General features: G+C 49.3%; 1 protein-coding gene across 1 annotated transcript; it reads left to right on the forward strand.

Moving 5' to 3' along the window:
* Positions 1-1,818: 1,818 nt before the first annotated feature.
* On the forward strand, positions 1,819-53,454 carry LOC141266124 (ubiquitin carboxyl-terminal hydrolase CYLD-like). The gene is made up of 15 exons (XM_073680083.1): positions 1,819-1,939; positions 5,440-5,931; positions 18,388-18,657; positions 20,640-20,706; positions 21,056-21,249; positions 21,989-22,151; positions 22,329-22,464; positions 23,647-23,757; positions 24,359-24,450; positions 29,292-29,358; positions 29,683-29,815; positions 29,913-30,021; positions 35,689-35,807; positions 37,062-37,269; positions 52,357-53,454. Exons 2-15 carry the CDS (start codon positions 5,482-5,484, stop codon positions 52,539-52,541), a joined length of 2,304 nt encoding a protein of 767 aa, XP_073536184.1. The 5' UTR covers positions 1,819-1,939; positions 5,440-5,481; the 3' UTR covers positions 52,542-53,454.
* Positions 53,455-72,089: the final 18,635 nt, after the last annotated feature.

The following is a 72,089-nucleotide window of genomic DNA, read 5'->3' on the forward strand; positions in this document are numbered from 1 at the left end:
TACACGGCTCAGCAGACAGTGTCACACAGGAGAGGATTAGATACACGGCTCAGCAGACAGTATCACACAGGAGAGGATTAGATACACGGCTCAGCAGACAGCATCACACAGGAGAGGATTAGATACACGGCTCAGCAGACAGTGTCACACAGGATAGGATTAGATACACAGCTCAGCAGACAACGTCACACAGGAGAGGATTAGATACACGGCTCAGCAGACAGTATCACACAGGAGAGGATTAGATACACGGCTCAGCAGACAGTGTCACACAGGAGAGGATTAGATACACGGCTCAGCAGACAGTATCACACAGGATAGGATTAGATACACAGCTCAGCAGACAGTATCACACAGGATAGGATTAGATACACGGCTCAGCAGACAGTATCACACAGGAGAGGATTAGATACACGGCTCAGCAGACAGTATCACACAGGAGAGGATTAGATACACGGCTCAGCAGACAGTATCACACAGGAGAGGATTAGATACACGGCTCAGCAGACAGTATCACACAGGAGAGGATTAGATACACGGCTCAGCAGACAGTATCACACAGGAGAGGATTAGATACACGGCTCAGCAGACAGTGTCACACAGGAGAGGATTAGATACACGGCTCAGCAGACAGTATCACACAGGAGAGGATTAGATACACGGCTCAGCAGACAGTATCACACAGGATAGGATCAGATACACGGCTCAGCAGACAGTATCACACAGGAGAGGATTAGATACACGGCTCAGCAGTCAGTATCACACAGGATGGGATTACATACACGGCTCAGCAGACAGTATCACACAGGATGGGATTAGATACACGGCTCAGCAGACAGTATCACACAGGAGGGGATTAGATACACAGCTCAGCAGACAGTATCACACAGGATAGGATTAGATACACGGCTCAACAGAGAGTATCACACAGGAGAGGATTAGATACACGGCTCAGCAGACCGTATCACACAGGAGAGGATTAGATACACGGCTCAGCAGACAGTATCACACAGGAGAGGATTAGATACACGGTTCAGCAGACAGTATCACACAGGAGAGGATTAGATACACGGCTCAGCAGACAGTATCACACAGGATAGGATTAGATACACGGCTCAGCAGACAGTATCACACAGGATAGGATTAGATACACAGCTCAGCAGACAGTATCACACAGGATAGGATTAGATACACGGCTCAGCAGACAGTATCACACAGGAGAGGATTAGATACACGGCTCAGCAGACAGTATCACACAGGAGAGGATTAGATACACGGCTCAGCAGACAGTATCACACAGGAGAGGATCAGATACACAGCTCAGCAGACAGTATCACACAGGATAGGATTAGATACACGGCTCAGCAGACAGTATCACACAGGAGAGGATTAGATACACGGCTCAGCAGACAGTATCACACAGGATAGGATTAGATACACGGCTCAGCAGACAGTATCACACAGGAGAGGATTAGATACACGGCTCAGCAGACAGTATCACACAGGATAGGATTAGATACACAGCTCAGCAGACAGTATCACACAGGAGAGGATTAGATACACGGCTCAGCAGACAGTATCACACAGGAGAGGATTAGATACACGGCTCAGCAGACAGTATCACACAGGAGAGGATTAGATACACGGCTCAGCAGACAGTATCACACAGGAGAGGATTAGATACACGGCTCAGCAGACAGTATCACACAGGAGAGGATTAGATACACAGCTCAGCAGACAGTATCACACAGTCAGTAGTTTAGAGATGACGGTATGATGGGGGTTGTAGTCCTTCTCCCGGGGGAGGGTGTGGTCTCAGCCCCGCTCCGCCCCTGTCGCCGCTGATAGGCCCGCGCCTCTTCCTCCTCCGCCCCCGGCAGCTGGAGATGACTGACTGGAATCTGCGGCCTGAGCTCGGGGGTCACCTGCACTGTGAACGGTGAGTACCCCCGATATACCGCTGACAGGACTGTGCAGAGAGGGGCAGGCTGTGCTGAGACTTATAGTCCTGCTGGAGCTGCTGACAGGACATGATGGGACTTGTAGTTCTGGAGCCGCTGATTGGTCGCTGGAATCTGTGGTAACAAATAGTCACAAAGTATCAACACTGACAATACAGGAAAGAGAGGAGGAGCCCGAGCACAGCTGACATCCTCTGTGCTGCTGGTAATGTGCGGAGAAGGGGGATCTCGCCTGCAGTCCTATGTAACACCACAGATAACACAGTGATAACTCTGAGTACAGATAATGTAGTAGATGTCACCTGCAGTCCTATGTAACACCACAGATAGCACAGTGATAACTCTGAGTACAGATAATGTAGTAGATGTCACCTGCAGTCCTGTGTAAAACCACAGATAACACAGTGATAACTCTCTGAGTACAGATAATGTAGTAGATGTCACCTGCAGTCCTGTGTAAAACCACAGATAACACAGTGATAACTCTCTGAGTACAGATAATGTAGTAGATGTCACCTGCAGTCCTATGTAACACCACAGATAACACAGTGATAACTCTGAGTACAGATAATGTAGTAGATGTCACCTGCAGTCCTATGTAACACCACAGATAACACAGTGATAACTCTGAGTACAGATAATGTAGTAGATGTCACCTGCAGTCCTATGTAACACCACAGATAGCACAGTGATAACTCTGAGTACAGATAATGTAGTAGATGTCACCTGCAGTCCTATGTAACACCACAGATAACACAGTGATAACTCTCTGAGTACAGATAATGTAGTAGATGTCACCTGCAGTCCTATGTAACACCACAGATAACACAGTGATAACTCTCTGAGTACAGATAATGTAGTAGATGTCACCTGCAGTCCTATGTAACACCACAGATAGCACAGTGATAACTCTGAGTACAGATAATGTAGTAGATGTCACCTGCAGTCCTATGTAACACCACAGATAACACAGTGATAACTCTCTGAGTACAGATAATGTAGTAGATGTCACCTGCAGTCCTATGTAACACCACAGATAACACAGTGATAACTCTCTGAGTACAGATAATGTAGTAGATGTCACCTGCAGTCCTATGTAACACCACAGATAACACAGTGATAACTCTGAGTACAGATAATGTAGTAGATGTCACCTGCAGTCCTATGTAACACCACAGATAACACAGTGATAACTCTCTGACTACAGATAATGTAGTAGATGTCACCTGCAGTCCTATGTAACACCACAGATAGCACAGTGATAACTCTCTGAGTACAGATAATGTAGTAGATGTCACCTGCAGTCCTATGTAACACCACAGATAACATAGTGATCACTCTCTGAGTACAGATAATGTAGTAGATGTCACCTGCAGTCCTATGTAACACCACAGATAACACATTGATAACTCTCTGAGTACAGATAATGTAGTAGATGTCACCTGCAGTCCTATGTAACACCACAGATAACACAGTGATAACTCTCTGAGTACAGATAATGTAGATGTCACCTGCAGTCCTATGTAACACCACAGATAACACAGTGATAACTCTCTTGAGTACAGATAATGTAGTAGATGTCACCTGCAGTCCTATGTAACACCACAGATAACATAGTGATCACTCTCTTGAGTACAGATAATGTAGTAGATGTCACCTGCAGTCCTATGTAACACCACAGATAACACATTGATAACTCTCTGAGTACAGATAATGTAGTAGATGTCACCTGCAGTCCTATGTAACACCACAGATAACACAGTGATATCTCTCTGAGTACAGATAATGTAGTAGATGTCACCTGCAGTCCTATGTAACACCACAGATAACACAGTGATAACTCTCTGAGTACAGATAATGTAGTAGATGTCACCTGCAGTCCTATGTAACACCACAGATAACACAGTGATCACTCTCTGAGTACAGATAATGTAGTAGATGTCACCTGCAGTCCTATGTAACACCACAGATAACACAGTGATAACTCTCTGAGTACAGATAATGTAGTAGATGTCACCTGCAGTCCTATGTAACACCACAGATAACACAGTGATATCTCTCTGAGTACAGATAATGTAGTAGATGTCTCCTGCAGTCCTATGTAACATCACAGATAACACAGTGATAACTCTGAGTACAGATAATGTAGTAGATGTCACCTGCAGTCCTATGTAACACCACAGATAACACAGTGATAACTCTCTGAGTACAGATAATGTAGTAGATGTCATCTGCAGTCCTATGTAACACCACAGATAACACAGTGATCACTCTCTGAGTACAGATAATGTAGTAGATGTCTCCTGCAGTCCTATGTAACATCACAGATAACACAGTGATAACTCTCTCAGTGCAGATAATGTAGTAGATGTCACCTGCAGTCCTATGTAACACCACAGATAACACAGTGATCACTCTCTGAGTACAGATAATGTAGTAGATGTCACCTGCAGTCCTATGTAACATCACAGGTAACAGTCATTTCTCTCTGAGAACAGATAATGTAGATGTCACCTGCAGTCCCATGTAACACACAGGTAACAGTCATTTCTCTCTGAGAACAGATAATATAGATGTAATTTGCAGTCCCATGTAAGACATAGGTACCATAGAGATAAGTCTCTGATGATGTAGATGTCACCTGCAGTCCCATGTAACACACAGGTACCATAGAGATAAGTCTTTGATGAGGTAGATGTCACCTGCAGTCCTATGTAACACCACAGATAACACAGTGATAACTCTCTGAGTACAGATAATGTAGTAGATGTCACCTGCAGTCCTATGTAACACCACAGATAACACAGTGATAACTCTGAGTACAGATAATGTAGTAGATGTCACCTGCAGTCCTATGTAACACCACAGATAACACCGTGATAACTCTCTGAGTACAGATAATGTAGTAGATGTCACCTGCAGTCCTATGTAACACACAGGTACCCTAGAGATAAGTCTCTGATGATGTAGATGTCACCTGCAGTCCCATGTAACACACAGGTACCATAGAGATAAGTCTCTGATGATGTAGATGTCACCTGCAGTCCCATGTAACACATAGGTACCCAAGAGATAAGTCTCTGATGATGTAGATGTCACCTGCAGTCCCATGTAACACATAGGTACCCTAGAGATAAGTCTCTGATGAGGTAGATGTCACCTGCAGTCCCATGTAACACACAGATAACACAGTGATAACTCTCTGAGTACAGATAATGTAGTCGATGTCACCTGCAGTCCCATGTAACACACAGGTAACACGCTTGCCATGTGCGTGGCTCTGTGCTTGGTGACGTGGGCTTCTCCTCTCCCCAGTACGGGGGGGCGCGGCGGCCTCTTATCCTCCGGTCCTGTATGGATCTCTGCTCCTGGGATTACTTGGCGCTCGGAGCTGTTGGGGATTATGGCAGCGTTGCTGGGATTATGGGGATTACTGACACAGGAGACCTCTTTAGTGACACGTACGTTCTCTGTGCAGGTGACACCTGAGTGGTCGGGTCTCCTCCATCTGCGGGACGTCATGGCCGAGGTCAGCAGAGAGGTGGACGACTTCCTGATGTATTTCATCTTGTTGGAGAAGGTCCCGGTGGGCGCTCGGACGGTGGAGCCTGGTAGATTGTGCTGCATGAGTGAGGAGTCCTATCTCCAGAAAGTGACGGAGGACCAGAACACGGCCCATTCCCTCAGCGTCACGGTCATCGAGGAGAACGCCATGATAGATGTAGACGTCAACGTTCTGCAGCCTCTGAGCCAGAAAAAAGCCGCCCTCCTCCTGGCCATCCGCAGCCCCGCAGAGAGGCTGAACTGCTTCCTGGAGAAGGGGCTCCTGGAGGACGTCCAGGCCAAGATCGGCCAGAGGGTCCTGGTGGAGCATGAGCAGAAGCTTTATCCGGCACTTATTCATTTTGTGGGCAACACCCTGGACACCAGCACCTTACTGCCCCCCGTCTATATTGGAGTGGAGCTGGAGGTGGGTGACATCGTAAGATGGCAGCGGTGTCGTGCCGGCCGTAGACTTCTCCTCTCTCCTGGTCTCTATTATTGTGGGGTGGGTGGTACTGAAAACTGAGGTGTAGGCGACCACTGGTGGATGGCTCCCATAGGATAATCTGTGATGGGGGGCAGGGGTGTTGTGGTACTTTGGGTTGGTCTACAGCACAGTTGGGAGATAAACATGGAGGATCTAGGAGGGGCTTTATGGTGCTACCATTTGTGGATGGATTATGCTTTAAACATAAGTTTAGCAATGCACTTTGAGGTGCGATATTGTTTTAGACTGTGGCATATAAGTCCTTATAGAGAGGGACGTATTGGTTTATTGGGGGGGTCATCATACGGAGGTCACTGAAAGATGGAGAGAGTTCTCATTTCGTGCATAAACTGCCATCAGGGGAATGGGTTGGCTTTTGGGTGTAGAGCTGCTATTAGAGAGTGGTCTTAGATTTAGGCACAGGCCTATGGCTACTGTTGGGATGTGAGAATTGTTCTTCATTAGGGTAAAGTGCTATCATAACTTCAGTTGAGGAGGCGTACAGTCAGGGTTGACCTCTGGATGGGGAGGAGTAAAGTTAGGGTTAGCATTTAAATGGGAAGGGTAGGGGTTCGGTTGCCTTTAGGTTGTTGAGGAGTAGGCGATGGCTTTAAACTTGTAAAGTAAGAAGGTTATGTTTGTCTTTAGACTAAAGAAAAGTAGGGTCATGGTTGTAGGAACATAAAATTAGAGTTGCCTTTAGGCTGAGTAAGAGTAGGTTTAGTCTTAACTTTAGGCTGGGAAGGATTAGGGTTAGTGTTCGCTTTAGGTTGGGGAGCAGTAGGGTTAGTGTAGGCTTTAGATTGGGGTTGGGGAGGAGTAGGGTTAGTGTTGACTTTAGGTTGAAGAGTAGTAGGGTTACAGTTGGCTTTAGGTTAGAAAGTACAAGGGTTGATTTTAGGCTTTGGAGGTGTAGGGTTAGAGTTGGTTTTAGGCTGAGGAGGTGTAGGTGTAAGGTTGGCTTTAGATTGGGGAGCAGTAGGATTAGGGATGGCTTTAGACTGAGAAGAGTTAGTGTTTAGCTTTAGGCTGAGGAGGAGTAGGGTTAACGTTAGCATTAGGCTACTTTCACACGTTCAGTATTTCACATCAGTATTTTTAAGCCAAACCCAGGAGCTGGTGAAAAATGTGGAAGCGGTGCAAATGTTTCTATAATATTTTTCTTCTCACTGTTCCACTCTTGGTTTTGGCTTACAAGTACTGATGTAAAATACTACCAAATACTGACGATGTGAACGTGGCCTTAGGCTGAGCAGGGATATTGCTAGCTTTGGCTTCAGGCTTGGGAGAAGTAGGGTTAGTATTGGCTTCAGGTTGGGGAGGAGTAGGGTTAGTGTTGGCTTTAGGCTGAGGAGGAGTAGTGTTAGCTTTTGCTTTAGGCTGAGGAGGAGTAGTGTTAGCGTTTGCTTTAGGCTGAGGAGGAGTAGTGTTAGCGTTTGCTTTAGGCTGAGGAGAAGTAGGGTTAGCATTGGCTTTAGGCTGAGGTGGAGTAGTGTTAGCTTTTGCTTTAGGCTGAGGAGGAGTAGTGTTAGCGTTTGCTTTAGGCTGAGGAGGAGTAGTGTTAGCGTTTGCTTTAGGCTGAGGAGAAGTAGGGTTAGCATTGGTGTTAGGCTGAGGAGTATTAGTGTTAGCGTTGGCTTTAGGCTGAGGAGGATTAGTATTAGCGTTGACTTTAGGCTGAGGAGGAGTAGGGTTAGCGTTGGCTTTAGGCTGAGGAGGAGTAGGGTTAGCGTTGGCTTTAGGCTGAGGTGGAGTAGTGTTAGCTTTTGCTTTAGGCTGAGGAGGAGTAGTGTTAGCGTTTGCTTTAGGCTGAGGAGGAGTAGTGTTAGCGTTTGCTTTAGGCTGAGGAGAAGTAGGGTTAGCATTGGTGTTAGGCTGAGGAGTATTAGTGTTAGCGTTGGCTTTAGGCTGAGGAGGATTAGTATTAGCGTTGACTTTAGGCTGAGGAGGAGTAGGGTTAGCGTTGGCTTTAGGCTGAGGAGGAGTAGGGTTAGCGTTGGCTTTAGGCTGAGGAGGAGTAGGGTTAGCGTTGGCTTTAGGCTGAGGAGGAGTAGGGTTAGCGTTGGCTTTAGGCTGAGGAGGAGTAGGGTTAGCGTTGACTTTAGGCTGAGGAGGAGTAGAGTTAGCGTTGACTTTAGGCTGAGGAGGAGTAGTGTTAGCGTTGGCTTTAGGCTGAGGAGGAGTAGGGTTAGCGTTGGCTTTAGGCTGAGGAGGAGTAGTGTTAGCGTTGGCTTTAGGCTGAGGAGGAGTAGAGTTAGCGTTGACTTTAGGCTGAGGAGGAGTAGTGTTAGCGTTGGCTTTAGGCTGAGGAGGAGTAGTGTTAGCGTTGGCTTTAGGCTGAGGAGGAGTAGTGTTAGCGTTGACTTTAGGCTGAGGAGGAGTAGTGTTAGCGTTGACTTTAGGCTGAGGAGGAGTAGGGTTAGCATTGGCGTTAGGCTGAGGAGGAGTAGGGTTAGCGTTGGCTTTAGGCTGAGGAGCAGTAGGGTTAGCGTTGGCTTTAGGCTGAGGAGGAGTAGTGTTAGTGTTTGACTTTAGGCTGAGGAGGAGAAGGGTTAGCATTGGCTTTAGGCTGAGGAGCAGTAGTGTTAGCGTTGGCTTTAGGCTGAGGAGGAGTACTGTTAGCGTTGACTTTAGGTTGAGGAGCAGTAGGGTTAGCGTTGGCTTTAGGCTGAGGAGGAGTAGTGTTAGCGTTTGGCTTTAGGCTGAGGAGGAGTAGTGTTAGCGTTGGCTTTAGGCTGAGGAGGAGTAGTGTTAGCGTTGGCTTTAGGCTGAGGAGGAGTAGTGTTAGCGTTGGCTTTAGGCTGAGGAGGAGTAGGGTTAGCGTTGGCTTTAGGCTGAGGAGGAGAAGGGTTAGCGTTGGCGTTAGGCTGAGGAGCAGTAGGGTTAACGTTGACTTTAGGGAGGAGGAGAAGGGTTAGCGTTGGCTTTAGGCTGAGGAGCAGTAGGGTTAACGTTGGCTTTAGGCTGAGGAGGAGTAGTGTTAGCGTTGGCTTTAGGCTGAAGAAGAGTAGTGTTAGCGTTGGCTTTAGGCTGAGGAAGAGTAGTGTTAGCGTTGGCTTTAGGCTGAGGAGGAGTAGTGTTAACGTTGACTTTAGGCTGAGGGGGAGAAGGGTTAGCGTTGGCTTTAGGCTGAGGAGGAGTAGGGTTAGCGTTGGCTTTAGGCTGAGGAGGAGTAGGGTTAGCATTGGCGTTAGGCTGAGGAGTATTAGTGTTAGCGTTGGCTTTAGGCTGAGGAGGAGTAGGGTTAGCGTTGGCTTTAGGCTGAGGAGGAGTAGGGTTAGCGTTGGCTTTAGGCTGAGGAGGAGTAGGGTTAGCGTTGGCTTTAGGCTGAGGAGGAGTAGGGTTAGCGTTGGCTTTAGGCTGAGGAGGAGAAGGGTTAGCATTGACTTTAGGCTGAGGAGCAGTAGGGTTAACGTTGACTTTAGGGAGGAGGAGAAGGCTTAGCGTTGGCTTTAGGCTGAGGAGGAGTAGGGTTAGCGTTGGCTTTATGCTGAGGAGGAGTAGTGTTAGCATTTGCTTTAGGCTGAGGAGGAGTAGGGTTAGCATTGGCGTTAGGCTGAGGAGTATTAGTGTTAGCGTTGGCTTTAGGCTGAGGAGCAGTAGGGTTAGCGTTGGCTTTAGGCTGAGGAGGAGTAGTGTTAGTGTTTGACTTTAGGCTGAGGAGGAGAAGGGTTAGCATTGGCTTTAGGCTGAGGAGCAGTAGTGTTAGCGTTGGCTTTAGGCTGAGGAGGAGTACTGTTAGCGTTGACTTTACGTTGAGGAGCAGTAGGGTTAGCGTTGGCTTTAGGCTGAGGAGGAGTAGTGTTAGCGTTGACTTTAGGCTGAGGAGGAGTAGTGTTAGCGTTGGTTTTAGGCTGAGGAGAAGTAGTGTTAGCGTTGGCTTTAGGCTGAGGAGGAGTAGGGTTAGCGTTGGCTTTAGCCTGAGGAGGAGTAGGGTTAGCGTTGGCTTTAGGCTGAGGAGGAGAAGGGTTAGCATTGACTTTAGGGAGGAGGAGAAGGGTTAGCGTTGGCTTTAGGCTGAGGAGCAGTAGGGTTAACGTTGACTTTAGGGAGGAGGAGAAGGGTTAGCGTTGGCTTTTTGGCTGAGGAGCAGTAGGGTTAACGTTGGCTTTTTGGCTGAGGAGGAGTAGTGTTAGCGTTGGCTTTAGGCTGAGGAGGAGTAGTGTTAGCGTTGGCTTTAGGCTGAGGAGGAGTAGTGTTAGCGTTGACTTTAGGCTGAGGGGGAGAAGGGTTAGCGTTGGGTTTAGACTGAGGAGGAGAGGGACTAGGATTGGCTTTAAGCTGTGTAGGAGTAGTGTTAGCGTTTGCTTTAGGCTGAGGAGGAGTAGTGTTAGCGTTTGCTTTAGGCTGAGGAGAAGTAGGGTTAGCATTGGCTTTAGGCTGAGGAGGAGTAGGGTTAGTATTGGCTTTAGGATGAGGAGGAGTAGTGTTAACGTTGGCTTTAGGCTGAGGAGGAGTAATGTTAGCGTTGACTTTAGGCTGAGGAGGAGTAATGTTAGCGTTGGCTTTAGGCTGAGGAGGAGTAGTGTTAGCGTTGGCTTTAGGCTGAGGAGGAGTAGGGTTAGCGTTGGCTTTAGGCTGAGGAGGAGAAGGGTTAGCGTTGGCTTTAGGCTGAGGAGCAGTAGGGTTAGCGTTGGCTTTAGGCTGAGGAGCAGTAGGGTTAGCGTTGGCTTTAGGCTGAGGAGCAGTAGGGTTAACGTTGACTTTAGGCTGAGGAGCAGTAGGGTTAGCGTTGGCTTTAGGCTGAGGAGCAGTAGGGTTAGCGTTGGCTTTAGGCTGAGGAGCAGTAGGGTTAACGTTGACTTTAGGCTGAGGAGCAGTAGGGTTAGCGTTGGCTTTAGGCTGAGGAGCAGTAGGGTTAACGTTGGCTTTAGGCTGAGGAGGAGTAGTGTTAGCGTTGGCTTTAGGCTGAGGAGCAGTAGGGTTAACGTTGACTTTAGGCTGAGGAGCAGTAGGGTTAGCGTTGGCTTTAGGCTGAGGAGCAGTAGGGTTAACGTTGGCTTTAGGCTGAGGAGGAGTAGTGTTAGCGTTGGCTTTAGGCTGAGTGTAACGGGTCTGGGAGGCGGAACCTCTGGGCTACAATACAAGGGGGCGGTCCTTGTAAGGGAGCGGGTGGCGACCAGGCAGGTAGTCACAGGAGGTGACCAGGACAGTCACTGGGTGTACGGGCAGGAGGACACGGCAAGTGATCGGGGCAGTCTCTGGATAAAGGGTAGGTACGACCTGTGATGGCTGAACCTCCAGGTAGGCTAGCAAGGCAGATGGAGAATGTGTGCTCCCAGGTGAGCAAGCGAGAGTCTCTGGAATAGCAGGTGGTCACAGCACGTGACGGCGGAGCCTCCAGGTAGGCAAGCAGACAGGTAACGGAGAAGTGCTCCCAGGTGAGCGGGCAAGAGTCTCAGGAATAGCTGGTGGTCACAGCACGTGACAGCGGAGCCTCCGGGCAGGCAAGCAGGCAGGTAGCGGAGAAGCGCTCCCAGGTGAGCGGGCAAGAGTCTGGAGTAGCTGGTGGTCACAGCACGTGACAGCGGAGCCTCCGGGCAGGCAAGCAGGCAGGTAGCGGAGAAGCGCTCCCAGGTGAGCGGGCAAGAGTCTGGAGTAGCTGGTGGTCACAGCACGTGACAGCGGAGCCTCCGGGCTGGCAAGCAGGCAGGTAGCTGAGGTGCGCTCCCAGGTGAGCGGGCAGGCTGGTCCTTAGACAGACTGACAGGAGTAGTAAGGCAGACTGTCGGACCTCAGTCTAGCAGACAGGTAGCAAGTAATCAGGCAGGAATCTGACAGGTAACTGGCAGGTAACTGGCAACGGGACCTGAGGGCTGAAGCACAGGTGAGACACAGGTGCAAACAACATTGCTCGGGCACCTCCATTTTGGAGGAGGTGCCTTATATATGATGAAGTCCTCCGGCCATTGGCCGGGGACTCCTTAGGACGGCGCGCGCGGCCCCTTTAAGAGGAGGGGAGCGCGCGCGCCCTAAGCACAGGGGCCGGGAAGGAGCGCGCGCTGAGAGCAGAGCGGGAGGAGGACGCCGGGAAGGGGCGCGCGCTGACAGCAGAGCGGGAGAGGGACGCCGGGCACGGGGCAGAGCGGTGAGGGGAGCAGCGTCCCTGCCTAGCAGAGGGCAGGGACGCCGGCACTACAGTACCCCCCCCTTTAGGCCCCCCCTTTTTTAGGCCAGACAGAAATTTAGCTAGGATGAGAGGGGCATGGATGTTCTCCCGGGGCTCCCACGTTCTCTCCTCAGGACCAAACCCCTTCCAATCTACCAGAAAAAAGGTCTTTCCTCTTACCCTTTTGGTGGCAAGAATGTTCTCTACCTCAAACTCGTCCTCAGCAGAAACCGGAGCAGGAGGCGTACCTGTAGACTTGGAAAAAGAGTTAAGTACCACAGGTTTGAGGAGAGATACATGGAAGGAGTTAGGGATCCGTAAGTTGGCCGGGAGTTTCAATTTATAGGCCACCGGGTTGATCTGACTGGTGACCTCCAGAGGTCCGATGAACCGAGGCCCTAACTTGTAAGAGGGTATCTTGAGTCGAACATATTTAGATGAGAGCCAGACCTTATCTCCTGGACGAAATTGAGGAGGATCCAGGCGTTTTTTGTCAGCGTGTCTTTTCATCCGCTCGGACGACTGAAGGAGTGCGGATCGGGTACTCTCCCAAATGGAGGAAAATTTGCTAACGAGAGATTCCGCAGCCGGGTTGTCCACCGAGGTGGAGACAGGAAAAGGAATCCGAGGATGCTGACCAAAGACTACAAAAAACGGGGATTTGGAGGAGGATTCGCTCTCGTGATTATTGTAAGAGAACTCGGCCCATGGTAGGAGATCCACCCAGTCAGAATGGTGGGCATTAACGAAGTGCCGGAGGTAACTGGTCAGGTTCTGATTGATCCGCTCCACTTGACCATTGGACTGTGGGTGGTAAGCGGAAGAGAAGTCCAGGGTGACGTCTAGTAGTTTACAAGTGGCTCTCCAGAAGCGTGAGGTGAACTGTACCCCACGATCTGACACGATGTGGAGGGGCAGGCCATGAAGACGGAAGATGTGACGAATAAAGTCTCTAGCTAGCTCGGGTGCAGACGGAAGGCCTGGCAGGGGAACGAAATGAGCCATCTTGGAGAAGCGGTCAGCGACCACCCAAATGACCGTACAACCGTCAGAGAGTGGGAGGTCAGTTATGAAGTCCATTGCAATATGCTGCCAGGGGGCAGCAGGTACTGGGAGCGGAAGGAGGCGACCGGCTGGCAGATGTCTCGGAACCTTGTTGCGGGCGCAGGACACACAGGCAGAAACAAAGTCTATTACATCCTTGTGCAGGGTAGGCCACCAGTAGTGCCGGGAAATAAGCTGGAGGGTCTTCTTCTGACCAGCGTGGCCAGCCAGTTTAGACGAGTGACCCCAGTGAAGGATCTTCTCCCGATCAGGTACTGATACGAACGTCTTTCCGGGAGGGAGACGATTTAGACTCACGGGAGCCACCTGCATTACTTTGGCGGGATCGATGATGTGTTTCGGATCTTCCTCGAGATCAGATACCAGAAAGGATCGAGACAAGGCGTCCGCCTTGACGTTTTTGTCAGCCGGGCGAAAATGAAGGACAAAATCAAAACGAGCAAAAAACAAGGACCACCGGGCTTGGCGCGGGTTAAGTCTCTGGGCATGCTGGAGGTAAGCCAAGTTCTTGTGGTCAGTGTAAATTATTACCGGGTGAAGAGCCCCCTCAAGCAGGTAACGCCACTCCTCCAATGCCAGTTTGATGGCCAATAACTCTCGATCTCCTATGGAATAATTGCGCTCAGAGGAGGAGAAGAGTTTAGAGAAGAAGCCGCAAGTTACCATCCTCCCGGAAGAAGATTTTTGAGTAAGTACCGCTCCAGCTCCAGAGGAGGAGGCGTCCACTTCCAGGAAAAACTGCTTGTTGCCGTCCGGGCGATGCAGCACCGGGGCGGAAGAGAAGGCCTGTTTTAAGGAAAGAAAGGCTTCTTCTGCTTCGGGCGGCCACTCTTTGGGATTAGTACCCTTACGGGTGAGCGCGGAAATTGGGGCAGTCCGGGAAGAGAAGTGTGGTATGAAGAGGCGGTAGTAGTTGGCGAAGCCCAGGAACCGCTGAATGGCCTTCAACCCCTCCGGTCGGGGCCATTTCTCGATGGCAGACCGTTTCTCTGGATCCATTCGTAGGCCGGTCTGAGAAATAATGTAGCCCAAAAACGGAAGCGAGGTCTGCTCAAAGAGGCACTTCTCAAATTTAGCGTAGAGATGGTTCTGCCTTAGCCTGAGCAGGACCTGACGAACGTCCCTCCGGTGAGTCTGGAGATCCGGAGAGAAGACCAAGATGTCGTCCAGGTACACCACTACGCAGGAGTAGAGAAGGTCCCGGAAGATGTCATTGACCAACTCTTGAAAGACGGCAGGAGCGTTACAGAGACCAAAGGGCATTACCAGGTATTCATAGTGGCCGTCCCGGGTGTTGAATGCCGTCTTCCATTCATCCCCTTGACGGATACGAACCAGGTTGTACGCCCCACGGAGGTCTAGTTTGGTGAAGATTCTAGCCCCCCTCAGACGATCAAATAATTCTGGAATGAGCGGAAGGGGGTACTTATTCTTCACCGTGATCTGGTTTAGGCCTCTATAGTCTATACAGGGACGGAGAGAGCCGTCCTTCTTTTTGACGAAAAAGAAGCCTGCTCCCGCCGGGGAGGTAGATTTCCGGATGAATCCCCTGGCCAGATTCTCCTCAATATATTCGGACATCGACCGGGTCTCAGCAGCGGATAAAGGATAAATACGCCCACGGGGAGGAGTAGTACCGGGTAACAGGTCGATGGGACAGTCGTATGGTCTATGAGGGGGTAATGTCTCTGCCTCCTTTTTATTAAAGACATCAGCATAAGACCAATAAGGAATTGGAAGTCCAGGTAGATTAGCTGGGGTAGGAGAGGGACGGACGGGATGGACGGGAACCAGGCAGGTCTTATGACAGTCTTGTCCCCAGCGAAGGACTTCTCCGGTTTGCCAGTCAAGCACGGGTGCATGTTTCTGGAGCCAAGGCAGACCTAGCAAGAGGGCGTGAGAGAGTCCAGGCAGAACATGAAAGGAGATACTTTCAGAATGCAGCATTCCCACCTGCAGAGTAATGGATTCGGTGATGAGTAGGATGGGGCGTGGTAAGAGCCCCCCATCCACGGCAGCCACAGACAAGGGTACAGCCAGAGGTTTGGTGGGGATGCGGTATTTCTCTACCAGGGACTGTGAAATAAGATTCCCGGCTGCTCCAGAGTCCAGTTGGGCTAGTTCGAAATAACGGTTCTCCCCGTAGACGATTGAAACTGACAACAGCAGGGATGGAGAGGATTTATTCTTGTCTAGGTGGACCTCTCTGAGCGAACCTAGACACAGGCGTTTCCCGACCTCTCCGGGCAGGCATGGATCCGGTGCTCCTTACTGCCACAGTAGAAGCAGGTCCCCTCGGCACGGCGTAAGTCCTGACGGGTCTTGACCATCTTGGTCTGGTCGACCTGCATAGGCTCAGGAGGGTGTACCTGGTTAGAGACAGAAGGAGTGACGGGTCTCTGAAAAGTAGGAGCTAGACGTGGTAACCTCCTCTCACGGGTGACCTCTCTGGCACGCTCCTGGAACCGTAGGTCAATCCGGGTGGCAAGAGTTATTAAGTCATCGAGAGTGGTAGGAATGTCCCGACCGGCAAGTTCATCTTTAATACGGCCGGACAGACCCTCCCAGAAGACGGAAACCAGAGCGTCGTTATCCCAGGCCAGCTCCGAGGCAAGGGTACGGAACCGTATGGCATATTGGCCCACGGTGAGACTCTCCTGACGGAGGCGTAGCAACGATGATGCAGATGAGGTCTTCCGTCCGGGTTCGTCGAAGACTTTCCGGAAAGCCGTGAGAAAAGCAGGCAAGTTGGACACCAGGGGGTCTCCTCTCTCCCATAGAGGATTTAGCCAGGCCAGGGCCTCCCCGGTGAGATGGGACATGATGAAGGCAATTTTGGCCCGGTCGGAGTTAAACTGGTGGGACAAAAGTTCAAAGTGCAGGGTGCACTGATTTAAGAAGCCCCGAGCCTGGATGGAGTCGCCTCCGAAGCGAGGAGGTGCAGAAAGCCGGGGTCCGGGGTAGGATACCATGGTATTAGTGGGCAGCGGAGCTGCCGGATTGCAAGATATGGCACTGGCGGAGGTTGTTGGTGGATCAGACAGAGTGTTCAGGCGAGTATTGACATTCCGCAGGTGACCCATGATGGACTCCTGTTGGGACCTCTGACGGGACAGTTCAAGACAGAGGTCCGAGAGCGAGGGAGCTTGGGTGCCACCGGGTTCCATGGCCCGAGCAAACTGTAACGGGTCTGGGAGGCGGAACCTCTGGGCTACAATACAAGGGGGCGGTCCTTGTAAGGGAGCGGGTGGCGACCAGGCAGGTAGTCACAGGAGGTGACCAGGACAGTCTCTGGGTGTACGGGCAGGAGGACACGGCAAGTGATCGGGGCAGTCTCTGGATAAAGGGTAGGTACGACCTGTGATGGCTGAACCTCCAGGTAGGCTAGCAAGGCAGATGGAGAATGTGTGCTCCCAGGTGAGCAAGCGAGAGTCTCTGGAATAGCAGGTGGTCACAGCACGTGACGGCGGAGCCTCCAGGTAGGCAAGCAGACAGGTAGCGGAGAAGCGCTCCCAGGTGAGCGGGCAAGAGTCTGGAGTAGCTGGTGGTCACAGCACGTGACAGCGGAGCCTCCGGGCAGGCAAGCAGGCAGGTAGCGGAGAAGCGCTCCCAGGTGAGCGGGCAAGAGTCTGGAGTAGCTGGTGGTCACAGCACGTGACAGCGGAGCCTCCGGGCTGGCAAGCAGGCAGGTAGCTGAGGTGCGCTCCCAGGTGAGCGGGCAGGCTGGTCCTTAGACAGACTGACAGGAGTAGTAAGGCAGACCGTCGGACCTCAGACTAGCAGACAGGTAGCAAGTAATCAGGCAGGAATCTGACAGGTAACTGGCAGGTAACTGGCAACGGGACCTGAGGGCTGAAGCACAGGTGAGACACAGGTGCAAACAACATTGCTCGGGCACCTCCATTTTGGAGGAGGTGCCTTATATATGATGAAGTCCTCCGGCCATTGGCCGGGGACTCCTTAGGACGGCGCGCGCGGCCCCTTTAAGAGGAGGGGAGCGCGCGCGCGCCCTAAGCACAGGGGCCGGGAAGGAGCGCGCGCTGAGAGCAGAGCGGGAGGAGGACGCCGGGAAGGGGCGCGCGCTGACAGCAGAGCGGGAGAGGGACGCCGGGCACGGGGCAGAGCGGTGAGGGGAGCAGCGTCCCTGCCTAGCAGAGGGCAGGGACGCCGGCACTACACTGAGGAGGAGTAGTGTTAGCGTTGGCTTTAGGCTGAGGAGCAGTAGGGTTAACGTTGGCTTTAGGCTGAGGAGGAGTAGTGTTAGCGTTGGCTTTAGGCTGAGGAGGAGTAGTGTTAGCGTTGGCTTTAGGCTGAGGAGGAGTAGGGTTAGCGTTGGCTTTAGGCTGAGGAGCAGTAGGGTTAGCGTTGGCTTTAGGCTGAGGAGCAGTAGGGTTAGCGTTGGCTTTAGGCTGAGGAGGAGTAGGGTTAGCGTTGGCTTTAGGCTGAGGAGGAGTATTGTTAGCTTTGGCTTTAGGCTGAGGAGGAGTAGTGTTAGCTTTGGCTTTAGGCTGAGGAGGAGTAGTGTTAGCGTTGACTTTAGGCTGAGGGGGAGAAGGGTTAGCGTTGGCTTTAGGCTGAGGAGCAGTAGGGTTAGCGTTGGCTTTAGACTGAGGGGGAGAAGGGTTAGCGTTGGCTTTAGGCTGAGGAGCAGTAGGGTTAGGGTTGGCTTTAGGCTGAGGAGGAGTAGTGTTAGCTTTGGCTTTAGGCTGAGGAGGAGTAGGGTTAGTATTGACTTTAGGCTGAGGAGGAGTAGTGTTAGCGTTGGCTTTAGGCTGAGGAGGAGTAGGGTTAGTATTGACTTTAGGCTGAGGAGGAGTAGTGTTAGCGTTGGCTTTAGGCTGAGGAGGAGTAGTGTTAGCGTTGGCTTTAGGCTGAGGAGGAGTAGTGTTAGCGTTGGCTTTAGGCTGAGGAGGAGTAGTGTTAGCGTTGGCTTTAGGCTGAGGAGGAGTAGTGTTAGCTTTGGCTTTAGGCTGAGGAGGAGTAGTGTTAGCGTTGACTTTAGGCTGAGGAGGAGAAGGGTTAGCGTTGGCTTTAGACTGAGGAGGAGAAGGACTAGGATTGGCTTTAAGCTGTGTAGGAGTAAGGTTTTCTTTAGGATCAGGATGTAGCTTTGGCTTTAGACTGGATATAGAAGAATATTCAATCATATTGGGGACTTCTTACTATATGGAGCTGTAAAGTGATGGGTTCCTTATATTGACTTTGTACTGGTTATTCCACAGGGTGAAGGTGAAGGTCGTGGCAACATGGACGGCTCTTATAAAGGGGTGACTTTCTTCAAATGTAAGAACAAATGTGGCCTCCTTTTACCTTTTAATAAGGTCATGTACTCTGAGGCTCCTCCACCAGATGAATCGGTATCCACATATCCACCGTTTGGTACCGTTAATCCAAAGGACAAGGTGTCATTCTATGTTGAGGATTCTTTAAAGCGAGGAATAGATATCGCCGTAAATAATCAGGCGGCTGCTGGCATCGTGGAAGTCTTACCGGTAAGTATGTGTCTTAGGGTTTATGGGCTCAAAGATCTAGGGCCATGACGGGTATCAGTATATGTCACTGGAAGTATAGTTACTGTCAACACTAAAGAGGACACCTCCACATCCCTGCTATACCTACATCATCAACCAAGAAGATGGAACCATCCCAGGAGGAGTAGCGGCATGGTTGGCTTTATACCAGGGAACAGAAAGGTTAAGGTTTGCTGCAGGCTTGGAGAAATAGGGTTCTAGATGGATGAGTTTAATTTGGTGAGATATACGGTTAGGGTTAGCTTAAGGCCAGGGAAGAGTAGGGATAGGGTTGGCTTTAAGCTGAGAATAAACAGGGTTGGATTTGTCTTTAGGCTGGGAAGGAGTATGTCTAGGTTTAGGCGAGGTAGGTGTAAGGATAGGGTTGGCTTTAGGTTAGGGAAATGTGGGATTAGGGTTGGCTTTAGGCGAGGTAGGTGTAAGGATAGGGTTGGCTTTAGGTTAGGGAAATGTGGGATTAGGGTTGGCTTTAGGCGAGGTAGGTGTAAGGATAGGGTTGGCTTTAGGTTAGGGAAATGTGGGATTAGGGTTGGCTTTAGGCGAGGTAGGTGTAAGGATAGGGTTGGCTTTTGGCTAGGGAAGAGTAAGGTGATCGTTGGCTTTTGGCTACGGAAGAGTAAGGTTAGGGTTGGCTTTAGGCTGAAGACGAATAGGGATATGGTTGGATTTAAGTTTAAGAGTATAGTTCTGGTTGGTTTTAGAGTAGGAGTAGGGTTAGGGTTAGCTTTAGGCTGGGGATGCACAGATAGAGTTGGCTTTAGGCTGGAGAAGAGTGAGGTGGAATTGGCTTTGGGTTAGGCAGGAATAGGATTAGTGTGGACATTAGACTGAGGAGAAGGGTTAGGGTTGGCTTTAGGCTGAGGAGATGTAGGGTTAAGGTTGCCTTCAGGCTGGGGAAGTACAGAGTTATCTTTGGATTTAGCCTGGTGAGGAGTAGGGTTGGATTTGGGTTGGGCAGGAATAGGAATGGTGTTGTCTTTAGGCTGGTGATGAGTAGGGTTAAGGTTATTGAAGTAGGCATGGGTCATATCTTAATCTCTGAGTACAGGGATGACTTTAGACTGAAGTGTAATGCCTGCAATCATTTTGGAGGGAAGTTGTTGGATATGGAAGCAGTTTGAGATAATGGCCAAGTCCCTGCAATATCTGCCGCTATGGTGCCCATGCTCCTCCATTACCATATATATTGATATTTACTCTTTAGCCCTCATTGATAAGTGTGGTGCTAAGATCTACCTTGGTGGTGGTGGGAATTCAGATCCTACTTGGACACTTACTATAGAAATCCATTTCTGTGGGTGGAATATCTGAGGAGCTTCTCCCGTCTGTGACTTCCTGTAGACTTTAACCTCCAATATACTACCTATGTAATACCTGTGTCATACGGGGGAAATCTCAAGTAGTTACGTCCTCCAGGCAGGAGATTGCTCATCATCACCTTTTGTACCTTCAGACTTTATGATTTTTTCCACATTTTTCTTTGCTAAACTGTTCAAACCCTCTCGAACTGCATCACGACTCTGGGGCAAAAAAAAAGTTTTCACGTCCTGATGCAACTTCTCCCTTGGAATTGGAAGGTTTGTTCAGGACGTTGACCTTGCCGGTGCGGTGCAGCTTTGGGTTTCTGTTGGTGGCTCCAGTTCAGACAGTTCTCCTGCAGACTGCAGCAGGTTTTCAGCCGCGATGTCTTCAGATTTTGCAGCTTTATTCCACCCTCTTCCATATATCCTCTCCACGTGATGCTGCTGCTGCTGCTGCTGACGCCGGATTGGGGATGGGGCGCTTTGGTTTTTCTTCTTGCCCAAGGTTTTGGTCTTGTGAGACCATAGACCCCATTCCCTGTAATTACGCTGTGTTAGGATGGTGATGGTGAGCGGGATGGATGTTATGGGATTGTTTGCCTCTACTATCACGGTCTTCACCTTTTGCATCATACATGGCAGGAGGAGACCACGTCTAATGAGCTGCTGAGGATTCCCCTGGACTCCATCGTGAAGGAGGAAACTCCAGGTACGTTGCAGAAGAAACAACAAGACATGGACGGGGTGTTCAACTCCCTGCCCTGTTATCATAGTGACCCCAATCTTCGATAAATCAGGGGCTCCTCCGGGGAGGGGCTGTCAGGACACAGTATTAGGAGCTGGCCTGGGCCAAGACAAAACATCTCCTATGTGTGTATATTCTTAATATTTTGGGGACATTATTTTGCACATGTCCTGTTCCTTGGGGGAGGGTCTTGGGTCAGGTGCTCCTCGGGGGCGGGGGGGCTTCCAAGGGCTGAGATAGCTGTTTATTTTAATAACCATGAAATATACTTGTGGGATTTGGGGAATTATCATGGGGCGTCATTTGCTGGTAGATCATCGGAGCCCGGGGCTGGATGGGAGGTCTCCCGGGAAGGAGGAGGCCGGGAAGGTGGACGTTCCTCGGAGACTCCTGGAGGTGGACTCTCTGGTGCAGATTCAGTATAAGGAAGGGGAGCTGGCCTTCGGGATGATCCGGTGGTTGGGGTACCTGCCTCAGATGGACGATTTCATGGCTGGTGTGGAGCTGGTAAGATCTGTGGATATCGCCGTGATACTTCAGGGACCGGTAAATATTTCTCTCCATGAGAGGACGGCTCACAGCCCCCCACCAAAACTAACATACTGCGCTGCTAAAATACTCTGTGCTGCACGAGATCATGCTGCTTCCAATGGCTGCTTCACTGTGTGACCAGTCATATCCTCATCTACTGAAATACTCTGTGCTGCTGGCCCCTTCTTCCTCCACTGTGTATCTGTGGGTGTCCTGCCATATGATCAGTGCACACCTCTCCCAAAGTGCTCTGTGCTGCTTGGCTGGCCCCTTCTTCTTCTGAAATACTCTGTGCTGCTGCTGTTACATGCTTGTAAGCCTATATAACTGTTTATAGCCTCCTATGTGATCAGTACAGGCCTCTGCTGAAATACTCTGTGCTGCTGGGACCCTGTTCTTTCCATTGTTTAACTCTTCTATGATCAGTAGATTCCTGTTCTGAAATACTCTGCACTGCTGGAACTCCAGCCTGTGATTCTCATTCAGTTTTTCTTCTGAAATGCTCTGTGCTGGTGAGAGTCCTGCTCATCTCACAATCTATCTGTGTGTCTTATATGATCACTATAGTCTACAGCTGAAATACTCTGTGCTGCTGGGGGTCCCTGCTCTTTTCACGGTGTAATTCCCAGTCTGTAGCCTTGTAGTTCGTCTTCTGTCTTGGACTCGCCGGTCGATTCGCAGACGGGTCCTGACGTTACGTTTCCGGCTCCTGCAGGAAGAAGACAAAGGCCTCACTGACGGCAGCTGGTGCGGCCACCGATACTTCTTCTGCCCACCGAAAAGAGGACTCTTTGTAAAGCTAAGGGTCTGTCAGCCGGACACCCGCTTCCTGTCCAGTAAAGATTGTCCACCGAGGAGCCTGGAGAGCCCGAAACACAGTGAGTTCATCCATGCCCCGACACATAGTAACAAAAGCCCTGCTGTTCCTCGAGCTGATCGGTCGCTCCGAGCATCTGGTACTGTAGCGTCATGGCAGATACAGAACGACTACAATGTATGAATGCAGAATATAACACACGGTCATGAATTACAAGGATTCTTATTTTTTTTTTCAGGTAGAAATGAGAGTCGCAGGATGGCGGGGAAGGTCCCTCCTCTGCGGGGGGCCGCCGCCCTGGATGTATTGGAAGGAGATATGAAGGGTATTCAAGGTCATTGCAATTCCTGCTACATGGATGCCGCACTTTTCAGGTAGCTCAGAGGAGGTCACAAGTGCATCACTTGTTTAGAGTAACTTGGGGGAGGTTCTGGGTCGGCCGGGTGGTCCTCAGGGGTGGGACAATGCTGCTAGACAAAACATTGTAAGGAAAGAACTAATACAAATATTTCCCGGCAGCTCTTAGTATATGGGAGGTCTCGGGTAACTTGGGGGAGGTTCTGGGTCGGCCGGGTGGTCCTCAGGGGTGTGAGAATGCTGCTAGACAAAACATTGTAAGGAAAGAACTAATACAAATATTTCCCGGCAGCTCTTAGTATATTGGAGGTCTCAGGTAACTTGGGGGTGGTTCTGGGCTGGCCGGGTGGTCCTCAGGGGTGGGACAATGCTGCTAGACAAAACATTGTAAAGAAAAAACTAATACAAATATTTCCCGGCAGCTCTTAGTATATGGGAGGTCTCGGGTAACTTGGGGGAGGTTCTGGGTCGGCCGGGTGGTCCTCAGGGGTGGGACAATGCTGCTAGACAAAACATTGTAAGGAAAGAACTAATACAAATATTTCCCGGCAGCTCTTAGTATATGGGAGGTCTCAGGTAACTTGGGGGAGGTTCTGGGTCGGCCGGGTGGTCCTCAGGGGTGGGACAATGCTGCTAGACAAAACATTGTAAAGAAAAAACTAATACAAATATTTCTCGGCAGCTCTTAGTATATGGGAGGTCTCAGGTAACTTGGGGGTGGTTCTGGGCTGGCCGGGTGGTCCTCAGGGGTGGGACAATGCTGCTAGACAAAACATTGTAAAGAAAAAACTAATACAAATATTTCCCGGCAGCTCTTAGTATATGGGAGGTCTCAGGTAACTTGGGGGAGGTTCTGGGTCGGCCGGGTGGTCCTCAGGGGTGGGACAATGCTGCTAGACAAAACATTGTAAGGAAAGAACTAATACAAATATTTCTCGGCAGCTCTTAGTATATGGGAGGTCTCAGGTAACTTGGGGGTGGTTCTGGGCTGGCCGGGTGGTCCTCAGGGGTGGGACAATGCTGCAGGATACAGAATCGTAATATTTCCTGAGACCAGACATGGCTTTCTATGTGGGTTCAGCTGATATTTTGTGACTATTTCTTTGGGCGTTATTCAGTTCATTCCATCTTTGTAGGAGAGAATCTGCTTTGGTCAATGTGATTAGTTTTCTGTTCTCCGTCCTTTTCTCTGTTGGCAGCCTCTTCTCCTGTAGCTCTGTGCTGGATTCTCTACTGTTCAAGCCTTCTTCTCTTCCTAATGGAAAAATCCAAGAAACCCTGAGGGAAGAGATTGTTAACCCCTTGCGCAAGTGAGTGAGGAATGTGATGCTTTTTGTTGATGTCACATTAGACTGGAGCTTTACATTGTAAAAGACCTAAGCTAATAGAGAAGTGTTGTATCAATGATTTGTAGTACCCCCCCAAAAAAACATATTTTTGACCCATCTATCAACAAATCTACCACTTGGGTACTTCAAACCGCCATGGAAACAGTAAGTGGTTCAGTACAATCCTATAGAAAAATGTACTCATGAACCAAAGTGCATAAAATATAACAATGTTTTTATTAAATACAGAATAAAATACAGAAAATACAATACAATAAAAGATACAGTGGGAAACCACAAGATGGCGCCACAAACCCACAATATGGAATCGTAGGTGTGTACTTTTTTTTTTATATGATTCCATATTGTGGGTTTGTGGCGCCATCTTGTGGTTTCCCACTGTATCTTTTATTGTATTGTATTTTCTGTATTTTATTCTGTATTTAATAAAAACATTGTTATATTTTATGCACTTTGGTTCATGAGTACATTTTTCTATAGGATATGATTGTAAAAGACCTGACAGATGATTGTTCCAGTGAGATGTTCCCTCCAGCCGATAAAGCAGCTTCATTCCTTCCAGGATCGGCTATGTGTCAGCGGACAGCGTGATGACCCTGCGCCACCAGCTGATGGAGGAGAGTCAGTGCCCGAGCTTCACCACCTCCGAGAAAGGTACAATCACCACGGTACACGTCACCATATAACTAATGGACCATACTGTATACTCCAGAGCTGCACTCACTATTCTGCTGGTGCAGTCACTATGTACATACATTACATTACTGATCCTGAGTTACATCCTGTATTATACTCCAGAGCTGCACTCACTATTCTGCTGGTGCAGTCACTGTGTACATACATTACATTACTGATCCTGAGTTACATCCTGTATTATACTCCAGAGCTGCGCTCACTATTCAGCTGGTGCAGTCACTGTGTACATACATTACATTACTGATTCTGAGTTACCTCCTGTATTATACTCCAGAGCTGCACTCACTATTCTGCTGGTGCAGTCACTGTGTACATACATTACATTACTGATCCTGAGTTACATCCTGTATTATACTCCAGAGCTGCACTCACTATTCTGCTGGTGCAGTCACTGTGTACATACATTACATTACTGATCCTGAGTTACATCTTGTATTATACTCCAGAGCTGCACTCACTATTCTGCTGGTGCAGTCACTGTGTACATACATTACATTACTGATCCTGAGTTACATCCTGTATTATACTCCAGAGCTGCACTCACTATTCTGCTGGTGCAGTCACTGTGTACATAACATTACATTACTGATCCTGAGTTACCTCCTGTATTATACTCCAGAGCTGCACTCACTATTCTGCTGGTGCAGTCACTATGTACATACATTACATTACTGATCCTGGGTTACATCCTGTATTATACTCCAGAGCTGCACTCACTATTCTGCTGGTGGAGTCACTGTGTACATACATTACATTACTGATCCTGAGTTACCTCCTGTATTATACTCCAGAGCTGCACTCACTATTCTGCTGGTGCAGTCACTGTGTACATACATTATATTGCTGATCCTGAGTTACATCCTGTATTATACTCCAGAGCTGCACTCACTATTCTGCTGGTGCAGTCACTGTGTACATACATTACATTACTGATCCTGAGTTACATCCTGTATTATACTCCAGAGCTGCACTCACTATTCTGCTGGAGCAGTCACTGTGCACATACATTACATTACTGATCCTGAGTTACATCCTGTATTATACTCCAGAGCTGCACTCACTATTCTGCTGGTGCAGTCACTGTGTACATACATTACATTACTAATCCTGAGTTACCTCCTGTATTATACTCCAGAGCTGCGCTCACTATTCTGCTGGTGCAGTCACTGTGTACATACATTACATTACTGATCCTGAGTTACATCCTGTATTATACTCCAGAGCTGCCCTCACTATTCTGCTGGTGCAGTCACTGTGTACATACATTATATTGCTGATCCTGAGTTACATCCTGTATTATCCTCCAGAGCTGCACTCACTATTCTGCTGGTGCAGTCACTGTATACATACATTACATTACTGATCCTGAGTTACCTCCTGTATTATACCCCAGAGCTGCACTCACTATTCTGCTGGTGCAGTCACTGTGTACATACATTACATTACTGATCCTGAGTTACATCCTGTATTATACTCCAGAGCTGCGCTCACTATTCTGCTGGTGCAGTCACTGTGTACATACATTACATTACTGATCCTGAGTTACCTCCTGTATTATCCTCCAGAGCTGCACTCACTATTCTGCTGGTGCAGTCACTGTGTACATACATTACATTACTGATCCTGAGTTACATCCTGTATTATACCCCAGAGCTGCACTCACTATTCTGCTGGTGCAGTCACTGTGTACATACATTACATTACTGATCCTGAGTTACCTCCTGTATTATACCCCAGAGCTGCACTCACTATTCTGCTGGTGCAGTCACTGTGTACATACATTACATTACTGATCCTGAGTTACATCCTGTATTATACTCCAGAGCTGCACTCACTATTCTGCTGGTGCAGTCACTGTGTACATACATTACATTACTGATCCTGAGTTACATCCTGTATTATACTCCAGAGCTGCACTCACTATTCTGCTGGTGCAGTCACTGTGTACATACATTACATTACTGATCCTGAGTTACCTCCTGTATTATACTCCAGAGCTGCACTCACTATTCTGCTGGTGCAGTCACTGTGTACACACATTACATTACTGATCCTGAGTTACATCCTGTATTATATTCCAGAGCTGCACTCACTATTCTGCTGGTGCAGTCACTGTGTACATACATTACATTACTGATCCTGAGTTACCTCCTGTATGATACCCCAGAGCTGCACTCACTATTCTGCTGGTGCAGTCACTGTACATACATTACATTACTGATCCTGAGTTACATCCTGTATTATCCTCCAGAGCTGCACTCACTATTCTGCTGGTGCAGTCACTGTGTACATACATTACATTACTGATCCTGAGTTACATCCTGTATTATCCTCCAGAGCTGCACTCACTATTCTGCTGGTGCAGTCACTGTGTACATACATTACATTACTGATCCTGAGTTACATCCTGTATTATACCCCAGAGCTGCACTCACTATTCTGCTGGTGCAGTCACTGTGTACATACATTACATTACTGATCCTGAGTTACATCCTGTATTATACCCCAGAGCTGCACTCACTATTCTGCTGGTGGAGTCACTGTGTACATACATTACATTACTGATCCTGTGTTACATCCTGTATTATACTCCAGAGCTGCACTCACTATTCTGCTGGTGCAGTCACTGTGTACATACATCACATTACTGATTCTGGGTTACATCCTGTATTATACCCCAGAGCTGCACTCACTATTCTGCTGGTGCAGTCACTGTGTACATACATTACATTACTGATCCTGAGTTACCTCCTGTATTATACCCCAGAGCTGCACTCACTATTCTGCTGGTGCAGTCACTGTGTACATACATTACATTACTGATCCTGAGTTACCTCCTGTATTATACCCCAGAGCTGCACTCACTATTCTGCTGGTGCAGTCACTGTGTACATACATTACATTACTGATCCTGTGTTACATCCTGTATTATACTCCAGAGCTGCACTCACTATTCTGCTGGTGCAGTCACTGTGTACATACATTACATTACTGATCCTGAGTTACATCCTGTATTATACCCCAGAGCTGCACTCACTATTCTGCTGGTGCAGTCACTGTGTACATACATTACATTACTGATCCTGAGTTACATCCTGTATTATACTCCAAAGCTGCACTCACTATTCTGCTGGTGCAGTCACTGTGTACATACATTACATTACTGATCCTGAGTTACATCCTGTATTATACCCCAGAGCTGCACTCACTATTCTGCTGGTGCAGTCACTGTGTACATACATTACATTACTGATCCTGAGTTACATCCTGTATTATACTCCAGAGCTGCACTCACTATTCTGCTGGTGCAGTCACTGTGTACATACATTACATTACTGATCCTGAGTTACATCCAGTATTATACTCCAGAGCTGCAGTCACTATTCTGCTGGTGCAGTCACTATGTACATACATTACATTACTGATCCTGAGTTACATCCTGTATTATGCTCCAGAGCTGCACTCACTATTCTGCTGGTGCAGTCACTGTGTACATACATTACATTACTGATCCTGAGTTACATCCTGTATTATACTCCAGAGCTGCACTCACTATTCTGCTGGTGCAGTCACTGTGTACATACATTACATTACTGATCCTGAGTTACATCCAGTATTATACTCCAGAGCTGCACTCACTATTCTGCTGGTGCAGTCACTGTGTACATACATTACATTACTGATCCTGAGTTACCTCCTGTATTATACTCCAGAGCTGCACTCACTATTCTGCTGGTGCAGTCACTGTGTACATACATTACATTACTGATCCTGAGTTACATCCTGTATTATACCCCAGAGCTGCACTCACTATTCTGCTGGTGCAGTCACTGTGTACATACATTACATTACTGATCCTGAGTTACATCCTGTATTATACTCCAGAGCTGCACTCACTATTCTGCTGGTGCAGTCACTGTGTACATACATTACATTACTGATCCTGAGTTACCTCCTGTATTATACTCCAGAGCTGCACTCACTATTCTGCTGGTGCAGTCACTGTGTACATACATTACATTACTGATCCTGAGTTACATCCTGTATTATACTCCAGAGCTGCACTCACTATTCTGCTGGTGCAGTCACTGTGTACATACATTACATTACTGATCCTGAGTTACATCCTGTATTATACTCCAGAGCTGCACTCACTATTCTGCTGGTGCAGTCACTATGTACATACATTACATTACTGATCCTGAGTTACATCCTGTATTATACTCCAGAGCTGCACTCACTATTCTGCTGGTGCAGTCACTGTGTACATACATTACATTACTGATCCTGAGTTACATCCTGTATTATACTCCAGAGCTGCACTCACTATTCTGCTGGTGCAGTCACTGTGTACATACATTACATTACTGATCCTGAGTTACATCCTGTATTATACTCCAGAGCTGCACTCACTATTCTGCTGGTGCAGTCACTGTGTACATACATTACATTACTGATCCTGAGTTACATCCTGTATTATACTCCAGAGCTGCACTCACTATTCTGCTGGCGCAGTCACTGTGTACATACATTACTGATCCTGAGTTACATCCTGTATTATACTCCAGAGCTGCACTCACTATTCTGCTGGTGCAGTCACTGTGTACATACATTACATTACTGATCCTGAGTTACATCCTGTATTATACTCCAGAGCTGCACTCACTATTCTGCTGGTGCAGTCACTGTGTACATACATTACATTACTGATCCTGAGTTACATCCTGTATTATACCCCAGAGCTGCACTCACTATTCTGCTGGTGCAGTCAGTGTGTACATACTTCTCTTCCTTCTTAGATCCGGAGGAGTTCCTCACTCTCATCATGCATCGTATCCTGGGGGCAGATCCTCTCTTAAAGCTGCAGTAAGTTCCATGGTAGCATAGCCTTTTACCCATCAGCCCGACTATCATCCTACAATGACCAGAGTGTTAATACAACGTTTGGTTTGTTACATTTGTTTCCAGTCCTGGCGTCTCAAAGCTGATAGACTGGATATAATAGTAACAAACCCTCAGCAATGAGAAGTAAGGTCAGAACAGGTCTCATTCATTATATACAAGTAGAGCTGTAGAAAGTGGTGATGGATGTGAGTGTGAAGAACAATGGAAAGTTGCGGTACTGTTCATTACACTGTGATTTCCATGGAGGAGTCCTTTCAGGGTGACTTTGGTTACTCCTCCTGGCAGGTCGGAGGGTCAGCGGGTCCAGGAGTGTTACTGCTATCAGATCTTCATAGAGAAGCAGCAGGAGATGACGGTGCCCAACGTGCAGCAGCTCCTGGAGCAATCCTTCCATCACTCCCAGCTGAAGCTGGCGGAGGTGCGACCATGGGGGAAGGTGTGGGTGCAGGAGCGGGCTCTATTACTCCCTGTTATCAGCCATGTTTAGAGGCTTTCTCTATGATGCTTCTCCATAGGTCCCGTCCTGCTTCATTATCCAGATGCCGCGGTTTGGGAAGGAATACAAGATGTTCAGTAAGATCGTCCCATCTCTGGAGCTGGACGTCACCGATCTCCTTTCTGATAGTGAGTGCAGAGTGCTGTCGTGTCCATCCTAGAAAAATAGTCCTGGCGCCCCCCTCTGTTCACACTGCGCTGATACATTGTAACAAATCAGGCAGCTGTCAGAGCAGAACGAGGCCAAGAGTAACACGTATAAGTAGACATCTCAACACCACGAAGAAGAAGTGGTGGAATGATGGAGAACACAGGACGGAGACAAGGTATCAGCAAATGATGAGAAAATGGAAACGACATTTACAAAACCTCTGGAGTCTGAGCCTCATGCAGAAATCGTGGCACCTCCAGCCTAGGCCGCCATCACTGAGGTTAGTAATCGATGTGCTCGATGGGAGACAAGTCCGGACACTATGCAGCCACGGGAGGAGGCGTAGGCCATGCAGGCGGCCCACAGCAGCACCAGCAACATGTGGCCTTGGGTTGTCGTGTTGAAGAACAGCTCCCGGGCCATTTCGGTGATGTGGCCGCACCCCTGGTTCCACGACCAAATCAATGTAACGCCGAGATGTTGGTGGATCTTGAGTGAAGATTAGCACAGTCCGGCTACTGGATATTATGTCCCCTACACCATAATCCTGGGAGTTCGACGGGTTCGGCATTCCCTCATGAAGGCCTCTCATTATGGCGCTGCCCACTTGGTCTCTACACCAATCTCCGGCTATCATTGTGTCCAAGACAAAAGTGAGACTCATCTAATGGAACAATCTGGCCTCGATTGCCCCATTGTGGCCTCGATTGCCCCATTCCGGCCTTGATTGCCCCACTCTGGCCTCCATTGCTCTCTTGCTGTTCAACTTGATAACCTATAAGATCGGTGGTGTGAGCTCAGTGGACACCCGTAGTTCTGTAGCCCAGACTGGTGCAGACGCCTCGGATGGTTTGTGTAGACCCTGACATCTTGGACTCAATATGTGACGTCCAATGTGACTTTCAGAATGGATCAATCATGGACCCAGTGGTGCAGCCATTTCTCCAAAGTGTCCCAAGAGATGTCACAACACAACAACTCCAAACCGCATGCTCCTCGCACTACTGTGAGCCGCCTGAGTGGCCTAAACCTGCTCTTGTGGCCGCAGGGTCTCTGATCGAGCACACTGGGGACGTCATGAAGGTCATTCAGTGCGGCAGAGCCTTCCTCAGACGACCATTAATGACCCCAGTGAGGTCTCCATCCTGTGATTTCCATCAATACGTCACTTTTCCTTCTTGGCGTCGTAGCTTCCGTGTTGAGAACATGCGGCCATGTGAGGGTCACCGCGGAGTGTGGCTGTAGTGGGATCATCACGTGACCCATGAAGGTCCCCACCAGGGATTACAACCGTCTAGAAATTCCTGGACCCTCAGAAAAATACGGCACTAAAAAAAAATCAAGTTGGCCGCCCTGTTTCCCCTTCACTGAAAAGACATGTGCAAAGAAAATGTGTTCATTCACTGACAGCAAGCAGCTGGGGTGAGGGGCGTACAGTGACCTTCCTCCCCTCTGCCATCGAATTATCTGAGAAATCTCATAATCTCGGCCTTGTTTCCAGCATGAGCCTGAATTCTGTGTTGCCCTTAGCAACCAATCAGCGCTTAGCTTTCATTTACATAACTGCTCTGATAAAATGAAAGCTGCGCTGTGATTGGTTGCTAAGGGCAACAACGACTGAAGCTTTGGAGGGACGGTCACTGTCGTCTTCCAAGAGCCATAACTTTGTTATTTTTCTGCCGGGATAACAGTGTGTGGCGTGTGATGACATTCACTTATAATCTACTATATAATTGTCTTATCCCGTCTGTCTGTCTGTCTGTCTGTCCAGGAAATCCCGCGTCGCTCATTGGTCCGGCAGCGGCCAATCAGCGCCGCGGGATTTCAGAAAAAAGATGGCGGGCGTTAGCGGCTCATCTGCGGGATGGAGCTCAGCGGCGTTGCAGCCGGGAGATGAGCGCCGCGAGGCGCTCATCTCCCGGCCGGTACCAGCAGAAGGACCCCAACCGCCGGACCCATCTGCGGGACGGAGCTCAGCGGTGTTGCCGCGAGGCGCTCATCTCCCGGCCGGTACCAGCAGAAGGACCCCGACCGCCGGACCCATCTGCGGGACGGAGATGCAGCCGGGAGATGAGCGGCGCGAGGCGCTCATGTCTCGGCCGGTAGCAGCGGAAGGACCGCCGGCGTCGCTGACATCCATGCGGAAGGGAGGACCGGCGCTGCGGGTCGGGATACTTCTGCTGCGAGCTCCCGCTCTCCGGTCCTCACCAAGACGATTCGATGATTGGTCGCGGTCTTCGGACCCGACCAATCACTGATCTTAGCGCAAAAGTTAAATACCGCTGTGCTGATTGGTCGCGGACGCTGCTCGCGACCAATCACCGATTTGGGCGCCAAATTTAAATATCGGCCGCGACCAATCAGCACAGCTGTGTTTAAATCTGGAGCCAAGATCGGTGATTGGTCGCGTCCGATATTTAAATTTGGCGCTCCCGTTAGGCAACCGCGACCAATCAGCAAAGTGGTGTTTAAATTTGGCGGCAATATCGGTGATTGGTCGCGGACGCTGCTCACGACCAATCACCGATTTGGGCGCCAAATTTAAATATCGGCCGCGACCAATCAGCACAGCTGTGTTTAAATCTGGAGCCAAGATCGGTGATTGGTCGCGTCCGATATTTAAATTTGGCGCTCCCGTTAGGCAACCGCGACCAATCAGCAAAGTGGTGTTTAAATTTGGCGGCAATATCGGTGATTGGTCGCGGGCGCTATTTAAACCCCGCTCTGCTGATTGGTCGAGGCCGCTATTTAAATGTGGCGCCCAAATCGGTGATTGGTCGCGGGCAGCGGCCGCGACCAATCAGCAGAGCTGTGTTTAACTTTAGCGCCAAGATCACTGATTGGTCGCGCTCTCCGCACGCGACCAATCAGCGAATCGTATTGGTGAGGAGCGGGGAGCGGAATCGTATTAGTGAGGACCGGGGAGCGCCGCTGCCTGTGCGGATACTTCCGCTGCGAGAAGCCGGGACATGAGCGACTGCTCACAGCAGAAGTGTCCCGACCCGCAGCGCTGCTCCCCGGTCCTCCCTTCACACCCTAGCCGCTGATGTCCCCACAGTATCCGCATGGTGTTACAAAGGTCCAGACATTTGTGTTAAAAAATCGCTGATTGGTCGCTGGCTCTGCCCGCGACCAATCACCGATTTGGGCGCCAAATTTAAATATCGGCCGCGACCAATCACCAATCTTGGCTCCACATTTAAACACCGCTGTGCTGATTGGTCGCGTCCGATATTTAAATTTGGCGCTCCCGTTAGGCAACCGCGACCAATCAGCAAAGTGGTGTTTAAATTTGGCGGCAATATCGGTGATTGGTCGCGGACGCTGCTCACGACCAATCACCGATTTGGGCGCCAAATTTAAATATCGGCCGCGACCAATCAGCACAGCTGTGTTTAAATCTGGAGCCAAGATCGGTGATTGGTCGCGTCCGATATTTAAATTTGGCGCTCCCGTTAGGCAACCGCGACCAATCAGCAAAGTGGTGTTTAAATTTGGCGGCAATATCGGTGATTGGTCGCGGGCGCTATTTAAACCCCGCTCTGCTGATTGGTCGAGGCCGATATTTAAATTTGGCGCCCAAATTGGTGATTGGTCGCGGGCAGCGCCCGCGACCAATCAGCGATTTTTAACACAAATGTCCGGATCTTTGTAACACCATGCGGATACTGTGGGGAGATCAGCGGCTAGGGTGTGAAGGGAGGACCGGGGAGCGGCGCTGCGGGTCGGGATACTTCTGCTGTGAGCAGTCGCTCATGTCCCGGGTTCTCGCAGTGGAAGTATCCGCACAGGCAGCGGCGCTCCCCGGTCCTCACTAATACGATTCCGCTCCCCGCTCCTCACCAATACGATTCGCTGATTGGTCACGCTCTTCGCACGCGACCAATCAGTGATCTTGGCGCTAAAGTTACACACCGCTCTGCTGATTGGTCGCGGCCGCTGCCCACGACCAATCACCGATTTGGGCGCCAAATTTAAATATCGGACGCGACCAATCACCGATCTTGGCTCCAGATTTAAACACCGCTGTGCTGATTGGTCGCGGCTGATATTTAAATTTGGCGCCCAAATCGTGATTGGTCGCGGGCAGCGCCAGCGACCAATCAGCGATTTTGAACACAAATGTCCGGATCTTTGTAACACCATGCGGATACTGTGGGGACATCAGCGGCTAGGGTGTGAAGGGAGGACCGGGGAGCGGCGCTGCGGGTCGGGATACTTCTGCTGCGAGCGCCCGCTCATGTCCCGGGTTCTCGCAGCGGAAGTATCCGCACAGGCAGCGCCGCTGACATCCATGCGACAAGGGTGTGAAGGGAGGACTGGGGAGCGGCGCTGACATCCAATTGGTCGCGGCTGCTATTTAAATGTGCCGCACAAATCGGTGATTGGTCGCGGTCTTGGCCCGCGACCAATCACTGATCTTGCGGCTGAAGCTAACCACTACTGTGCTGATTGGTCGCGGCCGATATTTAAATTTGGCGCCCAAATCGGTGATTGGTCGCGGGCAGCGTCCGCGACCAATCAGCACAGCGGTATTTAACTTTTGCGCTAAGATCAGTGCTTGGTCGGGTCCGAAGACCACGACCAATCATTGAATCGTCTTGGTGAGGACCGGGGAGCGGCGCTGCCTGTGCGGCTACTTCCGCTGCGAGAACCCGGGACATGAGCGGGTTCTCGCAGCAGAAGTATCCCGACCCGCAGCGCCGCTCCCCGGTCCTCCCTTCCGCATGGATGTCAGCGACGCCGGCGGTCCTTCCGCTGCTACCGGCCGGGACATGAGCGCCTCGCGCCGCTCATCTCCCGGCTGCATCTCCGTCCCGCAGATGGGTCCGGCGGTCGGGGTCCTTCTGCTGGTACCGGCCGGGAGATGAGCGCCTCGCGGCAACACCGCTGAGCTCCGTCCCTCAGATGAGCCGCTAACGGCCGACATCTTTTTTCTGAAATCCCGCGGCGCTGATTGGCCGCTGCCGGACCAATGAGCGACGTGGGATTTCCTGGACAGACAGACACACAGACAGACGGGATAAGACAATTATATAGTAGATATATATATATACACTTAGTTTGTTTCATCATCTTCTGGGACCAGTAACTTTTTTATTTTTCCATTGATAGACCTGGTTGAGGTCTTGTTATCTGCATGCTGAGATGTAGATTTTATTGGTAAAATTTTGGGGTAAATACAATAATTTTTTTACGGCTTTTTTTGTATGTTTTATGTCGGAAAGGGATGTAATAAAAATTCTAAAATGCGAATATTTTGTATAAAATACTAAAACAAAAAACAAATCTTTAAAAGTATTCAGCATCCACACGACCGCAATCACCTGCAAATTTTTATTAATCGTATTAGTCAGTGTGGAAAGTGAAGAATAAATAATAAAAAAAAAAATAATAAAATAAAAAAATTAAAACCGATGCAGAAAATTGCTGCTTTCTATATGAGAGAGATAGAAATAAAATACAAAATGAAGTTGGCTGTTAAGGAAAGGGGCCGTGTTATTAATGGCTTAGCGGAAAGTGCCGTACGTCTGAGATCGGCGGTACTTTTCATTATACGGGGACTGCATTACATTGGACACTGCTGGTCCTCTCCTGGTGGATTCGCTGCATATAAATGGTGGTCGTCCTCTGTGTGTTGTCAGGTCCCCGGGAATGTGTGGTGTGCGGGAACCTGGCCACTCATGAATGTGCCGCTTGCTTCAAGGACGTCATCCTCTCCGACCACGGCCTCAAGCAGTACTGTCTGGTGTGCAGTAAGCAGGTACTATACGCACGCAGGGGCGACCGGAGTGTGAATTGGATGGTAGCGGGCCTCCAATGCTCCTGGTGGTCTTTCCATAGGTGGTCATTGGAGCTGTTCAGTATAAGCTGTCCCGTTGGAGTACATGAGGAATAACACTATTTCTGGACATTATATGTCTTGTATCCTGCACTCTTCACCTGTTTTCCCCTCTGCAGGTGGTATCTCTAATTTTCCAGTTTTCTTTGAGCTAGTGGGTGCAGATGTCTCCCATATACTGCACACATAGATATGGTGGGGGATTACCACTCTCCTGTCTCTATGTAACACATCTTCAGAAGCAGCAGCAACATTGAGGATGTTATAGAGCAGAAATGAGCAATGTAGCTGTGAATTCAGCTCTGGGGTGTGATAAAATGTCAGCAGCATGGAGGACATTATACATCAGTCCTGAGCAATGTAGCTGTGATTCCAGCTCTGAGATGGGATAAAACACTTACTAGAATGCAGCAACAGCATGGAGGATAATAGAGGTCATTGAGGGGTGTAGCAGTGAATCCAGCTTTGGATTGAGATACAACTCTAACTAAAAAGCAGCAGTAGCTTGGAAGATATTTTACAGCAGTTCTGAGCAATGTAGCTGTAATCCAGCTCTGGGATGAGATAAAACACTTACTAAAAAGCATCTTTAGTTTGGAGGACATAATTACAACTGTAATGAATAATATAGCTGTGAATTCACCTCTGGGTATAAATGAAACTCTGCCTAGAAAGCAGCAGCATGGAGGACACTATACTGCAGAATTGAACATTGTAGCTGTGAATCAAGTTCCTCGATGAAATAAAACACTAGAATGCAACAGCAAAATAGAGGACCATATTCATCAGTGAGGATTATAGCTGTCAATCCAGCCCTGGATTGAGATAAAACTCTGACTAGAAAGCAACAGCATTGAGGACTTTATACTGCAGTACTTAAAAGAGTAGGGTTGAGATAAAACTGACTAGAAAGCAGCAACATGTGGATAATACTGCAGTCCTTAACAATGTAGCTGTGAATCCAGCTCTGGGGTGAGATGAAACACTTACTAGAAAGCAGCTGTAGCATGTCTGACATTATTGAGCAGTGTTGTAGGTAGATCCCTAGTAGAGCTGCAGAGCGGACTGACCAGATAGTAACTGCAACCTTTCTAAATAGCAAGAGGGTAAACAATAGGTAAGAAGGTCACAATGTACTACCGTGTTTCACAAGGTCTTCAACGTCTACCCCAAAAGGTCCATTCTCACCACAAGAGGAAGGATCACAGACCAGTTCCTCTGAAGATCCCAGAAAGCTTCCTGAAGACATCGACCAAGATCCCGCGGGAGACCCTGGAGCTGTTCGCGGTGCTGTCCATAGAGACCAGTCACTACGTCTCCTTCGTGAAGTACGGGGCGGAGAAGGGCAGCTGGATGTTCTTCGACAGCATGGCCGACCGATTTGGTGAGCACTCGATCAATCAGAGTAAGGTCTTGTTCCACTCTTAAAGGAGAACTCCCCTGAAATTTACTCCTTGTCTCCTCCTGCGCTCAGTGAGTGTGAACAAGGTGGTGACCTGACATGGCTGTGACATGGGGCTATGAGGGGCACGGCTCACCAGAGCAGAGAGTGATGACCTGACATGGCCGTGACATGGGGCTATGAGGGGCACGGCTCACCAGAGCAGAGAGTGGTGACCTGACATGGCCGTGACATGGGGCTATGAGGGGCACGGCCCACCAGAGCAGAGAGTGATGACCTGACATGGCCGTGACATGGGGCTATGAGGGGCACGGCCCACCAGAGCAGAGAGTGGTGACCTGACATGGCCGTGACATGGGGCTATGAGGGGCACGGCTCTCCAGAGCAGAGAGTGATGACCTGACATGGCCGTGACATGGGGCTATGAGGGGCACGGCCCACCAGAGCAGAGAGTGATGACCTTACATGGCCGTGACATGGGGCTATGAGGGGCACGGCCCACCAGAGCAGAGAGTGGTGACCTGACATGGCTGTGTCATGGGGCTATGAGGGGCACGGCTCACCAGAGCAGAGAGTGGTGACCTGACATGACCGTGACATGGGGCTATGAGGGGCACGACTCACCAGAGCAGAGAGTGATGACCTGACATGGCTGTGACATGGGGCTATGAGGGGCACGGCCCACCAGAGCAGAGAGTGATGACCTGACATGGCTGTGACATGGGGCTATGAGGGGCACGGCTCTCCAGAGCAGAGAGTGGTGACATGACCGTGACATGGGGCTATGAGGGGCACGACTCACCAGAGCAGAGAGTGATGACCTGACATGGCTGTGACATGGGGCTATGAGGGGCACGGCTCACCAGAGCAGTGAGTGATGACCTGACATGGCTGTGACATGGGGCTATGAGGGGCACGGCTCACCAGAGCAGAGAGTGATGACCTGACATGGCCGTGACATGGGGCTATGAGGGGCACGACTCACCAGAGCAGAGAGTGATGACCTGACATGGCCGTGACATGGGGCTATGAGGGGCACGGCTCTCCAGAGCAGAGAGTGATGACCTGACATGGCCGTGACATGGGGCTATGAGGGGCACGGCTCACTAGAGCAGAGAGTGGTGACCTGACATGGCCGTGACATGGGGCTATGAGGGGCACGACTCATCAGAGCAGAGAGTGATGACCTGACATGGCCGTGACATGGGGCTATGAGGGGCACGGCCCACCAGAGCAGAGAGTGGTGACCTGACATGGCCGTGACATGGGGCTATGAGGGGCACGGCCCACCAGAGCAGAGAGTGATGACCTGACATGGCCGTGACATGGGGCTATGAGGGGCACGACTCACCAGAGCAGAGAGTGATGACCTGACATGGCCGTGACATGGGGCTATGAGGGGCACGGCTCACCAGAGCAGAGAGTGATGACCTGATGTCGGGGTCGTAGCGACATTCCACTCGTCCTCCAGTCACTCCAAATTCAAACTATGAGCATGGGTCAACCATTCAAAGAATGAGTCAGACAACAAGCTGGTTCAAGCTCAGAGCAGCTCAGAAGGCTACTGGCAAGCCACGATCTCAGCAATGTTCCGTCTTTATTTCCGCATGCACAAACTTAAATACACTACGTAATGGGGAGGGGATAGGGGTTGTTCGGGGCGGGGTAAGCCATAAATGTCTAGTATCCAGCCACTCCTGATTGGTCCACGACTCCTTAACTCAGTCTCTGGGCAGACAACAGTCAGTTGATGTTTTGGTTTCATTTCTCTGAAACAGGTGCTGGCTGATACCGGCGCCATCTTAGCATAAATTTCGATCTAAGTAACACGTAGCAAGGAAAGCTTATTGTTATAAGACACAAAATGGTGGTTAGTACATAAGCAAAGCGTATAAAAGTAGAGAAAATATATATTCTTTCTTACCCTGACATTCCCCCCTAGACACTAAGCTTTCCCTTGCTTCGGGGCCTTTGAGACTGTCCATGTGTGGGGAGAGGGGAGGTGGATTTCTTCACCCAATCATCTTAGAGACTGCCCCCTTATGGGACGCCCCCGAACAATTGAGCCCTACCCTAAATAACACATGGACTTCTCCCAACTGACCCTAAACTAAATCTCTCAATTGGACTCTGTCATGGGGGGTCTGGTCAGGCTTATTTAAAGGAGTGTATTTCTCCATATCTTCCTTACTGGTGTCATCATGTAACAGAGATGTGGTTTCTTGATTCAAAAAGGTCCCGGAGGTTGGAACAGCATTGTTTATAGCTTTCCTGTATAAGGGGACTATGCAGCATACCATGTCATTCCTGCACAATTCACTATGTCACAGTAATCAAATCGATACGTCTGGATTTTTGCGTGAGTATCTACCCAAAATGTGGTAGCTGTCCACCCTGGGACAGACAGTAAGCATATGGAAAGGATATAGAAGAAGGTAGTCATCTTTTATAGGCTCGTTTTGTCTCTCTTGCAGTGGGAGGCGTGAATCCAGGTGCTCTTGCCCTCAAGCTTCAGAGCTGTAGGAGTAGTCAGGATCACAGCGTAGGGGCCCTCAAATCTGGGTTGGAGACAGTCTTTCTGGACAAACTTCTTTACGTACACCAGGTCGCCTGGGGTGAAACCATGTACCGCATCACCTGTGGATTCTGGGAGAGAAGCAGATACTGGAGAGCGGGTGTTAGTCAATTCTTTAGACAGAGCAATCACAAATTTTACTACTCTATCATGTGTTTCAGACAACTTTTGGGGCCTAATTTCTCCTATTTTAGGTGGGGTCCCAAACAAAATTTCATAGGGAGTTAGCCCATGTTTAGCTTGTGGGGTGTGTCTGATATGATACAATACTATGGGGAGTAGGTCGGGCCAGGGGAGGGGATGATCTTGGGTCATTTTCAAGAGCTGGGTCTTGAGTGTGGAATTCATCCTTTCCACTTTGCCTGAACTGGCAGGATGGTATGGAGTGTGAAGGCCCAAATCTGTTCCCAACATGTTCCAAAGTTCTTTGTAGATATTTGCTTTGAAAGCTGGTCCTTGATCCGATTCTATGACTTGGGGAACTCCAAATCTGCAGGCAATTTCAGTGATCAGTTTCTTGGCTGTGACTTTAGGAGTCATGTTGACAACCGGGTAGGCCTCGGGCCAGGCTGAGAACATATCCACGGCTACCAAAACGTACTCATATTTTCCTGCTTTAGGCATTTGGATATGGTCGACTTGTATTCTCTGCCAAGGGTAGTCTGGTTTAGCCAGGTGTTGGAGAGGGACCCGTGCCGTACACGTTGGGTTGCAGGTAGCGCAGACAGAGCAGGATTTTGAGTATGCAGTCACAGTGGAAGAGATTCCGGGTGCAAAGTACAGTTTCTTGATACATGCCAAGGCTTGATTCTTTCCTCTGTGTGTAGGCCCGTGAGCCCATGCTGCCACGGCTGAGTACATGCGCCTAGGCAAGCAAGGTTTTCCGTCCACTTGATAAAGAGCTGAGTCGACCTTTAAATCTTTACGACCTGCCAGCACGGCTCCCGCCGCTTTCCATTGCTTGACTTCTTCAGTGGGGGTCTTCCTTTGTTCTTCACACAATTTTTCTTCAGGCATCCTGACCCCCCTGGATTCCACTCGTGTCTCCGCTGGACTTGTATGGTCTTCCGCCGGCTGTTCTTTGGCCCTTGCTCTAGTGAGCGCCACAGCTACGGTTTGCAGGGTCTCCCCCATCTCTTCTTCCTTTTCCTGCCACTTTGATGACACATTCTCCACTGCTGCAGTCTTGGCTGCTTGGTCAGCTAGGTGGTTGCCCCTGGCTTCCTTGGAATCTAGTCTTCCATGAGCCTTGACCTTGATAACAGCAACCTGAATGGGTAGTTCCAGGGCCTTCATTAGGGCCTTAATCCATGAGTCATGTTTCACTGGTGTACCTGCAGCTGTGATGAATCCTCTAGACTTCCACAAGAGTCCAAAATCATTGCAAATTCCATGTCCATATCTAGAATCGGTATATATGTTCGCCGTTGTTCCAGCTGCCAGGTGGCAGGCTTCTGTGAGAGCTACAAGTTCAGCTTCTTGTGCAGACATGTATGGTGGTAGAGCTTCAGCCTTGAGGACTGTTAGGTCTATTGTGACAGCATATCCCGTGTGGAACTTCCCTTGAGGGTCTGCGAAACGGGATCCATCAGTCCATAGGTGAAAGGCAGGGTGTGCGAGCGGATGTGCCACCATATTCTCTGGAGCAGAAGTCTCTTCCTGCAAAAATTTTTATACAATCATGAGGTTCCACCAATGGACCTTCACCCTGTTCGTCTTCCCCCCTAGAAGGTGGAAGCAAAGTGGCAGGGTTGGACAGTCTCTGAGAAGGTGATTAGGGCTACCACATTCCCAACACAGTATGCGTCCTTCAGAATCACGAGATTGTCTCTTGTCTCTAGGTGGTCCCCTGTCATTTCTTCTGTCTTGTTTTCTATATGTGGGAGGAGTATCATCACCTGTGCCTTTAACCATTACCCACTTGATTCCATGTTGGTTGCCGGGGGGTGGGTAGCTTTCTTGAGCTTGATATACCATGGCAGGAGCGGCTTTCTTCTTTGGCTTAGTATCCTTTTCCGTTTTTAGCATGGCTTTTTGGAAAGCTTTGACAATGTCCACCGCGTCGTTAAAAGAAGAAGAACGAATCTCGGGGCGTACCCTCAGAACCTCATCTCTGAGAGCGTCTTGTAGGCCACCTACTAGGGCCTGAACCAACAGGGCGGCCTGCGTCTTGACGTGAGGACTGTATCCGAGATCCTCAAAATGCATGCTGAGTCTTCCAGCATATCTTTCCACAGATTCATCAGGGTCTTGTTGAACATCTTGTACAGACCCAGCTTCATCTGACAAGCGATTCTGAGCCCAGGCTTTTAACTGTTTCATGTATTCTAGGCCGGATTCATACGTACTATGGGATCCTGCTTTTGTGGAATCCATGGCCTTTTCGATAGCTCTCCGTTTTCGGCTAAGTGAGCCTGGCATTCTGCAGCCAGAGTGGAACCAGCAGCAAGGGCAATTTTACGAGCCAATGCTCCAGCATGGCTCATAGGGTGTTTGCAGGGTTGATTATGGCCCCCACCCGATGTGTAAGGATGTCACCATAGCCTATTGACAGAGTGACAGGGCGTCCTGATGGGTCTACTAGGTTCCGGGAGCGGCAGGGGTCCCAGACTTCTGAGGGGCTGGGGGGTGGTGCTCTTTCAGCAGTTGCTTGGAGCAAGGGCCGGAGTATGGGTAATGAATGTGGGGTGGAGGATGCCATAGGAGACGTATGGGGTAAAGGGGGGGGGGGGCTGGAGTATCTTGAGCCCATCCCTCATCTGGCTCCGTATCGTCTTGAGTAACAGTATGTTGGCGGAGGGAGAGCAGTCTGGCCTGAAATTCTGGGGTGTTGAGGAGGATATCCCCAGAGTTATGGGCGACCCCCATGGGGAACAGAGGGAGCGCCTCAGCATCGTGGACTGGAGCAGAGGGTATCACATTAGTTTCAGATGGGTGCTCTGGGACTGCGGGCTTTTCCACCCGTGCTGGCGGCTGGTAATAAGCACCGGACGGATCTAGTAATGGATATAGGCCGGATTGGGGCTTCCCGGGCCTCCCACAACAAGTAAAAGGTATAGTAAGATGGCCGTTGGAGGGAGGAGTTGGAGTGGGAGTGGGATTGTTCTTGGAGACAGGCTGGGCATCGTGCCATGGGCGGCCCGCCCCACAGACACAGCAGAACTTCGCCCAGGGCGGGTTCTGCTCTTCGCACATACGACACGTCCATCCTTCCGATGATTTGGCGTCGGCGCCATTATAGGGTGGTGGCTGAGGGCTCGGTGTAGTGACAGGCATCAACGGGGTTACGGCCAATTTAGGGTCACATAACAAATCACATTCTGCAGCTTTCATGTATCCGAACAAAGGCTCGGCATTCTCTGTTCCCCCTGCACCATCTACTCTAAGATGTGTCTGAGCCTGGTGCAGGTGTTCTTCATCACTCAACTTCCCTTATTTTGTATAACGCATTCCTTCTACACTGAAGGCTGAAGTCTGCCCGTACTGGGTAGTCTTATCATTTAATACAGATTCCTAACATTCTTAACAGCCTCCTTGCTTTCCCGTGACTCTAGTAGCTGGATAACTCCCACAGCACCATCCGGCAACTTGCCAGGTCTTTCAGATTTGAACATACGCAACATTTTCTTATAGAATGCAATGATCTGTCGCGACTCAGATCACTGATGCAGTCCACAGGTCGCCACCGGTCAGTGTAGAGCACTCCTCAATACACTGGTGAGATAGAGAGACACCTCAATCTATCCCCTTCCCTAACCTTGAATGGTGACTTTACAGTGCGACTCACCACGGCACCCTGATTACAGGTCACCACCCGTCAGTGTAGAGCACTCCTCAATACACTGGTGAGATAGAGAGACACCTCAATCTATCTCCTTTCCTAACCTTGACTTTACAGCAGTCTCTGTGGTAGACGAAGAGCACTCCTCAATTCGTCACAGATTTTCTTCCTTACACTACAATCTAGGGATGGCTTGGAATCGACTATCAGTCACGGGAGGCAACTATCTAAGAAAAGTACAGTGACCGGGGTAGGAGGAGGTGGTGTGCACACGAGCACGCGCAGGCATGAGACGTCACTCAGTCTCACAGTTGCTGGTACGGGACGTGGCGCGGGACGCCTGAGGTCTCACCACTCGACCGGTCACCCACCCAGATCCAACCTGATAATCCCACAGGAACCGCTGCGGCTGACACACAGGCAAGTGAGACATATAAAATATATCTCGACTTACCGTGTTCGGTGGAGGTTGATCAGGCCTCAAATTCAGCCGCCGCTGTCACCACCAGGGAAGTCAGCAATATGGGTCCGAGAGGGCGGCGTACCGCTAGCCACGCCCCACGTTGGGCGCCATTTGTCGGGGTCGTAGCGACATTCCACTCGTCCTCCAGTCACTCCAAATTAAGGCTATGAGCATGGGTCAACCATTCAAAGAATGAGTCAGACAACAAGCTGGTTCAAACTCAGAGCAGCTCAGAAGGCTACTGGCAAGCCACGATCTCAGCAATGTTCCGTCTTTATTTCCGCATGCATAAACTTAAATACACTACGTAATGGGGAGGGGATAGGGGTTGTTCGGGGCGGGGTAAGCCATAAATGGATTGTTCGGGGCGGGGTAAGCCATAAATGTCTAGTATCCGGCCACTCCTGATTGGTCCACGTCTCCTTAACTCAGTCTCTGGGCAGACAACCGTCAGTTGATGTTTTGGTTTCATTTCTCTGAAACAGGTGCTGGCTGATACTGGCGCCATCTTAGCATAAATTTCGATCTAAGTAACACGTAGCAAGGAAAGCTTATTGTTATAAGACACAAAATGGTGGTTAGTACATAAGCAAAGCGTATAAAAGTAGAGAAAATATATATTCTTTCTTACCCTGACACTGACATGGCCGTGACATGGGGCTATGAGGGGCACGGCCCACCGGAGCAGAGAGTGATGACCTGACATGGCCGTGACATGGGGCTATGAGGGGCACGGCCCACCAGAGCAGAGAGTGATGACCTGACATGGCCGTGACATGGGGCTATGAGGGGCACGGCCCACCAGAGCAGAGAGTGATGACCTGACATGGCCGTGACATGGGGCTATGAGGGGCACGGCCCACCAGAACAGAGAGTGATGACCTGACATGGCCGTGACATGGGGCTGTGAGGGGCACGGCCCACCAGAGCAGAGAGTGATGACCTGACATGGCCGTGACATGGGGCTATGAGGGGCACGGCCCACCAGAGCAGAGAGTGGTGACCTGACATGGCCGTGACATGGGGCTATGAGGGGCACGGCTCACCAGAGCTGAGAGTTGTGACCTGACATGGCCGTGACATGGGGCTATGAGGGGCACGGCTCACCAGAGCAGAGAGTGATGACCTGACATGGCCATGACATGGGGCTATGAGGGGCACGGCTCACTGGAGCAGAGAGTGATGACCTGACATGGCCGTGACATGGGGCTATGAGGGGCACGGCTCACCGGAGCAGAGAGTGATGACCTGACATGGCTGTGACATGGGGCTATGAGGGGCACGGCTCACCAGAGCAGAGAGTGATGACCTGACATGGCCGTGACATGGGGCTATGAGGGGCACGGCCCACCAGAGCAGAGAGTGATGACCTGACATGACCGTGACATGGGGCTATGAGGGGCACGACTCACCACAGCAGAGAGTGATGACCTGACATGGCCGTGACATGGGGCTATGAGGGGCACGGCCCACCAGAGCAGAGAGTGATGACCTGACATGGCCGTGACATGGGGCTATGAGGGGCACGACTCACCAGAGCAGAGAGTGATGACCTGACATGGCCGTGACATGGGGCTATGAGGGGCACGGCTCACCAGAGCAGAGAGTGATGACCTGACATGGCCGTGACATGGGGCTATGAGGGGCACGGCTAACCAGAGCAGAGAGTGATGAGCTGACATGGCCGTGACATGGGGCTATGAGGGGCACGACTCACCAGAGCAGAGAGTGATGAGCTGACATGGCCGTGACATGGGGCTATGAGGGGCACGGCTCACCAGAGCAGAGAGTGATGACCTGACATGGCCGTGACATGGGGCTATGAGGGGCACGGCTCACCAGAGCAGAGAGTGATGACCTGACATGGCCGTGACATGGGGCTATGAGGGGCACGGCCCACCAGAGCAGAGAGTGATGACCTGACATGACCGTGACATGGGACTATGAGGGGCACGGCCCACCAGAGCAGAGAGTGATGACCTGACATGACCGTGACATGGGGCTATGAGGGGCACGGCTCACCAGAGCAGAGAGTGATGACCTGACATGGCCGTGACATGGGGCTATGAGGGGCACGGCTAACCAGAGCAGAGAGTGATGACCTGACATGGCCGTGACATGGGGCTATGAGGGGCACGACTCACCAGAGCAGAGAGTGATGACCTGACATGGCCGTGACATGGGGCTATGAGGGGCACGACTCACCAGAGCAGAGAGTGATGACCTGACATGGCCGTGACATGGGGCTATGAGGGGCACGGCCCACCAGAGCAGAGAGTGATGACCTGACATGGCCGTGACATGGGGCTATGAGGGGCACGACTCACCAGAGCAGAGAGTGATGACCTGACATGGCCGTGACATGGGGCTATGAGGGGCACGGCTCACCAGAGCAGAGAGTGATGACCTGACATGGCCGTGACATGGGGCTATGAGGGGCACGGCTAACCAGAGCAGAGAGTGATGACCTGACATGGCCGTGACATGGGGCTATGAGGGGCACGGCCCACCAGAGCAGAGAGTGATGACCTGACATGACCGTGACATGGGACTATGAGGGGCACGGCTCACCAGAGCAGAGAGTGATGACCTGACATGGCCGTGACATGGGGCTATGAGGGGCACGGCTCACCAGAGCAGAGAGTGATGACCTGACATGGCCGTGACATGGGGCTATGAGGGGCACGACTCACCAGAGCAGAGAGTGATGAGCTGACATGGCCGTGACATGGGGCTATGAGGGGCACGGCTCACCAGAGCAGAGAGTGATGACCTGACATGGCCGTGACATGGGGCTATGAGGGGCACGGCCCACCAGAGCAGAGAGTGATGACCTGACATGACCGTGACATGGGACTATGAGGGGCACGGCTCACCAGAGCAGAGAGTGATGACCTGACATGGCCGTGACATGGGGCTATGAGGGGCACGGCTCACCAGAGCAGAGAGTGATGACCTGACATGGCCGTGACATGGGGCTATGAGGGGCACGGCTCACCAGAGCAGAGAGTGATGACCTGACATGGCCGTGACATGGGGCTATGAGGGGCACGGCCCACCAGAGCAGAGAGTGATGACCTGACATGACCGTGACATGGGACTATGAGGGGCACGGCCCACCAGAGCAGAGAGTGATGACCTGACATGACCGTGACATGGGGCTATGAGGGGCACGGCTCACCAGAGCAGAGAGTGATGACCTGACATGGCCGTGACATGGGGCTATGAGGGGTACGGCTCACCAGAGCAGAGAGTGATGACCTGACATGACCGTGACATGGGACTATGACGGGCACGGCCCACCAGAGCAGAGAGTGATGACCTGACATGACCGTGACATGGGGCTATGAGGGGCACGGCTCACCAGAGCAGAGAGTGATGACCTGACATGACCGTGACATGGGGCTATGAGGGGCACGGCCCACCAGAGCAGAGAGTGATGACCTGACATGGCCGTGACATGGGGCTATGAGGGGCACGGCCCACCAGAGCAGAGAGTGATGACCTGACATGGCCGTGACATGGGGCTATGAGGGGCATGGCTCACCAGAGCAGAGAGTGATGACCTGACATGGCCGTGACATGGGACTATGAGGGGCACGACTCACCAGAGCAGAGAGTGATGACCTGACATGACCGTGACATGGGACTATGAGGGGCACGGCTAACCAGAGCAGAGAGTGATGACCTGACATGACCGTGACATGGGGCTATGAGGGGCACGGCTCTCCAGAGCAGAGAGTGATGACCTGACATGGCCGTGACATGGGGCTATGAGGGGCACGGCTCACCAGAGCAGAGAGTGATGACCTGACATGGCCATGACATGGGGCTATGAGGGGCACGGCTCACCAGAGCAGAGAGTGATGACCTGACATGGCCATGACATGGGGCTATGAGGGGCACGGCTCACTGGAGCAGAGAGTGATGACCTGACATGGCCGTGACATGGGGCTATGAGGGGCACGGCCCACCGGAGCAGAGTGATGACCTGACATGGCTGTGACATGGGGCTATGAGGGGCACGGCCCACCAGAGCAGAGAGTGATGACCTGACATGGCCGTGACATGGGGCTATGAGGGGCACGGCTCACCAGAGCAGAGAGTTCTGTGCAGCTGTGGGATCATCTCATTAAGATGCTGAAGGTTCTAAAAAGAAAACAAAGAATATTACAAAGTTCCAGAACTTTTCCTTAACCCCTTCCAACACCTACATCTGGAAACTTTCTGTCCTCGGGAAAGTACTCGCTTGTAAATGGGGCGGCATTGTGCGTTTTTAATCCGCAGTCCGTCAATTGAATTTTCACCTTTTAGGTTCGGCCACAAGCGACACAGATTTTGTTGCGCATCTGCAGCAAATCCGCTTTGTTCAATGCTCCTCCTGTTTTTTTCTGTCACTTTAATATTCTGAAGATTTTCCGTCTGCAAATCTGGATGGAAAATCTGCAGCTTAAAGGGAACCTATCACGTCCTATCTACTATGTAAACTGCCCCCATAGCGTTATTAGTGAGCAATGTGCGATGTGCATCACTAAACACACCTTATTCATTAAAATTGGTGGTAATATAATGAGTCTATAACATTTTATACACAGGTACATCTCACTAAATTAGAATATCATCAAAAAAGTTAATTTATTTCAGTTCTTCAATACAAAAAGTGACACTCCTATATTATATAGAGTCATTACACACAGAGGGATCTATTATATAGAGTCATTGCACACAGAGGGATCTATTATATAGAGTCATTGCACACAGAGGGATCTATTATATAGAGTCATTACACACAGCGATCTATTATATAGAGTCATTACACACAGAGGGATCTATTATATAGAGTCATTACACACAGAGGGATCTATTATATAGAGTCATTACACACAGAGGGATCTATTATATAGAGTCATTACACACAGAGGGATCTATTATATAGAGTCATTACACACAGGGATCTATTATATAGAGTCATTACACACAGAGGGATCTATTATATAGAGACATTACACACAGAGGGATCTATTATATAGAGTCATTACACACAGGGATCTATTATATAGAGTCATTACACACAGAGGGATCTATTATATAGAGTCATTACACACAGAGGGATCTATTATATAGAGTCATTACACACAGAGGGATCTATTATATAGAGTCATTACACACAGGGATCTATTATATAGAGTCATTACACACAGAGGGATCTATTATATAGAGACATTACACACAGAGGGATCTATTATATAGAGTCATTACACACAGGGATCTATTATATAGAGTCATTACACACAGAGGGATCTATTATATAGAGTCATTACACACAGAGGGATCTATTATATAGAGTCATTACACACAGAGGGATCTATTATATAGAGTCATTACACACAGAGGGATCTATTATATAGAGTCATTACACACAGAGGGATCTATTATATAGAGTCATTACACACAGAGGGATCTATTATATAGTATATAGAGTCATTACACACAGCGATCTATTATATAGAGTCATTACACGCAGAGGGATCTATTATATAGAGTCATTACACGCAGAGGGATCTATTATATAGAGTCATTACACGCAGAGGGATCTATTATATGGAGTCATTACACGCAGAGGGATCTATTATATGGAGTCATTACACGCAGAGGGATCTATTCTATGGAGTCATTACACGCAGAGGGATCTATTCTATGGAGTCATTACACGCAGAGGGATCTATTCTATGGAGTCATTACACGCAGAGGGATCTATTCTATGGAGTCATTACACGCAGAGGGATCTATTCTATGGAGTCATTACACGCAGAGGGATCTATTCTATGGAGTCATTACACGCAGAGGGATCTATTCTATGGAGTCATTACACGCAGAGGGATCTATTCTATGGAGTCATTACACGCAGAGGGATCTATTCTATGGAGTCATTACACGCAGAGGGATCTATTCTATGGAGTCATTACACGCAGAGGGATCTATTCTATGGAGTCATTACACGCAGAGGGATCTATTCTATGGAGTCATTACACGCAGAGGGATCTATTCTATGGAGTCATTACACGCAGAGGGATCTATTACATAGAGTCATTACACGCAGAGGGATCTATTTCAGGTGTTTATTTCTGTTAATGTTGATGATTATGGCTTACAGCCAATGAAAACACAGAAGTCATTATCTCAGTAAATTAGAATACTTTATAACAACAGCTTGAAAAATGTTTTTAAAATCTGAAATGTCTGTTCAGTAAATGCCTCAATACTTGGTCGCGGCTCCATGTGCATCAATTACTGCATCAATGCGGCAATGTTGCATGGAGGCGATCAGCCTGTGGCATGGAGGGATCAGCCTGTGGCATGGAGGCGATCAGCCTGTGGCATGGAGGGATCAGCCTGTGGCATGGAGGCATCAGCCTGTGGCCCTGCTGAGGGGTTATGGAAGCCCAGGTGGCTTTGATAGCAGCCTTCAGCTCGTCTGCATTGTTGGGTCTGGGGTCTCATCTTCCTCTTGACAATACCCCATAGATTCTCTATAATAGATTCTCTATGGGGTTAAGGTCAGGCGAGTTTGCTGCCCATCAAGCACAGTGATACTGTTGTGTGTAAACCAGGTATTGGTACTTTTGGCCGTGTGAACAGGGGCCAAGTCCTGCTGGAGAAGGACATTTCCATCTCCATAAAGCTTGTCGGCAGAGGGAAGCATGAAGTGCTGTAAAATGTCCTGGTAGACGGCGGCGCTGACTTTGGTCTTGATAAAACACAGTGGACCTCCACCAGCAGATGACATGGCCCCCAAACCATCACTGATTGTGGAAACTTCACACTAGACCTCCAGCAGCTTGGATTGTGGCCTCTCCACTCTTCCTCCAGACTCTGGGACCTTGTGGAGGGTGTCAGTGACTGCCTTCTGGACATCTGTCAAGTCAGCAGTCTTCCCCATGAATGTGGAGCCTACTGAAACAGACTAAGGGACCTTTGTAAATGCTTAGGAAGCCTTTCCAGGTGTTTTTTGTTAATTATTCTAATTTACTGAGATAATGACTTCTGTGTTTTCATTGGCTGTAAGCCATAATCATCGACATTAACAGAAATAAACACGTGAAATAGATCCCTCTGTGTGTAATGACTGTATATAATAGACCCCTCTGTGTGTAATGACTCTATATAATAGATCCCTCTCTGTGTAATGACTATATAATAGATCCCTCTGTGTGTAATGACTCTATATAATAGATCCCTCTGTGTGTAATGACTCTATATAATAGATCCCTCTGTGTGTAATGACTCTATATAATAGATCCCTCTGCGTGTAATGACTCTATATAATAGATCCCTCTGCGTGTAATGACTCTATATAATAGATCCCTCTGCGTGTAATGACTCTACATAATAGATCCCTCTGCGTGTAATGACTCTATATAATAGATCACTCTGCGTGTAATGACTCTATATAATAGATCACTCTGCGTGTAATGACTCTATATAATAGATCCCTCTGCGTGTAATGACTCTATATAATAGATCCCTCTGCGTGTAATGACTCTATATAATAGATCCCTCTGTGTGTAATGACTCTATATAATAGATCCCTCTGCATGTAATGACTCTATATAATAGATCACTCTGCGTGTAATGACTCTATATAATAGATCCCTCTGTGTGTAATGACTCTATATAATAGATCCCTCTGCGTGTAATGACTCTATATAATAGATCCCTCTGCGTGTAATGACTCTATATAATAGATCCCTCTGTGTGTAATGACTCTATATAATAGATCCCTCTATGTGACATTTCACATTGCTCACTAACAACGCTATGGGGGCAGTTTACATAGTAGATAGGACGTGACAGGTTCCCTTTAACCGCTAGATGTGAACACAGCCTTTGTAGTGTATGGGGTGATCACCCGATCATTCTGATTTTACTGCGGGATTTGAGTGCGATCCCACTCAGGTTTCTTCTTTACCTGTAAGTCCGAGTGATTGGCACAGATACCGCACCGACCAGCGGCGAGAGCGTGGATGAAATGCACCACCGCCATGCTAACTATCCTACGCAGCGCTACAATCAACCCTAAAAGGGGGGTCTTTTATCTGCAGAATTTCCAACCCTGGAGCTTTTTTTTCTTGTTTATTAGGGGCTTTTTTTTAAAAATGAATTGAAAAATAAATATCTGTTTTTGTATGAAACTCATAGCCATAATATGTGAAGGAAGCCTGAGTGCACCACTTTTTATTGTTTCCACAGGGAGCGAGAATGGCTATAATATCCCGCGAGTCACCCTCTGTCCAGAAGTGGCCACGTATCTGGCGGCTCCGCTGCCCGATCTCATGAAGCAGAATCCTCGCGAAATGAAAGGGGTGGCCAAGCGCCTCTTCTGTGACGCCTACATGTACATGTATCAGAGTAAGAGGATGGCGCTGTATAAGTGAGGGGCATCCGGGGCAGTGGATGGCATCTGTCTGATTAAGGGTCCGATGGTGCCATATCCTCCTTTCATCCACTCTGCGATGGGATGTATCAAGGGAATCTCCAGGAATCCTTAATTCTGTAGACTGTGAATCCTACCATCTCAGGTCTCCTTCCTCCAGACGTCGGCCAGTAGCCAGGGCCTAAAGACTGGTCAACTGGTCCAATACTGGGATTATAGCACCACACCCAACCCGGTGGTGAAGAGGGATGGGGCAACCCCGGCTGGTCTCCACTGAGGGATGGGGCAACCCCGGCTGGTCTCCACTGAGGGATGGGGCAACCCCGGCTGGTCTCCACTGAGGGATGGCGCAATCCCGGCTGGTCTCCACTGAGGGATGGGGAAACCCCGGCTGGTCTCCACTGAGGGATGGGCAAACCCCGGTTGGTCTCCACTGAGGGATGGCGCAATCCCGGCTGGTCTCCACTGAGGGATGGCGCAATCCCGGCTGGTCTCCACTGAGGGATGGGGCAACCCCGGCTGGTCTCCACTGAGGGATGGGGCAACCCCGGCTGGTCTCCACTGAGGGATGGGGTAACCCCGGCAGGTCTCCACTGAGGGATGGGGTAACCCCGGCAGGTCTTCACTGAGGGTTGGGGCAACCCCGGCTGGGCTCGATTGAGGGATGGGGCAACCCCGGCTGTGCTCCAGTGCAGTCGGAGGGGGACGTCGCGTAGACGAAATGTTCTTATTTTTGATACAATATCTCAGGGCTGTAAGATATTTATTACAACGTGTCAAGAATAAAAATGATGTTATTAGCAGCTGGCAGGGAACTTCTGACGATCCGAGACCCTTGGGGTCAGCAGAAAATCCAGTCAGAAGACTTTCCAGGTTATTGGAAGTTTTTTTTTTAATAAAATCTTCCTACAATTCTCATGTTTTTTTTGTAAAGCAGGACACTGGAGAGATCACGTAGACCCCATCGCTGCCACCAATTTGTCAGGGGATGCAACTCCGCTCCCTACAATCGTCAGATAATTACGCAATTGACGGACGAGTGATGGAAGAGACCGCAGCTGCTTCCACTATTAGGCCGGTTATTGGGGAACTCACAGTGACAGTATGGTATACAGAACTCCAATTCCAACACATGGAATATTTATATACATACATACATACTTACCCTAGTACGGTCAATAACAAAAGGAACTAGTAGCTGCCACCCCTAATCGTTTATACAGACCGATTGGACACCAATTATAGGTAGCATATGGCTTCAGGGTGACGGTTTACAGAACAAAAGGAACAGAACTATTACATTTTATATATTTAATCTGGAAAGGTAGGCAGTGTTTATAGAAATATCCGAGATGATAGAAAATGGGAACAAAACACTACGGTATATACAATTACATGCAATAAAAGGGATATTGAAAGGAAAAATTACTAAACCTGCTTCACGGAAATTGCTCAGAGCTGAGCGGAGGGAGGTACTCCTTTTAGGGAAATGGACAGAACCCACAGCAAGCTGTACTTTCCAGGTCTGACAAATGACCAAACCTAGCCTCTGCATTTTATTAGATCAAGGTTACGCACACATACCCCCTCCCTTGGTGAGCTCATGTGGAGCAACTTTCAGAATATCTTTGCCCCTGAAGGTCCCAGGTGGTAGATACTGTTGTCATGTTTCCTATTACTATTTTTCCTTTATAAAGAGTTGAAACGAGTGGATAGCATCATCCATCGGACCAATATTAAGTTGAAGGATCTGTACCCCCTGGGGACAAGTAACGTCGGCTTGGCACAGCTTTACACAGACACCCCCCTCCTGTCCACACGGGCCCAGGGAGGCACTGAGAGTGAGCGGATGCGGCCCACGTAGTCACTGACGTGGCACCACACTCGCTCACACCCATGACAGGCTGAGAGACCCCTTTCACTAGCTTTTACCCCCTTTTGGGACACTCCTGTCTTGCCCTCTGGGCTGAAGCTAAGTCCCCTCCCCGTGTCTCTGGCAGCTTAAAACTCCTAAACTTCATCTGGGTCATAACTCCTTAATGGACGGTCATAGGGAGGCGGTTCAGGTGCAATCGGATCCAGACGGGCCCCTGCTATGCCTTAAGACCAAACACAGCTTCGCTATTTGTTGCCTACTAGCTATTCTACGTATATATCCCCAATCTGTGAGGCCAGAATGGATCAAGACCCTGGTAGGCATTCGGTCTGGCCTGGGGATCTCGGAAATATGCACCACCATTGGTACGGCAAGAGCTGGTTTCAAACCTCCACATCCTCGATGGTCCCACCCGCCCTAGCCTGGGCGAGCATATCTGGGAGGGTCTCCACCTCTCCCTCCTCTGACCGGTTGCATAAGGGGAGAGCGCAGGCCTCCCGCTCATGATGTGCCTTCATCATGTTCACTTAGAAGGCCATCCGACTTCCCCAGGAGTGGTCCAGGGTGACCGGGTACGTTGAGCTGCTGGTGCAAGAGATACGGGCCTTCCCAGGCTGCTTGAAGCTTGTCCTTGTCCCAGTACCCACACCTTTTCACCCTCCTGGTAGGTCCTCTCACAATCATTCTGGTCGTCAGCCTGGGCTTACGTCATTATATCGTTCACCAGCTGCTCCAAGGCTTACATCTTGTCACGGAAGCGCACAACATACTCAACGACCAACATTCCAGGGGTGGATAAGTCTTCCCAGACCGCTTTCACAAAAGTCAGAGGCCCACGCACATGTTGCCCGTACAGGAGCTCAAAGGGGGAGAACCCCATTGAGGCACGTGAAACCTCCCGCTAGGCAAATTGCAGTTGTGGGAGATACCACTCCCAGTCGCGCCCGTGGAAGTCAACCAACATCTTAAGCATTTGCTTCAGGGTGCCATTGAACCGTTTGCACAGGCCATTGATCTGTGGGTGGTACGGGCTGGTCATCAGATGTTGCACCTGTATCTGCTTACAGAGGGACTCCATCAGCTGCAACATGGGCTGGGTCCCCCGGTCGATGAGCATTTCCTGGGGGAAACCCATCCGTGAGAAATTCTCCAGTAAAGCGGTGGCCACCTTGTCGGCCCAAATGGACGACAGGGCTACCGCTTCCGGGTGGCATAGTCTACTACTATCTGTACGAAGCGTTTCTCGGAGCTGCTGGGAATGACCATTGGGCCAACGAAGTCCACAGCCACCTTCCTGGAAGGCTCTTCAATAATGGGCAGAGTTACCAGTGGGGCTTTGGGGCGCTGCCCCGCCTTCCCCACCCTCTGACAGGTGTCGCATGAATGGAAGTGGACAGCCACATCGGACCCCATCCTTGGCCAGTAGAAATGCTGGGCTAGCCTGGCCTTGATCGTACGGGTCCCTAGGTGTCCGAACATTGGAATGTCGTGTGCAATTCGCAACAACTCCGCCCTGAAAGGATAGAGTACCAGCAGCTCTCGGTCCCTAGGCCACACCTCCGGTGAACCTTGCTGGAAAGTTACCCGGTACAGCCGTCTTTGGTCCCAGACCACCGAGGTCTGAGTCTGAGGGAGGCTGTGCCGCCTGCTCCTTGAGAGCTTTCAGGCTGTCATCAGTTTCCAGCACCGCCTGAAACCCCTGATTGGACGTGGCCAGTATAGACGAGACTGCTCCGTCTCCTGTCAGTTCTCCGGGCCCTCTCTCCTGGCCTCCATCTGACCTGGTAGCCACTTGGTCGGAAGGGGGGAAGCCATCGGAATCCCAAGCTCCTTTGTTACCACTGTGCGTGACAGAGGCCACGGCCTCTGCAACTGCGAGTAGTGCCCGCTTCTCCTCTTCTTCCGACCAAGTCGCCGGTCTAGACTGACTACCCTGGCCCTCTGACATCCCGGTTGTGGAGGAGCCCTACCTCTCCTGGGACTGCCCTGCCCTCAGTTGTATGCTCCTCCTCCGCAGCTATCTGCCCCCTGTCTGTCCCCTCTGTGACCACCTCACAGGACAATCTGGCCTGCTGGCCACACTATAAGGTATTATCATAAGCTGGCTTGATTGACTGATCTTCCACCACCCCTGGAGGGGTGAGGGACACAGTACATCACCTATCCCCACATCCGCATCAGTAGGCAGGTTAATCACATTGACATCAACAGGGGTGGACATTACCTTGTCTGGAGGATCAGTCCTTGAGGGTTCAGCAGCCACATACTGGGACACTAGCCACCCCAATTCTGTTCCAAGCAAAACACTTGCGGGAATATTCAAGGTTACCCTCACCTCCTGCACTCCCCTCCCGGTGCCCCAGTCCAAATACACTTTGACAATGGGCAGCGCCGGTTTGACTCCTCCAATCCCGGAGACGGAGGGTTTTCCTGGGTACTAAATCCTGTGGGGACATCAGCTCGGGCTACACAAGAGTCATCTCAGCGCCGATGTCTCGTAGTCCCATCGCCATGGCCTGGCCTATGGTGATGGTCTGAAGGATGTCAAGGGACCTCCCATCACCCCCACCCTCACACAAAACAGTGGATAGTTTCTGGGATGTGGATAAGCCCTTGTGACACAGGGGACTCATGGCTTTGAAGTGTCCCGACTGTCTGCAGAGATGACAAAATCAGGGTTCCCCCACCGACGTGGAGAGGGAAGCATAGACAGGTGCCCCCTTGGGCTTGGGGGCAGGAACAGCAGGCACCATGTTCGTCTTGCTCCCAGATGAGTCACAACTCCTTAATGAACGGTTCTGGTGCCATCGGATTCAGCCGGGCCCCTGCAACGTGTTAAGACCAAACACAGCTTTGCTATCTGTTTCCTACTATCTATTTTATGTATCTCCCCACCCTGTGAGGCCAGAATGGATCAAGACCCCGGAAGTCATTCAGTCTGGTCTGGGGATCTCAGAAATATACACGATGTACGGCTACAGCATACGATAAGTCCATATTCTCCTTATGAAATCATAGCTGATTTAAAGCAATTTAGACTGCATGGTATCCACATGGCAAGTCTCTTGTTCTGCCCTGAGCTGGTGAAGGTGTGAGATCTGTCACTCACAGCCCTTTGACTCGCCACCCATCCCTGCTGCTGCTAGGTGTTCTGTTAAAGCTGCACACTGACGGGGTTTGTTATAATCCCATGCCAAATAGGATACAAATGATTCACATGGATTAAAAATCCAATATTCTTCACATAAGGATTAGAATGGTCTTACGGTGATGTGAGTGAATGAGTTATGTTCATCCCTTCATTATAATTTAAAAAATATAGCTCCCATAAATATCTGATCAATACAAACCGCAATATTCATCACTGACCACTGGTTCCAGATAGTCTGATATAATTCCTTTGACAAGAGGAAGCCCCTGTACTTCTCCACCTCTGAGTATATGAATCCTAGACTTGGAGGTTGGTTCTCAACAGATCTCTGCTGTAATTACCTGTTCACATCAGGAGGTCCTAATTCAATGGAGGTTGGAGTGTCAGCTCTTTCTCACTTCCCCAGTTATAATTAATCCCATATGTTCAATGTGGGGGTGATATGTCCCCTCTCCGGAGATGTTTTTTTATAGATTTTGCAAATTGTATCTATGACAGTTTATAAAAGGAGTGCAGAAACAATCTGTGAATGCTGGAACTTGTAGTTTTCCAGCATGGGTTGTGGATATTGTGCATTCAGTGCTTATCTCCTTCTTAGCCCTGCGCAGTACACGTATGGGTAGGTGGGAGTCAGCACAGAGTGCTGTACATGTGCAACATGGGGATGGTATGAGATGCAACGCCAGGATTAGAGCTGACTCTTTTCCTTGCCACCGTCAATAGTGACAGCAGGGACCTGAGGGGTTGCAATTAGAGAGGCAGAACCTAACGAGCTGCCAGGAAGTATAATATTGACCACAGAAGTAAAAAAGAAAAGTCGTAAACATAAAAAAAAAGTAAAAAAAACTCAAAAAAGTCACTTTACTCTGCATCCTTTAGAGAATTACTAGAAAAAGTGATTGCTTTTGCAGTTTTACAATTGAAATGTAATTCAGCTCTTTGGCCACTAGAGGTCAGTGTTGTTACATATGAGAAAATCCCGCAGGAAAATAATGACCCCAGCTGCAGAGGAGCCGAGAGACTTCTCTAAATACTTTTAGCATTCGCATTACCTCTTGCTTTTTGCTCCAAATACCCTGCAGGGGGCACTGATGAGAACAGGAGAAAGCTCCTGTCAGGAGATGAAATCTGTACTCCCATTTGATAAAGCACTTTTTCTTTAGGTCCTGCCTTCACCTCATGACTCTAGAATGATTCCTCTACCTGTTCTCTTAATATCAGCTATGACCGGAGTTGCCCTTTAAGTGATGTCCTTTTTGGCCCCCACCTCCTCAGTATAACAGCAGTCATCAGCTCCTACATCCACTCATTCCATTCTACCAGCATTAATGCAGGTGTCCAACTCCCGTCTCCTCTAGACTCCTTGGCCCGTATTCACTTGACCGCGCCGCCCTGTTTAACAAGACACAAATAAAATTATTTTCACCATCATTGATCGATTAGTTACAGGGAGAATAGGGATCAGAAGGGGTTAAAGATTGTGCAGCCAAGTCTTCGAACCAGCTGAGATTGAGCTCTAGACTGGTTATTACCTCTATGTGGGAGGGAAACAAATAAGGGACGGTCACATATAAAATTCCAGGTGCAGACCTTGGGGCCAAAACATGATATTTCCCCCTCTGCGTTCCTCCATATGATCTGATAAATAGATGTCTGCATTCATGGACTTTTTCTGGACTTTTCTGAACTTTTTTGCTGCTTTTTTTCCCACTCCTGCTGGAAGCTGCCACTGCTTTTCTACTTTTTATTGCTACGTTTTTCCTACTCCTGCTGGAAGCTGCCAATGCTTTTCTACTTTTTTTTTGCTCCTTTTTTCCTACTCCTGCTGGAAGCTGCCACTGCTTTTCTACTTTTTATTGCTACTTTTTTCCTACTCCTGCTGGAAGCTGCCACTGCTTTTCTACTTGTTTTTGCTGCTTTTTTCCTACTCCTGCTGGAAGCTGCCACTGCTTTTCTACTTTTTATTGCTACTTTTTTCCTACTCCTGCTGGAAGCTGCCAATGCTTTTCTACTTTTTTTTTGCTCCTTTTTTCCTACTCCTGCTGGAAGCTGCCAATGCTTTTCTACTTTTTTTTTGCTCCTTTTTTCCTACTCCTGCTGGAAGCTGCCACTGCTTTTCTACTTTTTATTGCTACTTTTTTCCTACTCCTGCTGGAAGCTGCCACTGCTTTTCTACTTGTTTTTGCTGCTTTTTTCCTACTCCTGCTGTAAGCTGCCACTGCTTTTCTACTTGTTTTTGCTGATTTTTTCCCACTCCTGCTGGAAGCTGCCAATGCTTTTCTACTTTTTATTGCTACTTTTTTCCTACTCCTGCTGGAAGCTGCCAATGCTTTTCTACTTTTTTTTTGCTCCTTTTTTCCTACTCCTGCTGGAAGCTGCCACTGCTTTTCTACTTTTTATTGCTACTTTTTTCCTACTCCTGCTGGAAGCTGCCACTGCTTTTCTACTTGTTTTTGCTGCTTTTTTCCTACTCCTGCTGGAAGCTGCCACTGCTTTTCTACTTGTTTTTGCTGCTTTTTTCCTACTCCTGCTGGAAGCTGACACTGCTTTTCTACTTTTTATTGCTACTTTTTTCCTACTCCTGCTGGAAGCTGCCACTGCTTTTCTACTTGTTTTTGCTGCTTTTTTCCTACTCCTGCTGTAAGCTGCCACTGCTTTTCTACTTGTTTTTGCAGTTTTTTTCCTACTCCTGCTGGAAGCTGCCACTGCTTTTCTACTTGTTTTTGCTGCTTTTTTCCTACTCCTGCTGGAAGCTGCCACTGCTTTTCTACTTTTTTTTTTGCTCCTTTTTTCCTACTCCTGCTGGAAGCTGCCAATGCTTTTCTACCTTTTTTTTGCTCCTTTTTTCCTACTCCTGCTGGAAGCTGCCACTGCTTTTCTACTTTTTATTGCTACTTTTTTCCTACTCCTGCTGGAAGCTGCCACTGCTTTTCTACTTGTTTTTGCTGCTTTTTTCCTACTCCTGCTGTAAGCTGCCACTGCTTTTCTACTTGTTTTTGCAGTTTTTTTCCTACTCCTGCTGGAAGCTGCCACTGCTTTTCTACTTGTTTTTGCTGCTTTTTTCCTACTCCTGCTGGAAGCTGCCACTGCTTTTCTACTTGTTTTTGCTGCTTTTTTCCTACTTCTGCTGGAAGCTGACACTGCTTTTCTACTTTTTTTTGCTGCTTTTTTCCTACTCCTGCTGGAAGCTGCCACTGCTTTTCTACTTACCTGCTTGTTTCCAACCCTGTACAAGCTGTAAGGATCACAAAGGCCAGCATAGATTAACTGGAGCCATCATTTCTTCATGTTTCTTTGCAAAAAAATGCAGAGAATTAAATGACCCCGAAACGTGCCAGATTCAATAACAGTCACACGCTTATTAATGAATTTGGAGCATCTTTCAGCTGCCATGCGCCAGTCAGGGACAGCGGTGTAGTTGATGCCACTTTTGTGGAGTAAAGAAGGATGAATATGTCGGATGCGCTTTTGAGATGACAAAGTTGCCAAAAGTCTCCAAAATTTTGTGCAATTCTGTGCAAAATCTTTCAAGCAGTTTTATATTTGTACAAATGTTACAAAATACACAAAAAACTCTTGGAAAAAAAGCAATGAAAATTCTTCCAATTCATTTTTTTTTTTTTTTTTTATACAATCACATTACATAAAACCCCCGTAGGAATTCGGGAAGTTCTCTACTTCTCTCATCGTTACTTTCTGGCCTCAATTCATCATTGCAATTTTAGGGTTAACCCTAAACCACAATGGCACACAGAAAATAAAAGACGAACAAGTAAAAAAAGAGCAAAAATGGCGCATAAAAGAGGCAGAAATGCGATGATGAATCCAGAACATTGAGTGGCAGTTCTTTAGCGTTTTCAAGATCTCTGCTTGTTGTCAGTGACAATTATTGCTAGTCTTGATGATCACAGTTTCAGGCTGATACATTGTAACAAACTATCAGCACAGGAGAGAGATTTGTGCAGCAGCTGCTGCTGTTTTTAGGGCACAGATACAACTGTAACAAACCATCAGCTGTGAGCACGAGGCTGGATACACACACACATGCCGTTTTGTTGGATACAGAAATATTTGCCAGATGAGGGTTTTTTAAGCTTCTGAATGTAAACAAGAATGGTTAGATTCACTGACAGCAAGCGGTGATCTTGGGAAAAAAATATTACTAATATTTATATATTAAATAATATTGCAATAAATTAGTTGCCAATATCTGGTGCAAACTAGTGGGGAACATGTTTCATTGCCATGAAGGGATATACAGTAGATATAAGTCTGCATGGCCCCTGGTAAACGGCCAGGTTGTAACGTAACAAAATCCTCCCAAGAAGAATCATTGCAGAACTTTTTTCCACCTTTAGGCTGTGTGCCCACATAGCGTTTTTCAAGCGTATATGCTGCGGAATTTCCGCAGCGTAAACGCTTGAAAAACGCATGTATATCCGCACCCCATGGTCCCCAATGGCATTCCGCAATGTCAATGCCCATGCTGCGGATTTTTCCGCAGCGTATATGCTGCGGTCAAAAATCCGCAGCATGTTCATTAATTTTGCGGAAGCGCAGCGGAATCAATGTGCGGATGGTACCCAAGTCTGGAGGAGAGGAGACTCTCATCCAGACCTGGGTACCAAAGAACCTGTAAAAAAAAGAATAAAATAAAGTTTATACTTATCTTCTGATGTTTTCCCTCCGTCGCGCTGTTGTCTGAAGGACCTGCCACGTCATTGAGTCATGTGACCCACCACATGACTCAATGACGTCACCGCAGGTCCTGCACACAACAGCGTGAGCCGCTCAAGCCTCCGGACGGGGCAGAGAATGCATCAGAAGGTGAGTATAAAGTTTATTTTTTTATTTTTTACCATTCTGAACAAGTTGTCAAGCACTTTTCCAAGTGATGCTTGGAGAAGTGCTTGATAACCCGCATGCGGAAATGCATGCAAAGACGCCTCACAAACGCTTCTACCTGGCGGGAAAACCGCATGTAATATCCGCATGCGATTTTCCCGCCAGGGAGAAGCGTAAAAAATATGCTTCAGGTCCGCAACGTGGGCACATAGCCTTAATGTCGCCCATAATCTGCACAAATAAATCAAGAAAGAAACTGAAATCATTTTGAGGGGGAAAATAAAATTAAAATATTGTGATTGCAAAAGTGTGAGCACCCTCTTATAATTAGGGGTGTGATTGTGTTCAGAATCAGCCAATCACATTTACCCTCATGTTACATAGAAGTCAGTGCACGGCCATCGTCATTTACAGCGATTCTGATTTAACATTTTCTTAGTTGCATTTTTAGTAGAAGCCAAGAAGCCACAGTCTGTAAACAGCTGACAACACAGCAAAGGATCTTATCGTAGAACGTTATCAGTCAGGATGAGGCACCTACTATACCATGGAGCTCGGTGACGACATAATTCCAAAAGGTATGTTTGGGGTAAAGCCGACACTGTGCATCACCAGAAGATCACCATCCCCCCCAATGAGGCATGGTAGGGGCAGCACTGTGCATCACCAGAAGGTCACCTTCCTCACAGTGAGGCATGGTGGGAGCAGCACTGTGCATCACCAGAAGATCACCATCCCCACAGTGAGGCATGGTGGGGGCAGCATTGTGCATCATCAGAAGATCACCATCCCCAAAGTGAGGCATGGTGGGAGCAGCACGGTGCATCACCAGAAGATCACAATCCTCACAGTGAGGCATGGTGGGAGCAGCATGGTGCATCACCAGAAGATCATCCCCACAGTGAGGCATGTTGGGGGCAGAATTATTATTGGGGCTGTTTTTCAGCAGCTGGAATTGGGGCTTTAGTCAAGGTGGAAGGAATTACGAACAGATCAAATATCAGACAATTTTACATCAAAACCTTCCTGCCTCTGCTAAAAAGCTGAAGATGAAGAGAAGTTTCTGCGACAACGACCCTAAGTGACTTCCAAATCACCAATATTGGCTTCTCCAGAAGAAGATGAGAGTTCTGGAATGGCCGAGCCCAGACCTGAACTCAAGGGACAATCTGTGGTGACCTGAAGAGGGCGCAGTACACAGGAGATGCCCCCTCAATCTGACAGATGTGGAGCTGCTGCAAGGAGGAGCCGGCAAAGATCGACAATTCTAGATGTCCCGCGCTGATAGACCCCGACCCAAAAACACTGAACGCTGCCAGAAATTCACCAAAATATTAGTGTAAGGGTGTGCAGATTTATGCAACCACATCATTCAGTTTTTTATTTTTCTTTTCCAGCCCGTAAAGATTTCAGTTTATGTTTTCATTGAATTAAAGGTAAAAAAACACAAAATTTGAGCTTAGTTTAAAATGGTATACATGCAGCACATAAATGCATGTTTCACAATGGCCATGAATCAGAAAAACCTACAAGAAGCAAAATGAAAATAAACCCTGCTGAAAATAAATAAAAAGCAAGTGCATTTAAATAAAATGGGATTCTTAGTAACACTGTTTTTGATCAAAAATAGTATGAAAGCTATCCTACCACGACAAGGTGAACCCGCTCGGGATAGAGCCTACTCTGTCTAATATTAAATGATCTAATATATGTGTTTTTTTTCTTTGTATATTTTGCATTCTGTGCAAACCTGGGTGCGGCCTACCGTCCTAGAGCTGGATAGCACATTTAAAAGCTTCCCTTGGCTGGTGTTCCTAGTTTGGGACCGGAGCATCAGTCTGCCCTTAGTCACACTGAGGTCAACTATGACACATGGTAAGGTTTTTAAATATTAGACAGAGTAGGTTCTATCCCGAACAGGTTCACCTTGTCGTGGTAGGATAGCTTTTATACTATTTTTGATCAAAAACTGTGTTACTAAGAAGCCTATTTTATTTAAATGCACTTGATTTTTAGTTATTTACAGCAGGGTTTATTTTCATTTTGCTTCTTGTAGGTTTTATTGAATTAAAGGTGGCATAAAAAGTGGAAAAAGTTTTGAAATGATATTTGTTTTATAGATGACAAAACCCGAGTAGTTTAACAGGGGTGTGTAGACTTTGTGTATCCAAAATAAATGTAACTGGAATTTAAACTAAATATGTGACCCCCTTTAATGATATATTTGTCATCATCTCCCCCCGCTCCTACTATGCTGCGTTTACGTGGTGAGGACGAGGCGCGACATTTTGCAGGTATTTAAAAAAAATTGCTCCAAAAAAACATTGCGCTAATACTGCGATTGAGAAAAAAAACAAACAAACGCACCACTGCTGCCACGTGAGAACACAGCCTAAGGTGCCCACAGAGAACACTGTGGCATAGCAGGAGTTAATCAGGGTCCCTGGCAGTTCTGCAGCCGGGCACTAGATGGCAGTGTTGCTGTGCGCTCATGGCGGTGGCGCCTGCTCCCTCCCGCCAGCAGTTTATAGTTGAAGTAACATTGTTTCACTGACAACATATGCTTGGTCATCAATTTTTCACGAGCCTCTGGGAAGAAACCGTCTCGAGACCTGATCTCCGCTTCTCTGGACACTTCTTCCTTCTTGCATCCGGCGGAGATTTAACTCTGCACTCCGGGACCCCAAACCGGTCACCATTTATAATAATGGGGTCTCATGTATCACTATTATATCAGTGATGTCATCACCGGGGGGCGGGGCTGACAACCGACCACACGGAACATGCAGGCGGGTTGTCAGCAATAATAGACGCAGAGCAGAGATATTGAAAACTAATCGATAAAGAACAATTTTTGTAGGAAATCTTAGAACTTATACAAAAACAAAAATTACAATAAGTTTCTGAATCTGTAATACCCCTTAAAGGAATTGTCTGCATATTTCAATCTCCTATTAGGGTGGAGATCCCCTTAACATCATCTCTTAGGACGGGTGATAAGATACAAAGAGCGTCTGTCTCTCTGGAGGACCCGGCTCATTAGAACGTTAGGTGTGCAGCCTACTGATATCAGTACACAGCATGTAATACCTCATGTCTCCTGCGGGGGAGCTGCAGAAGAATTGAGCACTTGATTTCAGGTTCCCCTGCAGATCACAGCTGATCGCTGACGATTCCAGCCATGATCTGATGTTTTCTGTGTACCCCAGTTTTATGCTCCAGGGCTCAGCGCAGTCCCGTCTGTGATGGAAGGACAGGACGCAGTGGCGGAAGGGAAAGAATAACCTCTGGATGTTTAATAAACAAGCTGCTGTGTCCCCTGGTGCTCTCCATGATCATAGCCGCTTGTTAGGGCCACCCTAAGGGGCCCGAGTGCCATTGCAACCACGGAGCAATCGCACGGACCTCTCGTTCTGATTAGTGCCACAGGCAATGACAACACAGTGCCAGGACCACGAGACAAGCAGGGAATGCTGGGAGATTTCAGCTCTGGAGGCTCCAGAACTACACATGCTAATAAGGTTGTCAGTGGCATTAGCAGACTTATCAATCAGTAACATTACACCGTGTTGCACTATGTGGTGGTATTCCATGTGTACAACATTACCCTCAGGGGTAATTATGAATCACTGTACGGTGGTGTTATGTAGACTCTGTATGGTGGTGTTATGTAGGCACCGTATGGTGGTGTTATGTAGACTCTGTACGGTGGTGTTATGTAGGCACTGTACGGTGGTGTTATGTAGGCACTGTACGGTGGTGTTATGTAGGCACTGTACGGTGGTGTTATGTAGGCACTGTACGGTGGTGTTATGTAGGCTTTGTACGGTGGTGTTATAAAGGCTTTGTACGGTGGTGTTATGTAGGCTCTGTACGGTGGTGTTATGTAGGCTCTGTACGGTGGTGTTATGTAGGCTCTGTACGGTGGTGTTATGTAGGCTCTGTACGGTGGTGTTATGTAGGCTCTGTACGGTGGTGTTATGTAGGCTCTGTATGGTGGTGTTATGTAGGCTCTGTATGGTGGTGTTATGTAGGCTCTGTATGGTGGTGTTATGTAGGCACTGTATGGTGGTGTTATGTAGGCACTGTATGGTGGTGTTATATAGGCACTGTATGGTGGTGTTATGTAGGCTCTGTATGGTGATGTTATGTAGGCTCTGTACGGTGGTTTTATGTAGGCTCTGTATGGTGGTTTTATGTCGGCACTGTACCGTGGTGTTATGCAGTATCTGTATGGTGGTGTTATGTAGGCTCTGTATGGTGGTGTTATGTAGGCTCTGTATGGTGGTGTTATGTAGGCTCTGTATGGTGGTGTTATGGAGGCTCTGTACGGTGGTGTTATGGAGGCTCTGTACGGTGGTGTTATGGAGGCTCTGTACGGTGGTGTTATGGAGGCTCTGTACGGTGGTGTTATGGAGGCTCTGTACGGTGGTTTTATGTAGGCTCTGTATGGTGGTTTTATGTCGGCACTGTACCGTGGTGTTATGCAGTATCTGTATGGTGGTGTTATGTAGGCTCTGTATGGTGGTGTTATGTAGGCTCTGTACGGTGGTGTTATGTAGGCACTGTATGGTGGTGTTATGTAGGCTCTGTACGGTGGTGTTATGTAGGCACTGTATGGTGGTGTTATGTAGGCTCTGTATGGTGGTGTTATGTAGGCACTGTATGGTGGTGTTATGTAGGCTCTGTATGGTGGTGTTATGTAGGTACTGTACGGTGGTGTTATGTAGGCTCTATGGTGGTGTTATGTAGGCTCTGTATGGTGGTGTTATAAAGGCTTTGTACGGTGGTATTATGTAGGCTCTGTGTTATGCACACGCCCGGGCTAAGCGGCGTGTGCGTGTGATTGGTAGTGATTCCACTGGACCGTGCCGGAGAGTGAATGCCTGGAGGGGCGTGACTAAGTATTCACCCGATCCGACCAGGGTCGCACGACGGCATACGACGCCAGTGCACCAAGGAGGAACCGAGCAGAGGGACCAGGTGCTACTCCAGGACAGACCCCGGACACGGCTGTTGACCCACACAGGGAAATACAGGAACAGGCTGGTACACAGACTGGAGGGTATAGGCAGGCACGACTGGTATGCAGGCAGGAGGAACACAGGCGGGATAGGACCCAGTACACACCGGGACTCAGGAACAATACAGGCAGAGGGTTACAGGCAAGCACAGCTAGAGTGCAGACAAGGCTGAGCAGGGAGGACAGGGCTCTGTTCACACGGAACAGACAGGAAGGGAAAGACAGAGCCAGATACTCACACAGTACTTGCAGAGACAACAAGCAGGAGTTAGGTACGAGTTCAGACTCTGCAGAAAAAGGAAGGGAACGGACATAGAGGCAAAACAGGTAAAGGACAGGAGAGAGTTCAGACTGGAACTGAGTGTACGGAGGAGACCGACACTGCAGAGGGATACAGGAGCGGGTCTGGGAATACGGCCCCCAGAGAGGCGGGACGAACAGGCAAGGAGCGTGTTCAGACAGGACAGACCAGACACAGGAGCGGGTCTAGGAAATCGGCCACTAGAAGGCGGAACGAACAGGCAAGGAGCGTGTTCAGACAGGACAGACCAGACACAGGAGCGGGTCTAGGAAAACGGCCACTAAAAGGCGGAACGAACAGGCAAGGAGCGTGTTCAGACAGGACAGACCAGAAACAGGAACGGGTCTAGGTAATCGGCCCCTAGAAGGCAGGAGGAACAGGCTAGGAGCGTGTTCAGACAGGACAGACAAGAGAACACAGAAAAGACTCAGTTCAGACACGGGAGCTGATACCGCAAAGCAGGAGACATACAGGACTCAGTTCAGACACGGGAACTGATACAAAAAGCAGGAGACATACAGGACTTAGTTCAGACACGGGAACTAATACCGCAAAGCAGGAGACATACAGGACTAAGTTCAGACAGGCCTGGAAATACAGCCTCCAGGAAAGGCAGACAAGGAAACAAAGACGGGACCTGGCACCTTCAGAGTGCAAGCACACACTGAAGGAAAACACTATGCTCAGGCAGGGATAGAAGGGAGCTGCTGAGCTATATACCAAGTGTCAGACAGCAATAGGCTGAGGACGCACAAGGGGTGTGACCCACAGCAGGTACAAAAAGCAGGAAGTGATCGGGCGCCGCCCTTAAGCAGCAGAGACAGACACAAACAGACAGCATGGAGGGAAGCCAGAGAGACATTCCGGACAGGAGATCAAGTGCGCGCTCCTGCACAGTGGGAAATGGACCACTATGCAAGGACGCCGCCAGGTATGTTACAGTACCTCCCCCCTTACGCCCCCTCTTCTTCAGACCTGCCAGAATCTTCCGCAGGGAATTCGAGGACCAGTCGTTCACTGGGTTGGAGGGGGACAGAGACTTGAGGGTAATCTCTGCTTCGAGGTACATCTTGTCAAGCTCACAGGAAAAAATAGACGGGTTATCAGGTACATAATGAGGAAAAGTCACTGTCTCTTTGTTATGTGGTGGTACCCCGGAGGATTCAGGAAACAACTGGAGGTCCTCCGCCGGGTCAGAAGAGTGCAGAGGCTCAGAGAAAACAACTGCTTCAGAGTACACTAGGTCGGACTCACTGGAGGAAGCAGGCGAGGTATCGGGTACCGAGTATAGGAAAGTCTCTGTCCATTCACCACCAGGTGGCACCCCGAAGGGTTCTGAACACAACTGGAGGTCCTCCGCCTGGTCGGAGGGGTGTAGAGACTCGGGAGTAACCTCTGCTTCGGAGTACACTAGGTTGGACTCACTGGAGGAAGCAGGCGAGGTATCAGGTACCGAGTATAGGAAAGTCTCTGTCCATTCACCACCAGGTGGCACCCCGAAGGGTTCTGAACACAACTGGAGGTCCTCCGCCTGGTCGGAGGGGTGTAGAGACTCGGGAGTAACTTCTGCTTCGGAGTACACTAGGTTGGACTCACTGGACGAAGCGAGCGAGGTATCAGGTACAGAGTATAGGAGAGTCTCTGTCCTTTCGTTACCAGGTAGCACCCCGAAGGGTTCAGGAGACAACTGGAGATCCTCCGCCTGGTCGGAGGGGTGTAGAGACTCGGAGGTAACTACCACTTTGGGGTACCCATTGTCAGGCTCACAGGACGAAGCGGACAAAGTATTGAGTACCGGGTGTAGAGAAGTCTCTCTCCATTTGTCATCGAGTGGTATCCCGGAGGATTCAGGAGGCAACAGGGGATCCTCCGCCAGGTAGTAGAGGTGCACAGACTCAGAGGTAACCACAGCTTTGGAGCATCCTTGGACATGCACACCAGTTAAAGAGAGAGAAGCATCTGATGCCGGGTGCAGGAAGTTCTCCTGTGTGGAGTCTGGATGGGCAGAAGTCTCTTCGGGCAGGAGAACTGGTGCACTACCCACGCACATTACCCATTGGGGTTTCTCCGGGATACAGGGAGATGAAGCTTCAGTAGGGACTTCAAGGTTGGGGTCAGGAGGTCTCAGGGAGGACAGACCCTGGCGTGACGGCTTGCCTCTACGTCTAGCACGTCTGGACTGCCTCTTGAGGTTGAGAGAAGTATTCCGGAAAGCGTAGTCACCCTGTGAGGATTCTGGGTGGGCAGTAGTCTCTTTGGGCTGGAGGACTATTGCGCTACCCACACACATTACCCATCGGGGCTGCTCCGGGATATTGGGAGGTGAAGCTTCAGCAGGAGCCTCCGGGTTAGGATCATCGAAGACCATTAGAAAGGCCACCAGGAAGGCCATTAGGTCCCGGAGGATCGGATCCTGTGTTTCATATAGGGGGTTGATCCATTCCAAGGCATCACCCGCCAGGTAAGACATCATAAAGGCCACTTTAGCCCAATCGGAAGGAAAGTAGAGAGGGTAGGCCTTAAAGTGTAGCATGCATTGCTCCACAAATGCACGACACTGTCTTGGATCCCCATAGTAACGTGGCGGATCCGCAGGAACGAGAGCTGATAGATCCATCTGGACGGGTGCGTAACTCGCCTGGAACTCAGCTAAAGGGGGAAAAAAAATTTATTTATTTTATTTTAATGCATGAATTCACTGGAAAAACTTCTCAAAGAGCGAAGGCCGTGGGGCTCAACGGGAACCATGGCCTGAGCATGCTGTTATGCACACGCCCGGGCTAAGCGGCGTGTGCGTGTGATTGGTAGTGATTCCACTGGACCGTGCCGGAGAGTGAATGCCTGGAGGGGCGTGACTAAGTATTCACCCGATCCGACCAGGGTCGCACGACGGCATACGACGCCAGTGCACCAAGGAGGAACCGAGCAGAGGGACCAGGTGCTACTCCAGGACAGACCCCGGACACGGCTGTTGACCCACACAGGGAAATACAGGAACAGGCTGGTACACAGACTGGAGGGTATAGGCAGGCACGACTGGTATGCAAGCAGGAGGAACACAGGCGGGATAGGACCCAGTACACACCGGGACTCAGGAACAATACAGGCAGAGGGTTACAGGCAAGCACAGCTAGAGTGCAGACAAGGCTGAGCAGGGAGGACAGGGCTCTGTTCACACGGAACAGACAGGAAGGGAAAGACAGAGCCAGATACTCACACAGTACTTGCAGAGACAACAAGCAGGAGTTAGGTACGAGTTCAGACTCTGCAGAAAAAGGAAGGGAACGGACATAGAGGCAAAACAGGTAAAGGACAGGAGAGAGTTCAGACTGGAACTGAGTGTACGGAGGAGACCGACACTGCAGAGGGATACAGGAGCGGGTCTGGGAATACGGCCCCCAGAGAGGCGGGACGAACAGGCAAGGAGCGTGTTCAGACAGGACAGACCAGACACAGGAGCGGGTCTAGGAAATCGGCCACTAGAAGGCGGAACGAACAGGCAAGGAGCGTGTTCAGACAGGACAGACCAGACACAGGAGCGGGTCTAGGAAAACGGCCACTAGAAGGCGGAACGAACAGGCAAGGAGCGTGTTCAGACAGGACAGACCAGACACAGGAGCGGGTCTAGGAAAACGGCCACTAAAAGGCGGAACGAACAGGCAAGGAGCGTGTTCAGACAGGACAGACCAGAAACAGGAACGGGTCTAGGTAATCGGCCCCTAGAAGGCAGGAGGAACAGGCTAGGAGCGTGTTCAGACAGGACAGACAAGAGAACACAGAAAAGACTCAGTTCAGACACGGGAGCTAATACCGCAAAGCAGGAGACATACAGGACTAAGTTCAGACACGGGAACTGATACAAAAAGCAGGAGACATACAGGACTTAGTTCAGACACGGGAACTAATACCGAAAAGCAGGAGACATACAGGACTTAGTTCAGACACGGGAACTAATACCGCAAAGCAGGAGACATACAGGACTAAGTTCAGACAGGCCTGGAAATACAGCCTCCAGGAAAGGCAGACAAGGAAACAAAGCCGGGACCTGGCACCTTCAGAGTGCAAGCACACACTGAAGGAAAACACTATGCTCAGGCAGGGATAGAAGGGAGCTGCTGAGCTATATACCAAGTGTCAGACAGCAATAGGCTGAGGACGCACAAGGGGTGTGACCCACAGCAGGTACAAAAAGCAGGAAGTGATCGGGCGCCGCCCTTAAGCAGCAGAGACAGACACAAACAGACAGCATGGAGGGAAGCCAGAGAGACATTCCGGACAGGAGATCAAGTGCGCGCTCCTGCACAGTGGGAAATGGACCACTATGCAAGGACGCCGCCAGGTATGTTACACTCT

This window comes from Phyllobates terribilis, unplaced genomic scaffold (assembly GCF_046119375.1).
Source record: "Phyllobates terribilis strain yellow unplaced genomic scaffold, ASM4611937v1 Scaffold_4__5_contigs__length_816908805, whole genome shotgun sequence".
NCBI lineage: Eukaryota > Metazoa > Chordata > Amphibia > Anura > Dendrobatidae > Phyllobates > Phyllobates terribilis.

Excerpts from the sequence above, each read along its gene's own strand:
- LOC141266124 (XM_073680083.1), top strand. The coding sequence starts at position 5,482 with ATGGCCGAGGTCAGCAGAGAGGTGGACGACTTCCTGATGTATTTCATC. Across the intron at positions 23,758-24,358 it reads ATTGTTAACCCCTTGCGCAA|GATCGGCTATGTGTCAGCGG; the intron begins GTGAGTGAGGAA and ends CATTCCTTCCAG. Across the intron at positions 24,451-29,291 it reads CTTCACCACCTCCGAGAAAG|ATCCGGAGGAGTTCCTCACT; the intron begins GTACAATCACCA and ends CTTCCTTCTTAG.